General features: G+C 46.0%; 2 protein-coding genes and 2 pseudogenes across 2 annotated transcripts; 3 read left to right on the top strand and 1 right to left on the bottom strand.

Moving 5' to 3' along the window:
* Positions 1 to 8,111: 8,111 nt before the first annotated feature.
* LOC146342890 (vomeronasal type-2 receptor 26-like) lies at positions 8,112 to 13,876 on the top strand. Its single transcript, XM_084808658.1, has 4 exons — positions 8,112 to 8,969; positions 9,182 to 9,409; positions 11,862 to 11,988; positions 12,566 to 13,876. The coding sequence occupies exons 1-4, from the start codon at positions 8,169 to 8,171 to the stop codon at positions 13,462 to 13,464; spliced, it is 2,055 nt and encodes a 684-aa protein (XP_084664784.1). The 5' UTR covers positions 8,112 to 8,168; the 3' UTR covers positions 13,465 to 13,876.
* Positions 13,877 to 16,585: 2,709 nt separating this feature from the next.
* LOC146342889 (uncharacterized) lies at positions 16,586 to 19,304 on the bottom strand (annotated as a pseudogene).
* Positions 19,305 to 33,709: 14,405 nt separating this feature from the next.
* On the top strand, positions 33,710 to 40,591 carry LOC146342888 (vomeronasal type-2 receptor 26-like; annotated as a pseudogene).
* Positions 40,592 to 42,026: 1,435 nt separating this feature from the next.
* On the top strand, positions 42,027 to 43,762 carry LOC146342887 (vomeronasal type-2 receptor 26-like). Its single transcript, XM_084808057.1, has 3 exons — positions 42,027 to 42,179; positions 42,642 to 42,768; positions 42,861 to 43,762. Exons 1-3 carry the CDS (start codon positions 42,027 to 42,029, stop codon positions 43,760 to 43,762), a joined length of 1,182 nt encoding a protein of 393 aa, XP_084664183.1.
* The last annotated feature ends 28,018 nt before the right edge of the window (positions 43,763 to 71,780 follow it).

The following is a 71,780-nucleotide window of genomic DNA, read 5'->3' as shown; positions in this document are numbered from 1 at the left end:
CCATGATAGGCTACGTAAATCGTCACGTAGCCTATCATGGGTTACTTCGGAAAAAAAAAACCCGTACACAAATGGCGGCGGCCCATGGGCGCCACCATTTGCATTCCTTATTTTGGCACGTCTAGTCTACGTAAAGATTTACGTAGACTACGGCGAAAATAAGGGCATGTTATTTGCGTTGCCCTTATTTTCGCCATAGTCTACGTAAATGTTTACGTAGACTAGATGTGCCAAAATAAGGAATGCAAATGGCGGCGCCCATGGGCTGCTGCCATTTGCGTACGCGCTTTTTTTTTTTCCAAAGTCACCCGTGATAGGCTATGTGACGATTTACGTAGCCTATCATGGCTGACTTTGGAAATCTAGCCGTGATAGGCTATGTAAATCATCACGTAGCCTATCACGGGGTCTTTTTTTTTTTTAACTTTTTGTTTCGCGGCCGGGGAGACGGGGCACTTCTCCCCAGCCTGAATTTCGGCTGGGCGAGGCGGGAAGCCTCCCCCCCGGCCTGAATTTCGGCCGGGCGAGGCGGGAAGCCTCCCCCCCTTCGCCTGAACTTCGGGGGGGAAAGTGAAGCGCCTCCCCCCCACCGTGAAGCCAAGCTGCGAAAAGGTAAGTGACTTTCGTACATCCCTATTTGTAATGAATCTGAAGCAATAGGTAAGGCTGATGCATTTCTTTTTAAAAAGTGAATTGGCGGAGGATCAAGCACCCTCTGATGTAGCTCAAGAGGCAGCTCCTGCATATGGATATAGCAGAGTCTGTTTAAAAGGAACCTTTGACATAAAAATCTTATGGTTGCTGATGGTAATGCTTCCACTACCCCATTATGTACAAAGTAGATACTAGAAACTGCCTTGTGTATAACTCCTTCCCTGTTCCTCATGAGTGGTATCAGCCAGATAGCCTCCTTATTGGTGGGATTGCTTCCCACATCTTTTGTTATTTCAGTGAATTTACATTCAGTGTTCATCCTTCACAAAAAGCAGGTTGAGTATCCACAGTAAGTATCCCCCCCCCGCATCATCTAGTTGATCATCACAAAAAAATAATGTATGTGAATAAATGGATCCTCAAAGAAATTGCATGGAGGAGTTGTCCAACCCAGGGCCATTCTCCATCTCAAATTCCTTGTCTGATTTTTCTTCATTCTACTAGGGATGTTGGAGAATTCCGCCACGGACTCCGGGGATGCTGGATTCTAAGAATCCGGGCCCCCTGGAGTCTGTGGTGGAACGGACCACCCCATCCCACCACCCTGCGAAGGCCGACTGGGCTGGATACTACCTGGCACCACCGGGTCTGGGTCCGGCCGGGTCCATCCGTAGTCGGTCTTCAGACACCAATGGCCTAGCGGACACCATTTACGTCCCTTCCCTTTCCATGGTAGGCTACGTAAAGCTTTACGTCACCTATCACAGTAAGAGGAAGGGATGCAAATGGCGTGTGCTACCCCGTTTGTGTCCCTTCCCCTTCCGTGATAGGCTATGTAAAGCTTTATGTCACCTATCACAGTAAGGGGAAGGGATGCAAATGGCGTCTTCTAGGCCGGACGCCATTCGCGTTCGAAGACCAGCAGCAGCCGGAAGTCCGGCAGTGGCCAGGGAGGATTCCAGGCAGGAGGACCAGATCACCTCCCCCCCCCCAAGGCCCCCAGCAGACTCCAGGTAAGGGAGTTTTGAACACCCCTACATTCTACTAAGATTATTAAGTAAATATCAGTTTGTTCTCTCATAACGGAGAGAAGGATATCAAAGGAGGATATTGAGCATACATTCCACCCTCCAGAATTAAGAAAATGAAGGAACAGGGTGGGGTGGGGGATGCTTCATATGCCAACATCACATTACATGAATTGATGAAATCAAAACAAAAACAAAAACACCACCATAAGCAAATGCGTCTTCAAAGTGCTATTCACTATATGCATCAGGGTATAATGGTTGTTCAAGCATGCATTGCTAAATATGCCACAGTGACCAGTCTGGAGTATGAGTTCAGTCTGCTAGGAAGTTCAGAATTGGACATTTGGGGGAGAAATAAGAAAAATCAGGAAAATGAGAGTCACATTTCTCTACTTTCTGTAGCTGCCTTTGTTAGCAAAACTAGCAAATGATCTTTATTTTATTTCTTTATTTGTTATTATATCTATATAAAACTTTTCTACTGTGAGAATCCCAAGGTGGCTTACATGAACATTGTCCTCTCCATTTTATCCTCACAACAGTGCTATGATGTAGGTTAGGTTGAGAGTCAGTGACTGACTGAAAGTCACCCAGTGAGCTTCATGGTTGAGTGGGGTATACAACTTGGATAATAAACAAAAAGATCATATTAAGCAATATGTGCTTTGAGCTGGCACCAAAAACTTTGCAATCTCAGTGCCAGATCCACCTCCTTGGGGAGTGTATTCTGCAGTAAGAGAGCTGTGTTACAATATCATACCCCACAGAGTAGCAGAACAGATGACTGGAGGTATGAGATTACACATACACACACACACCATCCTAAAGTCAGGAAGGATTAGACACTCCCTCCCCCTGTACCAACACAACAGATAACCTAGCGTGTCAAATAAAATATGCAGAGAACTAAGCCTAGTATTCTGAAGAACGTAGGTTTTCCCTACGTTCTTCAATTTAAGTCGAAATTTTGCAACAAGAAGCTCATGATCTGAGCCACAGTCAGCTCCAGGTCTTGTTTTTACTGACTGTATAGAGCTTCTCCATCTTTGGCTGCAAAGGACATAATCAATCTGATTTCGATATTGAAAATCTGGGGATGTCCATGTGTAGAGTCACCTCTTGGGCTGTTGGAAAAGAGTGTTTGCTATGATCAGCGTGTTCTCTTGGCAAAACTCTATTAGCCTTTGTCCTGCTTCATTTTGTACACCAAGGCCATGCTTGCCTGTTATCCTGGTTATTTGTTGACTTCCTACTTTAGCATTCCAATCCCCTATGATGAAGAGGACATCTTTTTTTGGTGTTAGTTTTAGAAGGTGTTGTAGGTCTTCATAGAACCGATCAACCTCAGCTTCTTCGGCATCAGTGGTTGGGGCATAGACTTGAATTACTGTGATGTTGAATGGTTTGCCTAGGATTCGTACTGAGATCATTCTATCATTTTTGAGATTGTACCCCAGTACTGCTTTGCCCACCCTTTTGTTGACTATGAGCACTACTCCATTTCTTCTAAGGGATTCTTGCCCACAGTAGTAGATATAATGGTCACCTGAATTAAATTTGCCCATGCTTGTCCATTTTAGTTCTCTGATTCCCAAGATGCCGATGTTCAATCTTGCCATCTCATGTTTGACCACCTCCAGCTTACCTTGATTCACTGATCTTACATTCCAGGTTCCTAAACATTATTGTTCTTTACAGCATCGGATTTTCTTTTCACCACCAGACACATCCACAGCTGAGTCTCCTTTTGGCTTTGGCCCCGCCGCTTCACTCTTTCTGGCGCTACTTGGAAATACCCTCTGCTCTTCCCCAGTAGTATATTGGACACCTTCCGACTTGAGGGGCTCATCTTCCAGTGTCATAACTTTCAGCCTTTAGAATCCTGGCCGGGGGGGGGGAGGTGCTCAGTTCCTCCCCCCAGAATCCTCGAACAGCTGGCTCTGCTCCGCGGCAGCTCCACGGAGCAGCCAGTCAGGCCCGGCCCGGCCCGGCCAGGCCAGAGCCGTCCGCAGCCAGATTTCCGGCTGTGGAGGGCTCTGGGTAAAAAACACCACAACAACCACCGCGTATGCAAATGGCGGCAGCTATGGCCGCCGCCATTTGCGTTCCTTCTTTTTACCGTCTTAATCTACGTAAATATTTACGTAGACTATGATGATGAAAATAAAGGGGAATGCAATTAGTGTAGTGGGCACTATTTGCATCCCTTTTTCATTCACCGTTTTAGTTTTACTAAAACGGCGAATCAAAAGGGGATGCAAATAGCTCCTGCTATGCTATTTGCGTTCCCCTTTATTTTCGCTGTCATAGTCTACGTAAATATTTATGTAGATTAAGACAGTAAAAAGAAGGAATGCAAATGGCAGCGGCCGTAGCCACCGCCATTTGCGTACACATTTTTTTTAAAAACCCACCCCCAACCATGATAGGCTACGTAAAGATTTACGTAGCCTATCACGACTTTTTTTTCTTTTTTTTAAACTAAGCCATGATAGGCTACGTAAATCTTTACGTAGCCTATCACGTCTTTTTTTTTTTCTTCTTCACAAGCCTGGAAATGGTGGCGGCGGCAGCTGGTCGGAAGACCAGCTGCCGCCCCCGCTGCCGCCGCCGGAGCTGCCGCCGGAGCCGCTGCCTCCCAGAAGATCCGTCCTAGGTAAGTCTTGTCCTGGGGAGGATCCGCGAGGGTGGCAGGGGGTGGCAGGCTGTTCCGCCACAGATTTCGGGGGGCCGAATGCACTGGCATTCGGCCTCACCGAGATCCGTGGCAGAATTCTCTGACATCCCTACCCAGTTGTAATATATGATGGAGAAGAATACTAGGAATATTATCACACACTCCATTATCTGGTCAGGAGGAGGGGCTGTCTTTCTGACAGGCTATGTACATTCTTTCTGACAGGCTATATACACTTCCTGTCATCTAGTCTTTTGGATATCAAAATGTAACATCGACTGCTTATTGTAGAATGACCTGTTTTCAGGCTTTGGGATGAACTGAGTATATGACTGGAAAAATGAGAGGGAGAAAACAAAATTGACAGATGCATTAATTCCTATGGAAATCTGGAATCAAGCTGAATTTCTCATGCTTTAGCAATTGTGGCCTATTGTGTAAAAAAAGAACCAATATTTTTTTGAATAATGTGCCAAATAATGATAAAAAAATCTATTTCTAAGCTGTTATACTCACTTCAAAATTGAAACTTTTGTTTCAGTTATATTTTGAGGGTAAGGTGGAATTCTGTGAGAAGAAAGATTATTGGCATACCTCCCATTTTGCTTTTCCGACAAAGCCCTGGATTACTTTCTGATATTTGGTGAATTAAAAACAATATCTTCCACCATTCAAACAAACAAACAAACACCCATGGTTTCCTTTGCCATTTGCTCAGGGCCACAATTATGTTGGACAGCAGTTGAATATATCCAGGAAAAATGTACATGTTTACACAGTGGCAGATTGTTTCTCCAGTAGCTCATTTTATTCAATTTTCATTTTTAAACAGTCAACAAATGAAAGGTCGCGGTGGCCTTAAAGGGTCAGAATGGAGCCCTTACCATATCTTGAGATGGGAGGTGGAATCAGAGATTAACAGTGCAGTCTTATGCCTGCCTACTCGGAGGCACAACCTATTGAATTCAATGGCTCTTACAACTAAATAAGCATGCAGATTAATCAGCAAAATAGTTCAGCCAAACAAAGATGGAGACATTGTGTTTGAGGGACAGATAATTTCATGGGAAAAGAATCTGGTCAAATCACTAGGTCAACTTAACACTTTTTTGGTTCAAGTCACTGTTTCTCTATAGACATATTTGTTACCAAAATTACTACGCAGATGAAAAGGTCTGAAGATGTAATTTCCCTTTATAATTATACAAATCACTATAATTGGTTCACCTGGCAAAAGCTTCAGGCCTTTTCAAAAGGCACTACAAAACGGTCTATAAACAAGCCTGAAAGTGGTAATAATTAAAACCCATGTGCCAGTGAGATCTGGGAGTAGGAGCAGGAAGAAAGCAGAAATAATCTCTGACAGCATGCAGCCCCATGGATATTTTCATCCTGACTTAGAATCGGAGTGTTGGAAATCTAAGCTCAACTCCTAGAAATGTGTAATGCTACTGAAGCTCAAATTAAGGCTGATACATATCACTTGGAGAAGAGTATTGGCAGAGCCGGGCCCCCTCCAATGTAGCTGATCAGGCTGTTCCTGTGTATGGATACAGGAGAGTATGCTTAGAGAGATTCTTTGACACAAAGATGTTATGGCTGTTGATGTTCCTGCTTCGACTGCCTCCCATTCTGAGCAAAGTAGAAAGTACTACAAAGTGCCTTGTGAATGAACCTCTCCCTGTTCCACATGAATGGTATCTGCCAGGTGAAATCATCATTGGTGCAGTTGCTTCTCACATCTTTTATCATTTCTTTGAACTTACATTTGAGGATCATCCTTCACATAATCTGTTTCAGATTCCACAGTAAGGATTTTTTTCTTCTCTCCATCTTGGTGTCTTTCATCAAATCACATTTTTGTAACACAAGAGTAAGATCATACTTAAAGGAAGTGAATGGAGGATTGGTCCAATGCAGGCTCACTCCTCCATAGGGATGGGGGAGAATTTCTCCCCGAAACTTCGGGGGGCCGCGTGCCAACGCATTCGGTCCTCCAAAGGTTCGGGGAGAAATTCTCCGCCCCCCCGCCACCCCCTGCCACCCCCCGGGATGGGACTTACCTTTTACGAATGTCGCTCCCGGTGGCGGGTCCCAGCGGCGGTTCGGCAGGTCTTCGTCAGGGGTGGGGGCGGCAGCCAGTCTTTCGACCGGCTGCCGCTGCCGCCATTACGAGAAAAGTAAAAAAAAAACGCCCCTGTGATAGGTTACGTAACGATTAACGTAGCCTATCACGGCTAGATTTGCAAAGTCAGCCATGATAGGCTACGTTAATCATCACGTAGCCTATCATGGGTGACTTAAAAAAAAAAAAAAGTGCGTACGCTAATGGCGGCCCCCATAGGGAGCCACCATTTGCGTTCCTTATTTGGTCCCTGTAGTCTACGTAAAGATTTACGTAGACTACGGCAAAAATAAAGGCAACGCAAATAGCCTCTCTCCCTCCCCCTGTCTCTCTCCCTCCCTCTGTCTGTGTGTTTGTGTGTGTTTCTACACACACAAAATACACACCCTGAGGTCTAACGAAAGACAAAAAGGTTATTGCGGTTATTTATTCACTATTTATTAAACAAATATTTGTCAGCAATGTGCAAGATTATGACCTAAAACAGCATACAATATATGATAAAAACATGACACAGAAAAGATTGCAGTATCACTTCCAGATGCACTCCCTTGGGGAGGTCGTTTTCCAATAAGGGATCAATGCTACATTTTGATATCCAAAAGACTAGCAGGACAGATGACAGGAAGTGTATATAGCCTAAGGTCAGAAAGAATTAGACAGCCCCTCCTCCTGAAGAGATAATAGGGTGTGTCAAAGATAATATTCCTAGTATTCTTCTGCATCATATATTACAACTGTTTATTTAGATCAGAAATATCTGCAAGAGGTACATGGATGTTCTTTGAACTAATCCTCTTAGGGACAGAAATACTGGGATTGTGACATAATGGCTTCATGCACTGCAGATTTATTTTCCTCTAATAATAAATTAACTCTTTTGGCAGTGTCCTGACAAAGTTCTACCAACATGTCCTGGCCCTGGAATTTGCCATAAAAGAGATAAATGAGGATCCCAAGATTTTGCCCAACATCACACTTGGTTTCCACATCTATGACAGCTACTACGATGCAAGGATGACCTGTCGGACCATGTTGGACCTGCTCTTTAAATCAAATAGATTTGCCCCCAACTACAAATGTGAAGACAAGAAAACCCTCATAGGGATCATTGGGGGACTGGGCTCTGATACCTCCTTCCAGATGGCAGACATCTTAGGACTCTACAAGATTCCACAAGTAAGATCAGTGAATTGTGGTCCAAAGAAATTACACACATTTCTTGTCATTGTTCAGAAGTCAGGGTTATCACTGAAAACAGCAACAGCAACAGCATCTGGAGAAATACATTATATTCCCATAACTGACGAAATGCGAGCTGGGGATATCCTTGGCTAACTCTCACGAAAGATGAAACTTCCTTAACAGATATTTATTGCATCAACAGGAACATGCCATGGTTTTTATTGACATTGTTGTTGTTGTTTTATAATTTTAATATGGTGATTTATTCTCTTTATCTTTGTACTATTTTATCTCTTGTTGTTCACCACTCCAGAACCTGTGTAAATATGGAGCGGTATAAACATGTTATAAATAAAGAAACAAACAAACATACAAACATGACAGATAAACTGTTGCTAACATATCTATACATTATCTTTACATTTTCTTTTAGCTCATATATGGCTCATTTTCCTCAGAAAATATTCAAACCACCCAGGGCTCTTCCTTTTACCGTATGGTCCCAAAGGAAGCCCATCAGTATATGGGGATTATCCGATTACTTCACTATTTCAGATGGAAGTGGATTGGACTCCTTGTTGTGGATGATGATAGTGGAGAATACTTCTTGAAGACCCTGGAGTCCTTGCTGTCCCAAAATGAAATGTGTTCAGCCTTCACAAGAAGAATCGCACAAAAACCTTCTATGGATAAGTTGCATAAAGTGTATGAATTATTAGCAAGAATGCACCAAGATTTCACAGACGATAAGGCCAGTATATGCATTATCTATGGAGACTCTTTGACCATTTCATGGCTGAGAACAACTATATTTCTATCAGATGCTGAAAAGAGGGAAGGTGTGTCATATGGAAAGGTGTGGATCGTGACAAGCCAGATTGATTTTGTATCAACGGGTCTTGAGAGAAATTGGAGTTTTCATCTATTCCAAGGTGCTGTTACCTTCGCAATTCATTCAAAAGAACTTCCAGGGTTCCAGGAATTCCTTCAGACCATAAAATCTTACTGGCCCCAGGGAAATGATTTTTTCAAAGATTTCTGGGTGCAAGCATTTGACTGTTTTTTCCCAGATCCCATAGAATCAATGAATGTTGATGAAACGTGTACTGGAGAAGAGAGGCTGGAGAGTCTCCCTGCAGGTCTTTTTGAAATGCACATGACTGGCCACAGCTATGGAATCTATAATGCTGTCTTTGCTTTAGCTCATGCTTTGCATGCCATGTCCCTATCTCAAGCCAACCACAGGGCAATGGTGAGGGGTAGAAGTGTGGATCTTAAATCTCTGCAGCCTTGGCAGGTAATCTCCACTACAAATTATAATTTCATTGAACATCTTAGTGCAAGGTTAAAATAAATCCACCATCTTCTTTTGTAAATTGACTGGTAAAAAGTGCTTTACACCTTTTTCACTGATAATGTTTTGCTCCTATTAAAAGGAGCCTGAAATAATTTCAGATGGAAATCCCGCAAATCTTATTATCCCTCTTTGAACTTTTGTCTTTTAACAAGGTCCACCCATTTCTTCAATATATTTCATTTAACAACTCAGGAAATGAATCAGTGTCCTTGAATAGTAACAAGGAAATAGGATCTGGATTTGACATCACGAACATCATCACATTCGCCAATAACTCCTTCCAGAGGGTCAAAGTTGGAAGGTTGGATCCCAGTGATCCTGAAGGAAAGGAATTCATCATTAATCAGGATATGATTTCATGGCACAGACATTTTAACCAGGTATGGATTCAGTGTTCATGTATTGAACTCTCTCTCCATCAGATGGTTAACCAGGGTGCCAAATACGCCATGTTCTGCCCAACTTGACCTAGTGAAAGGTCATCAAGTCCAGAAGGGAATATCTACTGTCTAGTATATTCAAAAAGTAGATGCTACATTGAAGTGCCAAATATCTCTATATTCATTAGAAAAAAATGCATTTTGGTCTATGAATAATAAATCATTTCCTACAACTGTGATTAATACTTAACCCTGCTTTGGCATATGTTCTGGTTCAGAGGTTCTCTCAAAGTATATTGTCAGTGCATTGGCAAGCACTTTTTGCCCCTCTACTGTGAGTATACACAGATTTCTCATAAAAGCAGATACTGTCTCTGAGAATGCTTAACACTTCACTCTCAATACAGGTGATACAGAATTCTATTTCTTAAGAAGCACTTTCTCAAACAAGATTTGTCTTCTTTTTTTTCATTTTACTACAAAATATCAGCACAACAGTACTAAATACAAGAGCTTATGCATGCATAAACTGTAAAACATGAAACATCCAACATCATTCTAAACAACGCTTCTATGCAGAGTCAAATACATTTGTCAGTTCTCAACGATTATCAATATCAAACTTACAAGGCTAGTTCTGCAGGCAAAACATCGAGGGAAGCTGATCCTAAGGGGATAGCTCTGACTGTTGTGTGTTCAGAATCTTCTTTCTATACTGTTTGAATGCTATAAAATATTTCAAACTATTTTTTCCTATTATGTATGTTACTTATCTAAGAAATCCAAGGATAGTTTTTCTACTTTAATTCTGCATATGTCTAAGTAAGATTATTGAAACACTAAGCTTCTTATCAAGATTAATGCACATAACAACATACTTGTACAGAATTTTTAGCCTTCCTTGACATGTTACAGGTATACCTGTGACACATACATATTTCCTTGATATCATGCTGTCCCATGAGCTTGTTTTCTTATTACATATTTGACATCATGTATGAGCCGGGGTAAGGTTTCGAGTTATTTATCTGATTGACCATCTGGCCTCATTATTTAGTTAATTGTTTTATGCTACCCTCTTTAACCCTGCTAACTGAAAGTCATAACTATGATTAACGTTGGCATGTTCTTATCTAGACTCCTTTTTTATCAGTAAAGTTTACTAATGATCAGTCTCTAATGTCTGCATAATGCATTTCTGTGTCTCATCTGGTAAACCTCAGCACTGAGACACTTTTACTGCTCGCAGGTCAAGAGGCTATGCTGTGTTGCATTTAGGGATGTCAGAGAATTCCACCACGGATTTCGGGGGGGCCAAATGCCAGCGCATTTGGCCCCCTGAAATCCGTGGCAGAATGAAGCCCCCGCCCCCCCAACCCACGAAAGGTGCACGAAACGGACCACTTACCTGCTACCGTCCACGCCGACTTGCGAATGGCGACCGCCCTGCGGCTGCCATTCGCTTCCTGATCATAGCCGTGATAGGCTACGTAAATACTTACGTAGCCTATCACGGCTAACACAGGGACGCCTTTTGCATCCCTGCAGAGGCCATGCTAGGCTACGTAAGTATTTACATAGCCTATCACAGCAAGCCAAAAAAACACAAACTGCATATGCAAATGGCGGCGGCTACTGCGGCCGCCATTTACGTTCCTTTTTTTCACCTTTTTAGCCTACGTAAATATTTATGTAAGCTATTACAGCGAAAAAAAAGGGGGGAACACAAATAGCGTCCACTACACTATTTGCGTTCCCCCCTTTTTTTTCGCTGTAATAGCTTAGGTAAATATTTACGTAGGCTAAAACGGCGAAAAAAAAGGAATGCAAATGATGGCTGCCATAGCTGCCGCCATTTGCATATGCAGTTGTTTTTTTCCCTGCCATGATAGGCTACATAAATATTTACATAGCCTATCATGGCTAAATACAGAGACGCAAATGACGGCGGATACGGCAGCCACCATTTGCGTCCCTGCAGGCTGCCCAGCAGCCGGATGTCTGGCTGCGGGTGGACCTGGCCGGCGGCTCCGCGGAATCTCCACGGAGCGGAGCTGGAAGGGTCAGGATTTCGGGGGGGGGGGTGCGGAGCACCTCCCCCCCACCGTGAATCACCCATCGAAAAGGTAAGTGACTTTTATACATCCCTAGTTACATTAGCCATTGGGATCTCATTTTTAATTCCAGCATTCACTTAGAGGTATTTGATTATAGAACTTCCTAATTGAGCAGCAGGTTTTAGATGATGCAAATAGGAAAGATTTGCATGATCTGCCAGTATGTCATGATTATATACAGTATATCAGAGTTGTAAGTGATCCACAAATTGTTCCCCATAGGCCACAAGCTGGTTTTATTTATATGTTTTATAGAAAATGATACGGGACCAGAATTTTATATGTATAATGTAAGAGTATATTCTGTCCCAAACACTTTTCCTGTATATGGGTAGGTGATTCCTACTTCTGTTTGTAATGAATGCTGCCACCCTGGTAATCAGAAGAAGATGAAGGAAGGAGAAAAATTTTGCTGCTATGATTGTGATCCATGCCCAGAAGGGAAGATTTCAAACCAGAGTGGTATGTCATATAGTACCACAACTTTTCTGTCAGACACTGTTTGTTCTTTCAGATGAATTTGCACTGAAAATATGCATGGTGGGGAGAATGTGGATAGGGAGACCCAGCTCCTAGCATGATGAGAGAGGGAGGCAAATGTCTCCCTCTCTCATCATGCTAGGAGCTGGGTCATCCCACAAAGCTGATGGGTGGGAGATTCAGGACAGATAAAAGGAAGGACTTCTTCATACAGCACATAGTCAAGTTGTGGAATTCACTATCGCAAGATGTAGTGATAGTCACCAAATTGGATGGCTTTAAAAGGGGGTTAGACAAATACCTGGAGAAGAAGGCTACCAATAGCTACTAGTCCTGATGCCTCTATGCTATCTTGAGTAATCAGAGGCACTAAGCCTATGTACACCAGTTGCTATGGAATGTGGGCAGGAGGGTGCTGTTGCATGCATGTCCTGGTTGTAGTTTTCCCAGATGGTTGGCCACTCTGTGAACAGGGTACCGGGCTGGATGGACCCTTGGTCAGATCCAGCATGGCTGTTGTTATGTTCTGATGTTCTTATGACCTGTCTGCATTTTTCAGATATGAAAGACTGTTTCAAATGCCCAGCAGATCAGTATCCAAGCAACAGAGAATATTGCATCCCAAGATTTATAACCTTTTTGTCTTACGAAGAACCTGCAGGGATCAGTTTAGCCTCGGTTGCTGGTTCATTATTCCTGATCACAGCGTTGGTGCTAGGAACGTTTATTAAGCACAAAGATACCCCCATAGTCAGAGCCAACAACCGAGACCTCACGTACATTCTTCTCATCTCCCTCATGCTCTGCTTCCTCTCCTCATTGCTGTTCCTTGGCCAACCTGGGATAGTGACTTGTCTTCTCCGTCAACCAACTTTTGGCATCATCTTCTCAGTGGCCGTTTCTTGTGTTTTGGCAAAAACCACCATAGTTTCTCTTGCATTCAGAGCCACCAAACCTGGATCTAGGCTGAAGAACTGGGTGGGGAAATCACTGGCCCATTCCATTGTCCTCCCATGCTCCCTTATGCAAGCAAGCATTTGCACTGTTTGGTTGACATCCTCTCCCCCCTTCCCTGATTTAGACATACACTCTGCAAGTCAATACATCATTGTGCAATGTAATGAAGGTTCAGTAACTATGTATTACTGTGTCCTTGGATACATGGGACTCTTGGCTATGGCCAGCTTCATTGTGGCATTCCAAGCTCGCAACTTACCTGACAGTTTTAATGAAGCCAGGTTTATTACATTCAGCATGTTGGTGTTTTGCAGTGTGTGGGTCTCCTTTGTTCCCACCTATCTGAGCACAAGAGGAAAAGACATGGTGGCTGTGGAGATCTTCTGTATCTTGTTCTCTAGTGCTGGATTACTGGGATGCATCTTTTCCCCTAAATGCTACATCATTGTGTTGAGGCCTGAACTTAATATCAGGGAGCAACTAATCATAAGAAAGCATTAAGACATCTGTCCCTGCCCCCCCCAATCTATTTTACTGTTATGTCCATTGCTCAATTGTTTTAGGAGCTGATAGATTACTACCACATTAACTGCTAGATATTCACTCTAATTACCTTCACATGTCTGTACAAATCTTCTGCTGATTCTCAGACTCCCCTTAAGTCCACCCTCTCTAGTAACTCCGACAATTATGTTCCAACAGGATCTGTTCTGTTATGGAATCTTGGTATTCATTCATTCATTCATTCATTTATTCATCCATTGCATTTCTATCCTGCACAATATCCTAAGCTCTGTGGGTGGTCTACAACAGATTAAAACATAAAAATGTAATATAAACCATAGTATAAATACTGTTTACATGCAGAAAGAATGTAAAACAATTGACAATAAAGTAAACCTTGGTACTAGTTAAAACCTTCTTATATGCTTTCAAATGCCTGGGAGTAGGGATGTCAGTAGGGATGTATGAAAGTCACTTACCTTTTAGCGAAATTGATTCGAGGTGGGGGGGGAGGCACTCCGTCCCTCCCCCCCCAAATTCTGGCTGGCCGGCTCTGTTCCACAGGGATTCTGCAGAGCCGCCAGCTGGCTCCGCCAGTGGCCGGACATCCGACCACTGGCTAGCAGAGATGCAAATGGCGGTGGCCATAACCGCTGCCATTTGCATCCCTGCAGTCAGCCGTGATAGGCTACGTAAATGTTTACGTAGCCTATCACGGCTGATTTAAAAGAAAACAACAACGTGCATATGCAAATGGCAGCACCCATGGGCACCACCATTTGCGTATGTGCGTTTTTTTCTTTTAAATCAGCCGTGATAGGCTACGTAAACATTTACATAGCCTATCACGGTGTTTTTTTAAAAAATCTAGCCGTGATAGGCTACGTAAATCCTTACATAGTCTATCACATTTTTTTTTTTTTTTTTAACTGGAAATGGTGGCGGTGGCAGCTGGTCGGAAGACCGGCCGCCGCCACCGCTGCCGAACCGCCACCAAACCACAGCCGGAGCTGCTGCCGCCAGGAAGATCTGCCCAAGGTAAGTCCCATCCTGGGGGGGGCGGGGGGCAGACCATTCTGTCACCGATTTTGGGGGGCCAAATGCGCTGGCATTCGGCCTCCCCAAGATTCATGGCGAAATTCTCTGACATCCCTAGATGTCAGAGAAATCCGCTGTGGATTCAAATGAGACCGGATTCTTTGGAATCTGGCCTCAGAAATCTGCAGTGGATTGGGACCACTTACCTCCACTCCAGGAGGACTGGAGGCGGAATGGCACTAGTCAGCTTCTTGCCAGCTAGAGCTGTTCTCCTCCTCCCTGCCGATCGCCATGTCTTTTTTTTTTTTTTTTGGCCAATGTGTCCAAATCTCTGTGTCCGTAGGCTTATAAGCAAGATTCACAGCTGTATTTTGTGTCTAAGTCTGTGGGCACATCCTGCCATTCACCTTTTTATTTTTATTTTTTCTTTGTTTTAAGACATGGAGATCATCAGGGAGGAGGCAAATGGATCTGGCTGGCAGGAGGGAAGGTAAGCGGCCCCCCAGCCAGTTTTTCCCCTGCCCTGGACCCTGGATTCCTGGGGGGGGGGAGGAATGGATCGCCTCCACCCCTACCCCCAGTTTCCCCATGAGAAGAGATGGTGGGGAATCCATACACCCCTACCTGGGAGTAGAGCAAAGTCTTAACCTGGCACTGGAAGGACGATACTGTTGGCATCATGCAGATCCAGTTGGGGACAGTGGTGTTGGCCTCCGAAATTCAGAGGCCAACACCAAAAAGGTGCTCCCCATTGTTGCCATCATCCAAACCTCCCTCAGAGGATGCTCCTGGAAGATGGCCTCAGATGTTGACCATAGGTAGGTTCTAACCCTGAGAGGTGCTCCATCAGGTATATTGGCCTTGAGCTGTGTAAAGCTGTGTAGTTCAAAATAGGGATGTACGAAAGTTCCGCCATGGATTTCGGGGAGGCTGAATGCCAGTGCATTCGGCCCCCCGAAATCGGTGGCGGAACGGCCCACCACCCCCCCTACTCCCCCAGGATGGGACTTACCTGGGGCGGATCTTCCTGGCGGTGGTGGCTCCTGCGGCAGCTCCAGCGGCGGTTCGGCGGCTGCGGCCGGTCTTCCAACTGGCTGCCACCGCTGCCATTTCCAGGTTTAAAAACAAACAAACAAACAAACAAAAAAAGTGATTGGCTACATAAAGATTTACATAGCGTATCACGGCTAAATTTTAAAAAACCACCGTGATAGGCTATGTAAATCTTTACGTAGCCTACCTTGGGTGATTAAAACAAAAAACAAAAAACACGCGCATACGCAAATGGCAGCGCCCATGGGTGCCGCCATTTGCGTCCCTTATTTTGGCACGTCTTAGTCTATGTAAACATTTACGTAGACTAAGACGGCGAAAATAAGGGGAACACAAATAGCATAGCGTCTACGCACATGTTTTTTTTTTTTTAATCAGTCGTGATAGGCTACGTAAACATTCATGTAGCCTATCACGGCTGACTGCAGGGATGCAAATGGCGGCGGCTACAGCGGCCGCCATTTGCGTCCCTGCTAGCCAGCAGCCGGATGTCTGGCTGCTGGCGGAGCCGGCCAGCGGCTCCGCAGAATTGCTGCGGAGCACAGCCGGCCGGCCAGGATTCTGGGGGGGGGGGAGGAACGGAGCGCCTCCCCCCCCAGCGAGGATTCCGGGGGCAGGGATGGAATGCCTCCCCCCACACCATCAGCATAATCCCTGAAAGGTAAGTGATTTTCATACATCCCTAGTTCCAAACCAGCATGTTCAATTTGGCTCAGAAACATGCAGCCAGCCAGTGTAAGCTGACCAGATTTGGAGTGTTGATTTTTTTGATTTGATCAAGTTCTGAGTGGCAGTTCATCCCCCCCCCCCATTAAAGCCTATGGCAGCAACTGCTTGCAAAGTTATGTCATACATAGTCAGTTTCATCTGAAGCAAGAATACTGCCAGGACTCCAACATTTTCAGAGTGATTCTTTTATAGAGGGAATCTAGTATATTCTATGTCCAATGCATAGATTCAATGTGCTGTTGAATACATCCCTTCCAAGTACTCATCAGTCTCCCTGGCTGAACTGGAAGAGATGGTCTCAGTTGATGTTGAGGACTCCCAGGATTATAGTTCTGGGAGATTTTAATGGACAGCTAAGGTCACTGTCCAATGGGGAGCTCAGAAGTTCATGGCTTCCACGACAACAATGGGGCTGTCCCAACATGTCATCATCAGCCCAACATATGTAGCAGGACACACTCTCAATGTGGTTCACTCAGTTGGGCAGGAGGATGGTGATCTGAAGGTAGGGGTTTACAAGCTATTTACGTAGACTAAGACGGTGAAAATAAAGGGGAACTCAAATAGTGTCCACTATGCTATTTGCATTCCCCTTTCTTGTCTTAATCTTAGTCTACGTAAATATTTATGTAGACTAAGATGGCCAAAAATAAGGAATGCAAATGGTGGCGGCCATAGCCACCACCATTTGCGTACGCGGTGTTTTTTTTTTAACCCAGATGTGATAGGCTACGTAAGTCTTTACGTAGCCTATCATGGCTGAATTCAGGGAAGCAAATGGCGGCAGCTACAGCGGCCGCCATTTGCATCCCTGCTAGCCAGCAGCCAGATGTCTGGCTGCTGGCGGAGCCGGCTGGCGGCTCCGCGGAATCCCCTCAGAGCGGAGCCAGCCGGCCAGGATTCCGGGGGGAGGGACAGAGTGCCTCCCCCCCAGCAGAACCCCGCGGAGGCAGGTAAGCAGGGTTTTGTACACCCCTATGTAAATATTTACATAGCCAATCACAGCCAAGGGCAGGGACGCAAATGGCGTCCCCCACGCCGGACGCCATTTGTGGCCGGAGCCCAGCAGTGGGCGGAAGTCCAGCTGCGGGTGGCTTCAGGGGGAGTGTAACCCCATCCAGCACAAGCCGAATCCCTATTCCCTGATCTACCTTTCGACTCACCAGGAGCACCTCTGTCTTGTCTGGATTAAGCTTCAATTTGTTTGCCCTCATCCAGTCCATTACTGCCGACAGACACCTGTTCAGCACCCCAACAGCTTTCTTGGAATTAGATGGAAAGGAAAAGTTGAGTTGGGTGTCATCAGCATACTGGTGACACAGAACCCCAAAACTCCGGACCACCTCTCCCAGTAGTTTCATGTAAATGTTAAATAGCATGGGGTACAAAACAGAACCCTGACGGACTCCACTAGCCAATGGCCAGGGAGCCAAATAGAAGTCCCCCAGCACAACCTTCTGGGTCCACCCCTCCAAGAAGGAATGGAGCCACAGTAAAACAGAGCCTCCAACTCCCATCCCAGCGAAGCAGCCCAGAAGGATACCATGATCAATGGTATCGAAAGCTGCTGAGAAGTCCAGGAGACCCAACAGGGACACACTCCCCTGTCTAGTTCCCGGTGTAGGTCACCCACCAAGGTGACCAAAGCTGTTTCTGTCCCATAACCGGGTCTGAAGCCAGATTGAAATGGATCTAGATAATCTGTCTCATCCAGGAATAGGGATGTCAGAGAATTCTGCCACAGACTCCAGTGAGGCCGAATTTGCATCCCTGCTCTTTACTGTGATAGGCTACGTAAGTATTTATGTAGCCTATCATTGTAAAGGTAGCCACGCAAATGGCATAGCGGCCGCCATTTGCATGGCTGCCTTTACCGTGATAGGCTATGCAAATACTTACGTAGCCTATCACAGCCGCCTGCAAGGATGCAAATGGCGGCTGCTATGAAGACCGCCATTTCTGGCCGCAGCAGCCCAGCCGCTGCCGGAACTCTGGCTGCGGCCGGCACCAGCCGGCAGCTCTGCTCCTCAGGAGGATTCTGGGGGGAGGGACGGAGTGCCTCCCACCCACCGCGGATGCCTCCGACGCAGAGCCAGGTAAGTGTTTCGTACATCCCTATCCAGGAATCCCTGGATTTGGGACGCCACCACACGCTACAATACCTTGCCCAGAAATGAAACATTGGAGACGGGCAGATAATTATCCAATATGGTGGGGTTCAGGGAGGGCTTTTTTTAACAAATGTCTCACCACCGCCTCCTTCAGGCAGTCTGGAACTCTGCCTTGCTTGAGGGAGACATTACCCACTCCCCTTACCCACTCAACCAGTCCACCTCTGGCTGCTTTTATGAGCCAGGAACAGCAAGGATCTAGAACACACGTGGCGGCTCTCACGTCTCCCACGATCCTGTCCACATCCTCAGGCTGTACTAACTGAAAAGTATCCAGCAACACTGGACAATCAGGGCCCACAGTTACAGCCACTGAGTTTGTATCAAGTATAGCATCCAAGTCAGAGCAGATTGGAGTGATTTTGTCTGCAAAGTGCTGAGCAAATTGTTCACAGTGGGCTGTCATGAGATTTAAATTATCCTCTTGTGGGTGAGTGTGTAAAAGACCCCTAACCACTCAAAACAGCTCTGCTGGACGGCTCTTTGCAGATGCAATAGTGGCAGAAAAAAATATTTCTTTGCTGCCTGTATTGCCAGAGTAGTCCTTCAAATAAGCTCTAGCCCGTGTTCGATCGGATTCACTCCAAGTTTTCTGCCAATGTCACTCTAATCATCTTCTCACTTGTTTCATCGCTGCCAGCTCCCTAGAAAACCAGGGTGCTGGTGTCGCTCCACTTCATGAGAGAGGACTCTCATGAGTGATCGTATCCATGGCCCTGGTCATTTCTCCATTCCAGAGATTGGACAAAATAGCCTGCCGAGGCAACTGGAAAGTCCCCAACAGGGAAAATCCCCAACAGCCATCAGGAAACCATTTAGATCTATCAGCCTCCTGGGGTGGACCATATTAATCAGCCCTCCACCCCTGCAGAGGTTCTGAGTGCCAGCAAGTCTAAACCCTACCAGGTAGTGATCTGTCCATGACAACAGAACTATAGAGAGTTCCTCCAGTCTCAGATCACTATCACCCCATCCAGCACAGAAAATGAGGTCCAGAGCGTGCCTAGCAGTATGGATGGAGCCAGATACCTTTTGGGACAGAGCCATGGTTGTCAATCATGGAGACATCTTGAGCCTCTCCCGACAGGACAGCCTCAGCATGGATGTTGAAATCCCCCAGTAAACCAAGCCGAGAGGTCTACCCCAGCTAGCTCAAGAAGGGATACTGTTGAGCAGTGGGGTGGATGGTACACCAACAGAATCCCTATTCTGTCCCAAGCACCCACCTCCAAATATACACACTCAAACCCAGCAGACTGTGGGATAGGGCACCTGGTCAGGGGAATCGAATCCTGATAGACCAGCGCCACTCCAACTCCGTGCCCCCCAGCTCCTGTCTGCTGCTGGACAGAGAACCCCAGAGGGCAGAGCTGAGAGAGGTTACCCCCCCCCCCAGCTTCATCCAGCCAGGTCTCTGTAATACAGGCCAGGTCAGTGTGCTCATCCAGGATCAAGTCCTGGATAGCAGTTGTTTTACCATTCACTGACCTGGCATTCAGCAGCAGCAGTTTCAACCCAGGGGGTCTGTTGCCAGGGCCATCCAAGTTATTTGAGTTGGGGGGCAATTTAGGGACAGTCAGCACCCTACTGTTACACACTCTGCCTTTAGAGTGTGACTGTCTCCACGCTCCATATCTCCCTCTGCCCTATAGAACCATAATGGCTATTCCCTGGCTCCCAGCACCTCCCCCCGTCTTTAAAAAAACAAATATCTAGTGCAGGCAGTCCCACAGGCCACACTGAAGCAAAGACTGCCCCTCCCTCCTTTCAAGCAGGGGGACAGGCCCTTGCCCTCCTTTTCCCCCAAAGTGGCACTAGGGACATATGAAAGTGACTTACCTTTCACGGATTATGTTGATGGTGGGGGGGAGGCGCTCCATTCCTCCCCCCGGAATCCTCGAAAGGCCGGCTGTGCTCCACGGCAGCTCCGCGGAGCAGCCGGCCAGGCCCGGCCCGGCCAGGCCAGAGCCGTCCGCAACCAGATTTCCGGCTGCGGAGGGCTCTGGGTAAAACAAACAAACAAACAAACCGCGTACGCAAATGGCGGTGGCTACGGCCGCCGCCATTTGCGTTCCTTATTTTTGCCCTCTTAATCTACGTAAATATTTACATAGACTATGACGTCAAAAATAAAGGGGAATGCAAATAGCGTAGTGGGCGCTATTTGCATCCCTTTTTGATTCCCCGTTTTAGCCTACGTAAATCTTTACGTAGGCTAAAACGGTGAATCAAAAGGGGACGCAAATAGCGCCCGCTACGCCATTTGCGTTCCCTTTATTTTTGCCATCATAGTCCATGTAAATATTTACATAGATTAAGATGGTAGAAAGAAGGAACGCAAATGGCGGCGGCCGTAGCCGCCACCATTTGCATATGCGGTTTTTATTTTTTTAAACCCACCCAACCATGATAGGCTACGTAAAGATTTAGGTAGCCTATCACGTCTTTTTTTTTTTTTAACCTAGCCATGATAGGCTACGTAAATCTTTATGTAGCCTATCACGTCTTTTTTTTTTTTTTTTTACACAAGCCTGGAAATGGTGGCGGCGGCAGCTGGTCGGAAGACCGGCTGCTGCCGAAGCCGCCGCCGAAGCTGCCGCCAGAGCCACCGCCACCCGGAAGATCTGCCTCAGGTGTGTCTAGTCCCGGGGGGGATCCGCAGGAGGCGGGGGGGCAGGCCGTTCCACCACAGATTTCGGGGGGCCGAATGCACTGGCATTCAGCCTCACCAAGATCCGTGGCAGAATTCTCTGAGATCCCTAAGTGATGCCCCCTTTGGCCGCAGTGGTGGTGCCCCCGCCAGAACCTGGTTTTATGCCCCTGCTCCCAAAGCTGTTGCAGCTGGGAGTGGGGTGGTGATTGGCTGGACCAGAGTCTGCAAGGAGGCAGAGTAGAAGTCCCCCAGGTGGAGATAAAGATCCAGCAAGGATTCCTCCTCCACAGCTGTTATGTTTATTTAATTTTGGCAAGAAAAGTATCTGAAGGAATTGTACTCCAAAACAGAATTGTGATTAATTTCTGCAACACTCATGACCTCTCTTGGCTTATTATATCTAGTAGGGAGGGGATGACTGGCCATGGCCAGGAGGTTGTAAATTCCCCTTTGAGAGAGGATGTCAGGGTGGAAACTGAGCCAAAAGAGCCCTAGAGCAGTTCTGATTCTGAGGAGGAACAGCAATCCGTGGGAGAGGAACTTGCTCATCTCTCACAAACACAGCAGCTAGGGATGGCCGTGAATTTCTCCCCAAATCTCGGGGAGGCCGAATGCCAATGCATTCGGCCCCCCAAAATTGGCGGTGAAATTCTCCTCCCCCCTGCCCCCCCAGGATGGGACTTACCTCCTGCGAATGTCCCTCCCAACGGTGGGTCCCGGCAGCGTTTCGGCGGCGTTTTGGCGGGGGCGGCGGCCGGTCTTCCGACCGGCCGCCGCCGCCGCCATTACAAAATAAAGTAAAAAAAAAAAACCAACCGTGATAGGCTACGTAACGATTAACATAGCCTATCACGGCTAGATTTCCAAAGTCAGCCGTGATAGGCTACGTTAATCATTACATAGCCTATCACGGGTGACTTTGAAAAAAAAAAAGCGCTTACACAAATGGCGGCGCCCATGGGCGCCGCCATTTGCGTTCCTTATTTGGGCCCGGCTAGTCTATGTAAAGATTTACGTAGACTACGGTGAAAATAAGGGCAACGCTGAGATGGAGGGCTCAGGAAGGAGGCGTAGCACTCGTTTGGCGCTTAAACAACGGTCGCGTCCCGAGGACCGAAGGGAAAGAGGGAGGATCTCTCTCTAGCCCATAAGTTCAGGGCCTTCCTTCAAACGGGGACCAATTGCCTTCCCTGGAGCTTAGGCTACTCTGCTATCTTTCCCCAGTGCTGTTCCTTGCATAGTCGCTAGTGATTAGTATCTGAAAGAGTCATAAAGAAATAAAGTCTCAGAAAGAATCCTCGTCGTCTGTGTCCTGAGTTGGCTATTGGTGGGGACTGCAAGAGGCAGCTAGGGTGCTCCTGACAGCTTGGTCCCTGTTCCTCTTTTTTTTTTCTCTCTTTGCTCCTACTGCCTCTGGAGGATGCCATGGACTCGGTGGTACAAGCTCATGCGCAAGAGAACCAGGATCTTCGTGATCAAGTGGCTCAACTGACGACTGCCGTACAGAGTCTGCAAGCTGCGGTTCAACCCCCACCACCTCCGATCCCCCCCCCCCCCGCCGCAAGTGCCTGGTGGCTCTGCCAGAGAAGTTTTCTGGTGAGAAAGGACTTTTTCAGATTTTCCGGGCCCAATTGGAGCTGTACATGTGCCTACGACCTGAGGATTTCCTGACAGAACAGGTTCGTGTGGGCTTCATCATTAACCTACTTTCAGGCATGGCAGCTAAATGGGCTTCAGGACTTCTTCTCGCTAATGACCCCCTTTCGGGGACTATCAAGGTTTCATGACAGCGATGGCCAGTTTTTTTGGTGACCCCCTGCGCATGCAGATGGCTTCTCGGGAGATTCGCCAGCTCAGGCAGGGCAACAACTCAGTTTTCAGCTATGCAACAACTTTTCACTTGCTGATGCAGGATTTACAGTGAAATGATGCCACTCTGGTGGCTCAGTTTTTGGACAGTTTGAACAATGAGATCTTGGATGAGTTGGCACTCATGCCTAGCCTGCCTACTTTGGAGGACCTCGTCCAGACCTGCCTCCAGATAGATAGTCAGCTGGAGGGGCACTGGCAGACCCGGCAAGGTGCCGGGGGTTGAGATTTCCCTACTTGCATTCCCCCACATTTCCTTCCCCCTCCCTCACCCCTGTAGTGGGGGTGGAGGAGGCCCCGATGCAGCTCGGAGCTACCCGAGCCCCACTGCCGCCGGAGGAACTGGAGTAGTGGCGCATAGAGTGCCCAGGCTTTCGGTGTGGAAAGCTGGGACATTTTGCCAAAACCTGCCACGCTAGACCCGCAGCCCCACTGCCTCCCCCTCCTCTCCTTCTTCCTCCTCTTCCTCCTCCTCCTCCTCCTCATCCCCAGGTCTGACTAGGCTGCCCTCCAAGCCTGTTGGGGGTCTCCAGTGTAGGGGTCAGTTCTCCACCAGGTGTGTGCCTTCCGCAACCCCCCCACTCTCCCATCTGCTATTGCATGTTCACCTGCGCTCCTCCAAGTGGGGTGGAGTTGAGGCCCTAGCTTTAGTGGACTCTGGGGCTACGACCAGTTTCATGGATTAAACGTTCACTCTCTTCCACAAGATTCCTACCCTGCCCCTTCCTGCCCCCTTGGCAGTGGAGACCATCAATGGGTGTCCTCTTTCTTTGGGCACAGTGTCCCGGATTACAGCTCCACTCACTTTGTGCACCCAGTCCCTCGTTGAGCAGATTCAGTTTCACTTGGCCAAGGTTCGCCAATACCCAATCGTGCTGGGTGTTTCCTGGCTCTCTAAGCATAATCCTCAGATTTCTTGGGGGCTTCAGCAAGTGGAGTTTGCACCTCCCTAGTGCCGGGAGCATTGCCTCCCAACCGAGGTGCCAGTCCCAGTCCAGGCTTTAACCCTTTCCTCCCCCTCTTCATCTGCTTCTGGCAATTCTTCAGCTACCGTGATCCTCCCAGAGAAATATGTGGCTTTTTGGGATGTTTTCGACAAGAAGGAGCTGACCAGCTCCTCTCCCACCGCCCTTTTGACTGTGCCATTAACCTCATTCCTGGGGCGACCATCCCCGCTGGCCAGCTGTATTCGATGTTGGAGCTGGAACATTGAGCACTGCGGGAGTTTTTGGACACAAACTTCACACGTGGCTTCATTCGCCCTTCCTCCTCCCCCGCTTGCGCCCCTACCATGTTTGTGCACAAAAAATTGGGAGAACTCTGCCTGGTGCACAACTTCAGAGTGTTGAATTCAGTCTCGATCCCTGATAAGTGCCCTCTCCCCCTCATACTGGAGATGCTGGAGTGCCTGGGGCGAGCCAAGATTTTCACAAAGTTGGCCCTGTGTGGTGCCTACAATCTGATTCACATCTGGGAGGGGGATGAGTGGAAGACCTGTTTCGGCACCCGGTACGGAGCATATGAATGCCTAGTGATGCCATTTGGGCTCGCCTGTGCCCCCCCCACACGTTTTCGCATTTTATGAACGCCATCTTCTGGGACTATTTGGACACTTTCCTCATTGTGTGTCTCAATGATTTACTTATATTTTCTGAGGACCCCCATGCCCATCAGCACGATGTCTCCGCCATCCTCCAGCACCTCCGTGAGCACTATCTTTATGCCAAGCTAGAGAAATGTGTGTTTGACCTAACCTCTTTGGACTATTGGCTACATTATCTCAGCTGACGGTATCAGGATGGATCCTGCAAAGGTCCAGGCTGTCCTCTCCTGGCAGGCTCCATCCACCAACATTTTCTGGGTTTTGCTAATTTTTACAAAAAGTTCCTGCCCAGCTTTGCTCAGCTGACATCTCCTCTCATGGACCTCCTTAAGGGGAGGAAATCTCCTTTTCATCTCAGAACTAAAAGCATCTGCCCAACAGGCTTTCGATGAACTTAAGAAGCTTTTTAGTTCTGAGCCGATCCTGTTACATCCTGACCCGAGGAAGCCTTTTGTAGTGCAAACTGATGCCTCTGACTTTGCGGTGGGGTGGTGCTTTTTCAGCCAGATTGGGCGGGCAGAGGGTTGCAACCCTGTGCCTACCACTCCAGGAAGCTGAAAATGTCTGAGAGGAATTATACCATCTGGGAGAAGGAACTGTTGGCCATCAAGTCCGCTTTGGAGACCTGGCGTCATCTTCTGGAGGGGGCACAGCACCCAGTCGAAGTTAGAACTGACCATCACAACCTGGAACATCTTCAGGCAGCCCATGCCTTAAACCAGTGGCAGATTAGGTGGTCGCTTTTTTCCCCCCAGTTCCACCTTAAGATTTGCCATGTGAAGGCCTCCGACAACCTACAAGCAGATGCTCTTTCTCATAAGCCGGACCTCCAGCCAGAGGGTGAAGGAAATCCCCCCCCCCGAATCCTCCCCCCCAGAGCCTGGTGGCAGCTGCGGTGCCGCACTCTTGGGAGGAACTTATTCACTCTGAACAGGCTCAGGATACTTTGGTCCACACAAAAGTGGAGGAATTGGGGCTAGCCTCTGGCCTCCCCCACTCTACCCCCTTCTCTTTGTGAGGTGGCCTGCTTTACCATTCCAGCCAGGTCTATGTGCCTTCTAGACCCCTCTGTGAAAAGGTCCTCCATCAGTGCCATGACTCCCCCACCGCTGGGCATTTTGGCTTCGCCAAGACCCTGTACGGAGTGATGTGGGATTTTTGGTGGCCTCGTATGTGTCGGGACCTCAAGACCTATGTCTCCAACCTGCCAGCGGGTGAAGGCCCCCTCAGGCAAGCCCACAGGCTTGCTTCACCCCCTGCCCACACCCTCAGGACCTTGGAAACTGCTCTCCCTTGACTTCATCACTGACTTGCCTCACTCACATGGTAAGACCACCATTCTGGTGGTGGTGGATTTGTTTTCTAAGATGGCTCATTTCATCCCCTGCTCTGGGTTGCCCACAGCCAGGGAGACAGCAGAGCTTTTTTTGGCGCATGTTTTCCAGCTCCACGGATGGCCTGAGGGTCTCATTTCAGATAGGGGGCCCCAATTCACTGCCCATGTCTGGAGGGAGCTACTCGGGCTTCTCCATGTGATGCTCCGTCTTTCCTCTGCCCACCATCCACAGATGGACGGTCAGACCGAGTGCACCAATGCAACTCTGGAGCAATATTTGCACTGTTATGTCAGTTACCAGCAAGATGACTGGTTTTCCTTGCTGCCTCTCGCAGAATTTGCTTATAACAATGCCTGCCATGCTTCCACCTGGCAAACTCAATTTTTTGCCAATTTTGGTTACCACCCCAAGGCTTTCCCATCCACCTTAGCTCCCTCTTCAGTGCCGGTGGTCCATGACTTTTTAGAGGAGTTGAGATCGGTACACCACCTCTTACGGGACTCCCTCGAGCAAGCCAAGACAGCCTACAAGGCCTCTGCGGACCGGCGGCACCAGCCGGGTCCATCTCTGCAACTGGGGGACTGCATTTGGTTGTCCACCCAATACCTCCCCTCTCACTCGCCTGCAAGGAAGCTTGCGCCTCGCTGCATGGGGCCTTTCTAGATTACGGCCCAGATTAACCCTGTTGCTTTTCGCCTGCTCTCCCCCCCTCCATGAAGATCCATCCTGTTTTTCATCAGTCCTTGCTGTCCCCCTGGTTTCTGGAGACCCTCATTGCTCGGCTGGCTCCCCCCCACCGCCAGTGCTGGTGGAGGGGGAGGGGGAGTTTGAGGTCATGGAGATTCTGGACTGCTGCCTTTCTCGTGGCCACCTGCAATATCTGGTGGACTGGAATGGGTACGGGCCAGATGAGCAATCCTGGGAACCTGCGGAAAATGTGTATGCTCTGTTGCTGCTGAGGAGCTTCCACCAGCTGTACCCCCACAAACCCAGGGCACCAGGGGAGGAGCACAAAGGGGGGCCTCATGGGAATGGGGATGATGTCAGGGTGGAAACTGAGCCAATAGAGCCCCAGAGAAGTTCTGATTCTGAGGAGGAACAGCAATCCATGGGAGAGGAGCTCGCTCATGTCTCACAAGCACAGCAGCTGGCAGAGATTCCTCCTGCCAGCATTCCTGGGAGAGATAGTGACCCTGGCAGTGAGAGAGCGCGGGAGGGGGGCTTGCTGGATGCTCAGCACAGATGCAGGGAGCGGCGACAGGTGGAGGGTGCAGAAAGGAGGCGTACTGCTCATTTGGCACTCAAACAATGGTCGCGTCCCGAGGACCCAAGGGAAAGAGGGAGGATCTCTCCCTAGCCCATACGTTCAGGGTCTTCCCATGGTTCTCTTTTAAATGGGAACCAACTGCCTTCCCTGGAGCTTAGGCTACTCTGCTATCTTTCCCCAGTGCTGTTCCTTGCTTAGTCGCTAGTGATTAGTATCTGAAAGAGTCATAAAGTAATAAAGAAATAAAGTCTTGGAAAGAATCCTCATTGTCTGTATCCTGAGTTGGCTATTGGTGGGGATTGCAAGAGGCAGCTAGGGTGCTCCTGACAGCGGAGATCGTACCAGCCACTTTAAAAGAGGAAGTAATCAGGCCACCCCTTAAGAAGCCTAAAGTGGACCCAGAAGATAAAAACAACTATAGCCCAATTGCTAATATTCCTTTCTCAGGCAAGGTGCTTGAGTGAGTGGTTGATGATCAACTCCAGGAGCTCTTGAATGAAACTGATTTTCTAGATCCATTTCGATAACTCTCAGGCCTGGTTTTGGAACAGAACTGTCCATCAGACTCCACCCCTGTAGTGGGCATTTGTGGCGTCCCTAAATACAGATGAGGAAGGTGATGTTCTGAACCAGTGCTTGGACAGGCTAGACTGGATAAGGGGCAATAAAATGAGACTTAATCCAGACAAGACAGAGTTACTAGTTGTGGGTAGTCCATCTGTCTGTTTAAGTGCCATTCAATATGTTCTGAAGGGGGTTGTTCTCCCGTAAAGGATACTTTTCATAGTTTGTGGGTGTTCTTAGATTCATGATTGTTACTAAAGGCACATATGGCCTTGGCGGCTCAGATCTTTTATCAGTTTGTTCTGATATACCAGCTTGTAAGGCCCTGGGCCTGTTAGCAAGCTAACAGTAGTTGAGAGAGGCTTACAGATCCATAATGCTCTCTGCTTTGGTTCATTATTAAGTACAATTTCCTTGCAAGTGGGCTCCTTGGCTTGTAAGATGAGTCAAAGGTCAATATGGCCGCCTCGGCACATTCCATGCTAATGAGCTCTGGTACCATTTATCTTATCAGAGTCTCGGATGTGCCTGGGAAGTGGAGCTCTGTATGTCTTAAAGTTACAGGTGTCTGTGCTGGGAATATTCTGATAGTCTTGCTTCTGCCAAATATGTTACCAAGCACTGTTAAGCTATGCGGGGAAAGTTGCAGATGAATTCTAATTAATTCTTGCTGCTGTTATGCTGCCTCACTGCTAACATGTATGGTATAAAATGCATCTTGCACCTCAGCTCTTTGTTCAGAGAAGCTGTCTGATCCAACCATTGGGTATGCCTGTGTGCTGTACTCCAGAAAGTCTCCTTGTAAGTAAACCTGGATCTGGCTTATCACTTCCGCGGCACCTCCAAAACTTAGCAGCCCACGGCCGGGGCATATACACCTATGACCCTATCCAGACAGAGATAGCCTCACAAGAGTTATTCACAGTCTGGTCCCCTCCTGTTTGGATTATTGCAATATGTTATACATGGGACTGCATTTGAAAATGGTCTGGAAAACTTCACTTAATTTAAAATATAGTGGCTAGACTGCTAACTGCAAATGGCTGATGTGATCATATTATGCCAGTACTTTCCCATCTGCATTGGCTGCCAGTCTGTTTCTGGGCCCAGTTCAAAGTGCTGTTTTTTAAAGCCCTAAACAGTATGGGGCCAGGTTACCTGAAGGAATATCTCCTCCCATATTTAACTATGTTGACAGTAAGATCTGCATCTGATGCCCTACTCTCAGTGCCCACACCAAATGAGGTGAGGTGGGTGGCTACAAGAGAGAGAGACTTTTCAGTGGCATCCCATTTGTGGAACGCTTTCCATGCTGGCTGGGGAATGCTAAGAGTTGTAGTCCTTGTTTTGGCTAAACATGCATAGGATAGCAACCTTAATTTATCATACATTGCCCAGGGAACTTGGGTTACTGGGTAGTTTAAAAATGCAACCTCTCTCTCTCTCTCTCTCTCTCTCTCTCTCTCTATTTATATATATATATATATATATATATATATATATATATATATATATGGCAACCTGGTGGCAAGGCTGGTGCTTAGCTTTGCATAGCTACCCACCTGTCTCTGTAACTGCCTATTTCCTCCAATCTAGCCTGGCTGGCTGCCTTGTCCTCTACCTGTTGGGATGGCCACCATCTAGGTAATGGTTCCTATTCCACTGTACTTCTCAATGTTGCTCTCTGATACCACTGCCTTCCCCATTGCCACTGCCTCCTTCTGGCTCAATTAAAATAGTATTAGCCAGTAAATCATCAAAGTTTGAAGTCTGCAGCTAGTGCAGAATGTGGAGGCTATGTACTGAAAGCTCTGTGAAGGCTGTCGAGGAGCTACGGAGCCATGTTCAAGGGGTTACTGCTGGTTTATGAAGGCCTGAACAGCACAGAACAAATTCTCTGAAAGACCCCCTTCTCCCATATAGGTTGCGCCCATCTCAACATTCTGAGGGGGAGGGCTTGCTCACCATACTTCTGAAGTTAGTCTGCCCATGGTGCAGAGGGGGGTCATCTCAGTTATGTGGCCCACCATGTGAAATTATCTTCCCATTCAGATCAGTCAAAGTCCTAGTGTGGAGCGCTCCCACTGACAACCAAGGACACACCTTTTTGATCAGGTGGCTCCCTGACTGCTAGCATTATCAACGATCCTTGGTCATTTTAATGAGTGTATGGTTTTTATTATTGTTTTATTGTTTGGTTTTATTGTTTTAAATTATTGGTTTTATTGCATTTTATTATGCTTTTTGTATTGTAAACCATTTTTGGTGGGTTTTGTTTATTTTTATAAAATGAAAAGTGGCATAGAAATTATCTAAATAAATAAATAAATAATCAATAAACTACTTTATTGCCTTTGCAATAACCCTGTAAATTCTCCCATTGCAAGACTGGCATGGTTATGTGGAGTAGACAGAGCAGATGAAATGAGATGGGTGGCCAAGGGTGGGACCATTAGATTGCCATTCTTCCAATGCCACTCACTACAAAAAACCCTTAAAGTGGTTTTCGGTCAGCATAACTCTCTAGCCATGCACTTAACCTTCTGAAACATTTCAGGTTTCTTGCTTGGGAACATTTCTGTGGACTAGGCTTGGGACAAGGCTACTGGGAAGACCACCTTCCCCCATATATGAGCCTGCCTGGCCCTTAACATCTCTCTCTCTCTCTCTCTCTCTCTCTATATATATATATATATATATATATGGCAACCTGGTGGCAAGGCTGGTGCTTAGCTTTTCATAGCTACCCACCTGTCTCTGTAACTGCCTATTTCCTCCAATCTAGCCTGGCTGCCTGCCTTGTCCTCTACCTGTTGGGATGGCCACCATCTAGGTAATGCTTCCCATTCCATTGTACTTCTCAATGTTGCTCTCTGCTACCACTGCCTTCCACATTGCCACTGCCTCCTTCTGGCTCAATTAAAATAGTATTAGCCAGTAAACCATCACAGTTTCAAGTCTGCAGCTAGTGCAGAATGTGGAGGGTATGTACTGAAAGCTCTATGCTGGCTGTTGAGGAGCTACGGAGCCATGTTCAAGACCACCTTCCCCCATATATGAGCCTGCCTGGCCCTTAACATCTTCAGAAGAGGCCCTTCTTTCAGAGCCACCCCCTTCAGAGGAACATTTGGTGGTGATGCAAGGCAGGGCCTTCTCCGTGGCTGCCCTCATGCTGTGGAACTCCCTTTCAGGAAAGGCTAGGTTAGCTCCTCTTCTGCTTAAGGATGGACAAAAGTCCCTTACCTGGTCCCGCAGCTGTTTTCGGTGGGGGGGAGGCGCTCTGGTTCTCCCCCCGAAACTCTTGGTGGGTGGGGAGGCGCCCTGCCCCTCCTGGCAGAAATTCTGGCTGGGCAGGGAGGCGCCCCATCCCTCCCTGCCGAAATTCTGGCCGGGGGAGAGCGCCCCGTCTCCCCGGCCGCGAAAGAAAAAAGTAAAGTGTTAAAAAAAAAAAACCACACGTGATAGGCTACGTAAAGATTTACGTAGCCTATCACTGCTAGATTTTCAAAGTCAGCCATGATAGGCTACATAAAGATTTACGTAGCCTATCACGGCTGACTTTGAAAAAAAAAAAGCATGTACGGAAATGGCGGTGCCCATGGGCGCCGCCATTTGCATTCCTTATTTGGGCACGGGTAGTCTACGTAAAGATTTACGTAGACTACGGCGAAAATAAGGGTGCCGCCATTTGTGTACGTGCTTTTTTTTTCCTCAAAGTCAGCCGTGACAAGCTACGTAAATCTTTACGTAGCCTATCACGGCTGACTTTGAAAATCTAGCCATGATAGGCTACATAAATCTTTACGTAGCCTATCACTTTTTTTTCTTTTTTTTTTACACTTTACTTGGAAATGGCGGCAGCCGGTCGGAAGACCGGCCGCCGCCGAACCGCCGCGAGGGACATTTGGCCACGGTAAGTCCCATCCCGGGGGGGGGCGGGGGGTGTCAGAGAATTTCCCCACCAATTTCGGGGGGCTGAATGCGTTGGCATTCGGCCTCCCGGAGATTCGTGGAGAAATTCTCTGACATCCCTACTTCTGCTGTTCTTCTGCCAGGCTTTTGGCACATAAGGTTTTCTGTTGGGTTGGGTGATGTTGTTATGCCGTTATTGTTGCATTTTAATTTTGTTTTAATGGATTTGTTTTATTATTGGTTTAACTTGAGTGCTGTTTTCTTGGTAGAAAGGCAGAGTACAAAGCAAATAAAAAATAAAGAAATATGATGTGTGGCGTTTTTGTAGAAATCACTCTCCCCATTTGGAAAACTCCCCTTCCACATGAATCACTAGAATTATTGTTATGAAACATTGCAGGTTTATTATGGAGGGACACCCCTAGACTGTCTGTTGTTTTCAGAACAATTGTCTGCAAGAAAAATAGGAAGATAAACATACCCTGTTTTGGAGATCCTCAAAATGTGAGAACAAATTGCACAAAACGCCCTGTGGATATAGTTCTGAAGTTTGGCAGTCTTGATCACTTCAGAAAGGGGAACACTACCTGCCACTTCCATCCAATTTTGACAAGAATTTATCAACAGTTTTCTATATAAAATAAAATAAATCAAGGTACAAATGTGCATAGCACAAAAAGCCCAAACCTGTTTTCCTGACATTTGGCTATATATTATGTCCATCATTAGCAACAGTATTCCTTTGAATCCCTGTTGCTAGGAAATATGAGCTGGACATATGTACTATTTCCAATCCCCATGGAAATCTGGTTGGTCTCTCTGGGTTGCTGGATTAGGTAAGCTGTTGGTCTGATCTAGTACTGTTCTTATGTTTCACTTTCATTCGCTTTGCCACTTTCTTATTGAGTGCGTTGAATAGAAATGACATGAAAATGTGTCCTTCTTGAGAAGGACTCTCTTGAGTATCAGATATTCTTCCAATAGTGAAGTCTAGTAATGGATGATCTATAAGTATTAAAGGAAAACGAGTCACCCCAAAATACAGAAGTATTGTCTGCATACTCAGACTAATTTGCTGATTCTTGAGGCTTAACACATAGGACTGGGGGATTTGTGGGCAGGGTACATTGGAGCTAATCTGTTTGCTAAGCTGTTTCACCCACACAGAGTTCTGGGGCTCCGGGAGGGGGATGACCTAGGAAAACCTCCCTCCTTGCTTTGAATAGTGGCTTAAGGAAAGGGTCAGTATAAACTTCTGCCTCTCCACCAGGGCAGGGACAGGCTTACTCAAATGATGTTACACATTGTTGTCTGCAAGTAACTTTGAGATCTAGCATCACACAATCAGTCCTTGGAGATCTCCTTTGTAGTTAACGAAAAAAAGAAAAGAGACTTGGCCCTACTATAACCAATTTCCCTGTCTCTCACCTATTTAGTTTCAGTCCCTTGGTGCAAAGTTTGACTCCCATAAACTTGATAAAAGTAGAATTGGGCAGTGGCCTTCATTTCAGGGTTTAGGTATGCTTTGCATCCCCAGACAAGCCATTTCTAATGCATTTGGGGAGAAGAGAATAGTTGTGATGTGATCTGGAGAAAAATAAAGAACCAACGTGTTTGCTACTAAAGGTTACAGTCAAAACCTAACATCTGAGGGTAGAATTATGTTTCCCCCTGCAATTATTCTGGTGGTCCCAGGTGAACTATTGTAATTGGTTCACCTGAACAAAAGCTTCAGACACTTTAGAGAAGGCACTAAGAAACAGTCAAAAGCCAGGCTATGGTTATAAATAAATCCCTGTGCCAGTGAGAGTCGGAAATTGGAAGAGTCATGGAGGGCTTTGTCACATTCATTTTTGACAGCTTTCCTCTTTTTTTCATCCTTTTAGACAGACTTGAACTTGGAGTGTTATCAATCTAAGCTAGAGATGCTAAAAGCAAGGCTGATACATCTATCTTTAAGAGCCAGCCACCAACCAATGTAGCTGAAGTCAGGCAGTTGTTGGAAATAGACACAGAGACTGTGTAGAGAGAGGCCTGGACACCAATATGTTTTAGTTATTGGTGTTGCTGTTTCTACTGCCTCATATTGTGTGTGAAATAGATACAATGAAGTGCCCTAGAGATTATCCAGTCCCTGTTCCACATGAGTGGTACCAGCCAGGTGAACTCCTCATTGGCGGGATTGTTTCTCAGATCTTTTATGTTGTCTATGAACTTTCATTCAAGAATCATCCCTCACATGATCTCTTTGAGGTTCCACAGTAAGGAATTTATTTTTTCACCCTATGAATCTTCTGAGCTTCTTAGCTGATAACCAAAACAAGAAAAAAAAAAGTGTATATGAGTGAGAGGATGCTCAAGAAAGCACATGGAGGATTGGTTTAATCCAGGGCCACTTATCCATCTCAATGTATTTCTGAGCATTCTGCATTCTTCTTTAATTATAGCAGATATGGACTTGTTCTCTCATCATGAGAGTTCTGTTTTAACAAAGGAACATGGAAGTGGAGATGAAGAGTTCGGTGTGTGGTTTTTACTTCAAGTAAATTCATTTGTAGCTGTTGGAAAACTCCCCGGAACACACATCCAGTGCTCCCCCGCCCAATTAAGACAATGTAAAGAAGTAAATCAAACCTACTTCAAAAGCTAGCATTACCAGATTTGACAAAACATGTGGAAATTGGGGGCATCTGTAACACACACACACAAACACACACACTATGCTTTTTCAAGAACTTCAGAAACTGGTAATGGTCATATACATTAGAGCAGAATGTGTAGCAAACCATTTGTTGCTGAATATGTCATATTGATTTAGAATGAGTAAAAATTCAGGGGTATAAGTTCAGTCTCCCAGGAACTGCAGAACTGAAAGTCTGAGGGAGAAATAAACACAGATTAAGAAGTTGAGGTTTAGACAAGACAATTTCCTCTTTTCTGTAGCTGTCTTTGTTCGTAAAATTAACAAATGGTCTTTTTACTCCTTGTTTGTTACTGATAACATAGATAACTTAGGGCACAACCCCATGCATGTTTAGACCAAAAGTCTAAGAAGTCCTACAACTCCCATTATCCCCAACCAGGATGGATGGTTGAGGAATGCTGGGAGTTGTAGGCTTTTTTCAGTCTAAACATGCACAGGGTTGCAACTTTAATGATTATTGGCCAAGTGCTTTCCTTCCATATATTCAGTGGTCGCTCAGGTGATTTTGTAAATATATCCCAAAGTCAAACAAACAAAAAAAAGAAGAAAAACGTTGTTTCTATTTTAGTTATTCATACATATACATATACATATACATACACATAAACACATATACACACACACACACACACACACACACATATATATATATATATATGCCCAGCATCATTATAGATACCTAGGTAGTGTACAACAGCATGATCAACATTGTACAATAAAAACTGTAAATCATCCTTATCCTAACCCCCATCAGACCCCACCCTCCAAACAGCAGTAGATACAATAAAAAGACTGACCATACTAACCAATTAAAAGTTTCACAAGAAATGTTTTGAGCTGGTGCTGAAAATATTGTGTTGTCAATGCCAGCTGCACCCCTTGTTGTTGTATATTCGGTCAGTCGCTTCCGACTCTTTGTGACTTCATGGACCAGCCCACGCCAGAGCTTCCTGTTGGCTGTCGCCACCTACAGCTCCCTCAAGGTCAAGTCCATCACCTCCAGAATATCATCCATCAATCTTGCCCTTCGTCGGCCCCTCTTCCTTTTGCCTTCCACTTTCCCTAGCATCAGCATCTTCTCCAGGATATCCTGTCTTCTCATGATGTGGCCAAAGGACTTCAGTTTTGCCTTTCATATCATTCCCTCAAGTGAGCAGTCTGGCTTTATTTCCTGGAGTATGGACTGGTTCGATCTTCTTGCAGTCCAAGGCACTCTCAGAATTTTCCTCCAGCACCACAGTTCAAAAGCATCTATCTTCCTTCGCTCAGCCTTCCTTATGGTCCAGCTGTTGCAGCCATAGGTTACTATAGGGAATACCATTGTTTGAACTATGTGGACCTTTGTTGTCAGTGTGATGTCTCTGCTCTTCACTATTTTATCAAGATTTGTCATTGCTGTCCCCCAAGAAGTAAACATCTTCTGATTTCCTGGCTGCAGTCAGCATCTGCAGTAATCTTTGCACCTAGAAAGACAAAGTCTGTCACTGCCTCCACTTTTTCTCCCTCTCTTTGCCAGTTCTCAATCAACCTGGTTGCCATAATCTTGGGGTTTTTTTAGGTTAACTGCAACCCAGCTTTTGCACTTTCTTCTTTCACCTTCGTCATGAGGTTCCTCAGCTCCTCCTCACTTTCAGCCATCAAAGTGGTATCATCTGCATATCTGAGATTGTTAATGTTTCTTCCAGCAATTTTAACTCCAGCCTTGGCTTCATCAAGCCCAGCACATCACATGATGTGTTCTGCATACAGGTTGAATAGGTAGGGTGAGAGTATACAACCCTGCCGTACTCCTTTCCCAATCTTAAAGCAGTCTGTTGTTCCGTGGTCTGTTCTTACCGTTGCTACTTGGTTGTTATACAGATTCCTCAGGAGGCAGACAAGATGACTTGGTATCCCCATACCACCAAGAACTTGCCACAATTTGTTATGATCCACACAGACAAAGGCTTTAGAATAGTCAATAAAACAGAAATAGATATTTTTCTGAAACTCCCTGTCTTTCTCCATTATCCAGCGGATATTGGCAATTTGGTCTCTGGTTTCTCTGCCTTTTCTAAACCCAGCTTGTATATCTGGCAATTCTCCTTCCATGAATTGCTGGAGTCTACCTTGCAAGATCTTGAGCATTACCTGACTGGCATGTGAAATCAGTGCCACTGTTCAATAGTTTGAACATTCTTTGGTGCTTCCCTTTTTTGGTATGGGGATATAGGTTGATTTTTTCCAATCTGTTGGCCATTCTTGTGTTTTCCAGATTTGCTGGCATATGGCATGCATCACCTTGACAGCATCATCCTGCAAGATTTTAAACAGTTCAGCTGGTATACCGTCATTTCCTGCTGCCTTGTTACTAGCAATGCTTCTTAAGGCCCATTCAACCTCACTCTTCAGGATGTCTGGCTCTAGCTCACTGACCACACCATCAAATCTATCCCCAATATTATTATCCTTCCTATACAGATCTTCCATATATTCCTGCCACCTTTTCTTGATCTCTTCTGCTTCTGTTAGGTCCTTGCCATCTCGGTTTTTGATCATACCCATTTTTGCCTGGAATTTACCTTCGATGGTTCTAATTTTCTGGAAGAGGTCTCTTGTCCTTCCTATTCTATTATCTTCTTCCACTTCCACGCATTGCTTGTTTAAAAATAATTCCTGATCTCTTCTGGCTAACCTCTGGAATTTTGCATTTAATTGCACATATCTCCTATCACTGTTGCCTTTTGCTTTCCTTCTTTCTTTCGCTTCCAGTGTCTCAGCAGACAGCCATCTTACCTTTTTGGTTTTCTTTTTCTTTGGGACCTTTTTTGTTGCTGCTTCCTGAACAATGTTGCAAACTTCTGTCCATAGTTCTTCCGGGACCCTATCTACTAAATCTAGTCTCTTAAATCTGTTCTTCATCTCCACTGCATATTCATGAGGAATATTCATGAGCTCATATCTAACTGATCTCTGGGTCTTCCCTATTCTCTTTAGTCTGATTCTAAATTGTGCAATAAGAAGTTTATGATCTGAACTCCAAGCAGCTCCAGGTCTTGTTTTTACCGACTGCATAGATGTCTGCCACCTTTGGCTGAAAAGGATGTAGTCAATCTGATTTTGGTGTCAACCGTCTGGTGAAGTCCATGTATAAAGTCGTCTCTTAGGTTGTTGGAAGTGAGTGTTTGTTATGCCCAGTGAGTTGTCTTGGCAAAATTCTATCAGCCTATGTCCCACTTCATTTTTTTCTCCCAGACATGCTTGCCTGTAATTTAGGTGTTGTTTGACTACCCACCTTAGCATTCCAGTCTCCTGTAATGAAAATAGCATCTTTGTTTGGTGTACTATCCGGTAGGTGCTGCAGATCCTCATAGAACTGATCTACTTCTGCTTCTTCAGCATCTGTGGTTGGTGCATATATTTGGATCACTGTGATGTAAAATGGTTTACCCTGAATTCGAATTGAGATCATTCTATCATGTTTTGGATTGTATCCAAGCACTGCTTTAGCCCCTTTATTATTAATTATGAAGGCTACTCCATTTCTTCTGTGGTCCTCTTGTCCACAGTAGTAGATCTGGTGGTCATTTGATGTGAAGTGACTCAATCCAGTCCTTTTCAGTTCACTGACACCCAAAATGTCTATATTTAATCTTGACATCTCCCCAACTGTCGTTCAGTCATTCAGTCGTGTCCGACTCTTCGTGACCCCATGGACCATAGCACGCCAGGCCTTCCTGTCCTGCGCTCTCACCTGGAGTGTGCTCAAGTTCATATTCATTCCATTGGTGATTCTATCTAGCCATCTCATCCTCTGCCGTCCCCTTCTCCTTTTGCCTTCAATCTTCCCAGGGTCTTTTCCAGAGAGTTTTCTCTTCACATTAGGTGGCCAAAATATTTGAGCTTCAGCTTCAGGATCTGTCCTTCCAATGAGCAGTCAGCGTTGATTTCCTTTAGGATGGACTGATTTGACCTCCTTGCAGTCCAGGGGACACGTAACAGTCTTCTCCAGCACCACAGTTGAAAGCGTCAATTCTTCAGCGCTCAGCCTTCCTTATAGTCCAGCTCTCACAGCCATACATTACTACTGGGAAAACCATAGCTTTGATTAGATGGACTTTTGTCGGAAAGGTGATGTCTCTGCTTCTTACTATGCTGTCTAGGTTTGCCATAGCTTTCCTCCCAAGGAGCAAGCATCTTTTAATTTCATGGCTACAGTCACCGTCTGCAGTGATCTTGAAGCCCAAGAAAATAAAATCTGTCACTGCTTCCATTTTTTCCCCTTCCATATGCCACGAAGTGATGGGGCCAGATGCCATGATCTTTGTTTTTTTTAGGGATGGACGAAAGTCCCTTACCTGATCCTGAAGCTTGCTTCGCGGTGGGGGGGTGGCGCTCCATCCCTCCCCCTGAAATTCTGGCCGGGGGGGAGGCACCCCATCCCTCCCCCCCTGAAATTCTGGCTGGGGGGGAGGCGCCCCGTCCCTCCGGCCGCGAAACCTCCTCTCCTGCCAGGAGCCCGGGACACAAATGGCGGCGGCCGTAGCTGCTGCAGTTTGCATCCCTGCAGTCAGCTGTGATAGGCTACGTAAATGTTTACATAGCCTATCAAGGCTGTCTTTAAAAAAAAAGCGTGTACGCAAATGGTGACGCCAATGGGCGCCACCATTTGCGTTCCTTATTTTGGCACGTGTAGTCTACGTAAACATTTACGTAGACTACGGCGAAAATAAGAAGAACGCTATTTGCATTCCCCTTATTTTCGCCATAGTCTACGTAAATGTTTACATAGACTACATGTGCCAAAATAAGGAACGCCAATGGCAGTGCTCATGGGCGCCGCCATTTGCGTACACGCTTTTTTTTTTTTCCAAAGTCAGCCGTGATAGGCTACGTAAACATTTGCGTAGCCTATCACAGTGTTTTTTAAAAATCTATCCATGATAGGCTACGTAAATCTTTACGTAGCCTATCACGTTTGTTTGCTTTTGTTTTTTTTTTAACTTGGAAATGGCGGTGGCAGCAGCCGGTCGGAAGACTGGCCGCCGCCGCCGAACCACCGCTGAACTGCCAGCAGAGCTGCCGCTGCCAGGGACATTCGAACAAGGTAAGTCCCGCCCCGAGGGGGACGGGGGGGTGGCAGACCGTTTCTCCACCAATTTCGGGGGGCCAAATGCGCTGGCATTCAGCATCCCCAAGATTCATGGAGAAATTCTCTGACATCCCTAGTTTTTTTAATGTTGAGTTTCAAACCAGCTTTTTCACTCTCCTCCTTCACCCTCAACAAGAGGCTCTTTAGATCCTCTTTGCTTTCTGCCATTAGGGTGGTATCATCTGCGTATCTGAGGTAGTTGATAATTCTCTCAGCAATCTTAATTCTAACCTGTGATTCATTCAACCCGGCGTTTCTCATGATGTACTCTGCATTAAGTTAAATGCAGTTGAACTTATTCTCTGTTCCTCCAATGTAGCATTTTGACCATCTTCCGACCTGGGAGTCCCATCTTCTGATGGTATAATGATATCTCTCTGGTTGTACTGATCCATTTAGTTTTCATGGCAAGAATACTGGGGTGGGTTGCCGTTTCCTTCCCCAGGGATCATATTTAGTCTGACCTCTCTGCCATGACCTTCCCGTCTTGGGTGTCCCTTCACAGTTTAGCTCATGACATCATTGAGGTGCTCCAGCTCCAGCACCACGACAAGGTACCAATCTCCTTACCCCTAGGAAGCTGCACCCCTAGGAAGAAGGTATTCCATAACCAAGGTGTCAAATGACAATGTTGTTCACGAAATACCACATTAGAGAGATGGCAGGTGGTATGTCAAAGGTATGGTGCATTAAACCAGTTAGAGGCAGAGATGACAAGGATTGTGAGATACTAGCTTATTGCATTGTAGATTTATTTCCCCATCTGAAATAATAAATTTAATCTACTGGCAGTGTAGTGACCAAGTTCTACCAACATGTCTTGGCCTTGGTGTTTGCCATAAAAGAGATCAATGAGAATCCCAAGATCTTGCCAAATGCCACACTAGGTTTCCACATCTATGACAGCTACTATGATCCAAGGATGACCTATCGGACTATGTTGGATCTGCTCTTTAAATCACGTAGATTTGTTCCCAACTATAAAGGTGAAGCCCAGAAAACCCTCATAGGCATAACTGGGGGACTTGGCTCTGATATCTCCTTCCGTATGGCGGACATCTTAGGACTCTACAAGATTCCACAGGTAGGATAAATGAATGGGGGTGGGGGGAAATTGCATTCTTCCCTTGTCATTCAGTGACTAATTTTGTGATTCAGAAGAAGGGAGAGGTATGGCTGACAGAAAAAAAAAAAATCTGAGGAAGTATACTATATTCTGATAACTCATGAAAAGTCAACCAGGAATGTCCTTGGCTAACTTTCACTAAATAGACAACTTCCTCAACAAATATTTCTTGCATAAAGAAGAATATGTACACAGAGTCTGCTCCTAACTTATCTATACATTATCTCTACATTTTGTTTTAGCTCACATATGGCTCATTTGCTTCAGAAAATATTCAGACAACTCAGGTCTCTTCCTTTTACCGCATGGTCCCAAATGAAACCCATCAGTATATGGGGATTATCCAATTACTTCAGTATTTCAGATGGACATGGGTTGGACTCCTTGCTGTGGATGATGATAGTGGTGAACATTTTTTGAAGGCCCTGGAGTCCTTGCTTTCCCAGAATGGAATGTGCTCAGCATTTTCTAAAAGAATTGTGCAACAAGCTCCTATGGATAACTTGAGTGAAATTTATGATATAATCTCAAGAGCTTTTGCACCATTCACAGATTATAAAACCAATATATTTATTTTGTATGGAGAATCATTAACCATTTCATGGCTGAGAACAATGATGTTTTTCCGAGATCCTAAAAATAAAGAAAGCATGTCATTTGGAAAGGTATGGATAATGACATCCCAGATTGATTTCATATCAACGGGTCTTGATAGGAATTGGGATTTTCAGCTATTCCAAGGTGCCATTTCCTTAGCGATTCACTCAAAAGATATACCAGGGTTCAAGGAATTTATTCAGATCATAAAGCCTTACCGGACCCAGGCAGATGATTTCCTCAAGGATTTCTGGGAGCAAGCATTTGACTGTTCCTTCCCTGACCCAGCAGTGCCAGAAAAGGTTAATGGGATGTGTACTGGAGAGGAGAGGCTGGAAAGTCTTCCTGCAGGTCTTTTTGAAATGCACATGACTGGCCACAGCTATGCAATCTATAATGCTGTCTATGCTGTAGCTCATGCTTTGCATGCCATGTCCTTATCTCAAACCAACCACAGAGCAATGGTGAGGGGTGGAAGTCTTGATCTTAAATCTCTGCAGCCTTGGAAGGTAATGTCTCCACCCCAACATCTTATTTCAATGGGTAGATTAGTACAAGTTAAGACTGTATTTTTCTTTGTCCTCTGTAAATAACTAGTGAAAGGAGTCGTGCACATTATGTACTAACAAAGTTGTGTCGGTTTTCATTTCCACCTCTAATAGGAGACTGAAAATAAAATCAGACTAAAATGTTTAACACAATGTTTTCCATTTGTTCCTCTTCCAACAAGCTCCACTCATTTCTTCATGACATTTGCTTTAACAACTCAGCTGGAGAAACAATATCTTTCAATGATAACAGGGAAATGGGAGGTGGATTTGACATCATCAACATGGTCACATTCGTCAATATCTCCTTCCAGATAGTGAAAATTGGAAGATTGGATCCCAATGATCAGAAAGGAAAGGAGTTCATCATTAATCCAGATATGATTGTGTGGCACAGATATTTTAACCAGGTATGGATACTGGGGTACTCTTGGTACACCATCTTTTTTTTCCAAATGTGATCCTAGGTTACTGGAAAACAAACAAACAAACAAAAAACTTGTTCTGCCTAACCTGACATTGAGATGGGTCATCATTCATCAAGAAGAAAGAAAGAAAGTCAGTACTGCCTAGTACAATGTGGTGCAGTACTGATGAAAATATGTCTAAATTATTTTTTTAAAACAACCACCACAACAACAACATAAGACTACATGGCCTTTCAAAGTTAATGAAGCATGTGCAAGAATCAGGTTGAATACTTACCATTCCATGCTCAAGTATGATAGCATAATATGATAGGGCTGTTGGTGACACATGTTTTCCCCACAGCCCCCCATCTACCTATATATGGAAAATGGTACTGGGGCAGAGCTTTAATGAATAATATATGACTTCATTCTGTCTTAAACATCTTTCCTGCATATGGATAGACGCTTCCTGTTTCTGTCTGCAATGAACATTGTCACTCTGGCACTCAGAAGAGAAGAAAGGAAGGAGAAAAGTTTTGCTGCTATGATTGTGATCCATGCCCAGAAGGGAAGATTTCCAACCAGACTGGTAGGTAACATTATACTCCAATTTTGCCACCATACAACGTTTGTTGATTCAGATGAGTTGGCACTGAAATGGGACCCCTTTCTCTTTTTCAGATATGGAAGACTGTTTCAAATGCCCAGCAGATCAGCATCCAAGCAAGAATAAAAATGGGTGTAGAGCAAAAGCTATACATTTTCTGTCTTACAAAGAAAATTTAGGGATAGGTTTAACTTCACTTGCTGTTTCTTTCTACCTGATCACAGCTTTGGTGCTAGGCATTTTTCTTAAGCACAAAGATACCCCCATAGTCAAAGCCAACAACCGGGGCCTCACCTACACTCTCCTCATCTCCCTCATGCTCTGCTTCCTCTCCTCATTGCTATTCCTCGAACAACCTGGGATAGTGACTTGCCTTTTCCGACAACCAACTTTTGGCATCATCTTCTCAGTGGCTGTTTCTTGTGTTCTTGCAAAAACCACCACAGTTTCTCTTGCATTCAGAGCCACCAAGCCTGGATCTAGGTTGAAAAAATGGGTGGGGAAAAGACTGGCCCATTTCATTGTCCTTCCATGCTCCCTTATTCAAGGAAGTATTTGTGTTCTGTGGCTGGCAACCTCTCCACCATTCCCTGATTTAGACATGCACTCTATAACTGGAGAAATCATTATGGCATGCAATGAAGGTTCAGTCATCATGTTTTATTTTGTATTGGGCTACATGGGCCTCCTGGCCACCTCCAGTTTCATTGTGGCATTCTTGGCCCGCAAGCTACCTGATAGTTTTAATGAAGCCAAGTTTATTACATTCAGCATGTTGGTGTTTTGCAGTGTGTGGGTCTCCTTTGTTCCCACCTACCTCAGCTCAAGAGGAAAAAACATGGTGGCAGTGGAGATCTTCTCCATCTTGTTCTCCAGTGCTGGATTACTGGGTTTCATATTTTCCCCTAAATGCTACATCATTGTGTTGCAGCCTGAACTGAACTCCAGGGAGCAACTGATAATGAGAAAACTTTAAACAATCTGTCTGTTTTCCTGCTATTACCCTGTTAGGTGTTTATAATGGGTGGTATCCAACTGTGTCATTCTGTTAGTGCAAATACGATTCCACTAGTGGAAACTAGTTTCTGGACTATGCACAAAAGAAGAACCCAGCTAAAGTTATGCAACCTGTTCTAAACACAAGAACTAACTTGAAATGACAACAACAGCATCAATACCATAAGGATGGTGATAATGCCAATTTATATGACTCTGTACTTGAAAGAAGCAGGTGGAAATAATGATCAGTGACTGCAAGGTCAAAAATCAGTTATGAGAAATGACTTCTCACAAACTGTGAGAAATGTAACCCATACATGGATTTGAATTAAAATGTTACATCTTTCTTTTGCTGCCTTCACTCAAATGTGGACAACTGTTTCAAATGCCCAGAAAATCAATATCCAAGCAAGGAATGAGATCAATGCATTCCCAATGTTATATTTCTGACTTATGAAGGAACTTCAGGAACTAGTTTAGCTTCATTTGACATTTCTTCATCACTGATGACAGCTTTGGTGTTAGGCACTTTTATTAAGCACAAAGATACTCCCGTAGTCACAGCAAAGAACTGGGACATCACTTATATACTCCTCATTGCCCGTCTGCTCTGCTGCTTCTCTTCTTTGGTATTCCTTGGCCAACCTGGAAAAGTTACCTGCTTTCTCTGACAACCAACTTTTGCCATCACTAGCTGTTTCTTGTGTGTTGGCCAGAACCATCACTTCGGTTGTAGCTTTCATGACCACCAAACCAGGAACCAGCATGCAGAGATGGGTGAGCAAAAGACCCTCCAACTCTACTATCCTTTTCTACTGTCATATTCAAGCAGGAATTTGTGCAGTATGGCTAGCAACTTCTTTCCATTCAGAGATGGACATGCACTTTCTGACTGAATAAACCATTATGAAATGTAGTGAATATTCAAACACAGTGTTTTATCTTCTCCAGGGCTAAATCGAACTACTTTCCATCTTTAAATTCACAGTGGCTTTTCTTGCCAGGAAGTTGCCCAGCAGTTTTATTAAAGCCAAATTTATCACATTCACCAAGCTGATGTTCTGCAGTGTTTGGTTGTCTTTTGTTCTGACCTACCTGAGCACGAAAGGGAAATACATAGTAGCTGTGGAGATCTTCACTGTCTTAGCATTCAGGGTTGGTTGACTGGGTTGTATCCCTTCTCCCCACTGTGTTACCTCATGACAGCTTGAGGTAGACCCTATAGCCTTTCTGGGTTTGGATGCAGGCAGGTTGTGTTGCTTCTGCCCACCCTCACTACCACCCCCACCCCACCCCACCCCCCACACACCATAGGCTACAGCCCATAGGGAATGAATCAAGAATGGTAGTTAAAAAAAAACTCTATGCATTCTAATACATTCTGTTTGCTCTTTGCACTGAGAAGTCTGTCTTGGCATTTATGAGAGAATTATGGGGAAGATTATTGGGGAATTAATTATCAACCCCATGGTTAAAACCACAAACTAACCTTACTCAGTTGTCCACTTTATTTCTCTCATGCCCCATAGAGTTTTGCAACCTTTAGACCACTGCTGACTGCCTTTGAGGGCCAAACCACATGCTCATAAATTTGAGCACCATTTTTTTCTTGGTAGAAAGATGAGGTACAACAACATGGTAGTCTGATGCCACCATCTGCCTGATTTGGTGGGATCAGTTCCAGTTCCTGAGGCCTGATGATGTGGACAAGATGCTTGCAGTAATACGACCAACCACATGCCCTTTCGATGCCTACCCCTCTTGGCTGATGAAAGCTAGCCAAGCAGGTATGACTGGGTGGGTCCAGGGAGTGTTAACTGCTTCCCTGCAGGAAGGGGTAGCCCCTGCTGTCCTTAAGGAGGCAGTAGTGCGGCCACTCCTGAAGAAGCCCACTCTGGACCCAACGGTATTAGACAACTACTGCCCAGTTGCAAATAACCCTTTCCTAAGGAAGATACTTGAGAGGGTTGTGGCTAAACAACTGCAGGCACTTTTGGAGAATACTGATAATCTAGACCCATTTCAGTCCGGGTTTCAATCTGGTTATGGAACTGAATCAGCCTTGGTCACCCTGATGGATGACCCTTATCGAGAGAGAGACAGGGGGAGTGCAACCCTATTAATTCTGCTCGACCTCTCATTGGCTTTTGATACCATTGACTATGGTATCCTCCTCGATCAACTCCATGGGATGGGTATCAGAGGAACTGTGTTACACTGGTTCCGGTCCTACCTATGGGGCCAATTTCAGAGAGTAACATCAGGTGACTATTCTTCAGCCCCTTGGCAACTGAGCTATGCACAGGGCACCATCTTGTCCCCAATGTTGTTTATGAAGCCATTGGAAGCAGTCATTAGGGGATTTGGAGCTAAATGCCATCTTAGGGATGTACGAAAGTCACTTACCTTTCACAGATTATGTTGATGGTGAGGGGGGAGGCGTTCCGTCCCTCCCCCCGGAATCCTCGATGAGGGGGGAGGCACTCCATTCCTCCCCCTTGGAATCGTCCGCGTCCGGCTGTGCTCTGCAGCAGCTCTGCGGAGCAGCCGGCCAGGCCCAGCCAGGCCAGAGCCGTCCGCAGCTGGATGTCCGTCTGCAGAGGGCTCTGGGGAAAAAAAAAATGTGTACGCAAATGGCGGTGGCTATGGCCACCGCCATTTGCGTTCCTTATTTTTGCCATCTTAATCTACGTAAATATTTACGTAGACTAAGAAGGCGAAAATAAGGGGAACACAAATTGCGTAGTGGATGCTATTTGCGCTCCCCTTATTTTCGCTGTCTTAGTCTACGTAAATATTTACGTAGACTAAGCCCAAAATAAGGAATGCAAATGGTGGCGGCCATAGCCGCCGCCATTTGCGTAAGCCTTTTTTTTTTTTTTTACCCAGATGTTTTAGGCTACGTAAACACTTATGTAGCCTATCACGTCTTTGTAAAAAAACAAACAAAAAAAACAACTGCAAATGGCGGTGGCGGCAGCCGGTCGGAAGACCAGCTGCCGCAGCCGCCACAACCACCGCAGCCACCGCCACCTGGAAGATCGGTAAGTTTCATCCTGGGGGGATCAACGTGGGGGTGGGGGGGCAGGCCGTTCCACCACGGAGTTCGGGGGGCTGAATGCACTGGCATTCGGCCTCACCGAGATCCATGGTGGAATTCTCTGCCATTCCTAATCTGTATGCTGATGGCATGCAGCTTGATCTCCCTGTGACATCTGAATCGAGACAGGCTGTGCAAGTCCTGGATCAGTGTCTAAACTCAGTAATGGACTGGATGAGGGCCAATAAACTGAAGCTGAAACCTGGCAAGATGGAAGCCCTGTGGGTGAGTGGTTCCCGAGTCTGGGAGTTAGGTGCATTGCCTGTTCTGGATGGGGTTGCACTCCCTCTGAAAGATCGAGTTCGTAGTCTGGGGGTACTCCTAGATCCATCACTGTTGCTGGAGGCCCAAGTGGCCAACCTGGGACCAGGATACCGGAGAGAGCACTTTCTTATTTACCAACCAGCCCATAGGGATGTATGAATCCCACTCACCTGTCCATTCTGGGGCATTGGCAGTGGGGAGAGGCGCTCTATCCCTTCCCCTGGAATCCTCCCTGGCCAGCTCTGCTCCATGACAACTCCGCGGAGCCACCGGCCAGGGCCAGCCGCAGCTGGAATTCCGGCCACTGCTGGGCTGCTGCGGCCACAAATGGTGTTGCTTCTGGCGCCTCCTGAAGATATTGTTATCATGAGAGGCTTTCCCTCAGTGACCAGCCGCAGTTTATTATGTTCATCCATTCTTTTAAAATGTTTTAATTGTTTTAATTATGGGATTTTATTCTTTTATCTTACTGTTCATTGCTCCAAAATCTTTAATGTGGAGCAGTATATAAATATTGTAGATAAAGCAAATAAATAAAATAAATACATGTTCATAACAATTGGATGTACAGTTTTTGAGTCTATGTAGGACATATGTAGTGATGGCGGAGAATTTCTCCCCGAAACTTCAGGGGGCCGAGCGCCAACGTGTTCGGCCCCGCAAACAAGTTTCAGGGAGAAATTCTCCGCACCCCCCCGCACCCCGCACCCCCCCCGGGACGGGACTTACCTTTGGCGAATGTCCCTCCCGGCGGCGGGTCCAGCCGGCGGTTCGTCAGGTCTTCGTCCGGGGTGGGAACAGCAGCCAGTCTTTCGACCGGCTGCCGCCGCCGCCATTCCAATAAAAGAAGAAAAAAAACGCCCCCGTGATAGGCTACGTGATGATTAACGTAGCCTATCATGGCTGACTTTGCAGATCAAGCCGTGATAGGCTACGTTAATTGTCACGTAGCCTATCACGGGGGTGTTTTTTTTTTTAACGTTTAATTTCGCGGCCGGGCGAGGCGAGGAGCCTCCTCCCCGGCCTGAATTTCGGCCAGGCGAGGCAGAAAGCCTCCCCCCCCAGCCTGAACTTCGCGGGGGGAGCAGCGAAGCGCCTCCCCCCCACCGCAAAAAGCTGCAAGACCAGGTAAGTGACTTTCGTGCACCCCTAGACATATGAACAAACACTGGTAGGCTCGATCCTGTCAAGGCCTGTTGTTGGAGGACACAAGCCACAGGAGAGGAAATGTCCAACAGTGGGAACTTCCAAGGGGCCCCTGATTCCTGGAGCTAACCCTGTCTGATGGTTTTCTATTTGTGGGATGATGGAGAAGTCAGAATTGGTATGCTGTATCTATAGACCTAAAGGGCAAAGTACATTCTACCTAGGGTTGGCGGAGAATTTCTCCCCGAAACTTTGGGGGGCCGAGCGCCAACGTGTTCGGCCCCCTGAACAAGTTTCGGGAAGAAATTCTCCACACACCCCCGCCCCCCGCACCCCGCCCGGGACGGGACTTACCTTTGGCGAATGTCCCTCCTGGCGGCGGGTCCGGCTGGTGGTTCGTCGGGTCTTCGTCCGGGGTGGGAGCGGCAGCCGGTCTTTTGAACAGTCACATGATGGGATCCATGAGAAAGGGGCTATGAAGGAGAGCATTCTTAATTGGGCCTAGAACAGCTGGTCAGGACCTTAATAAGTTCTTCTATTTCCTTCTATAGCTCAAACACAGGAGATGGGGCATTGACTTACTGGGACAGTTTGCATGTCACAACAGCCCATGGGTTAATCAACCTATGGCCTGTCATGTATAGCAGAGAGCGGGTGAGCTGCCTACCATGCAGCTACCACTTCTGCTTTTACCCAGCAACCCATAAGCGGTACCACCATAGGTTGCAGAGCATGTCATCTGAACCCAGGCTTCTAGGCTTGAGGGCTTTGTGCTACCTCCAGTACCAGAGGTGGAATGCCTACATACACCATTTGCTGGGGAACATGGGCAGGATGGTGCTGTTGCACTCGAGTCCTGCTTGTGGGTTCCTGGTCAACAGCTGGTTGGCTACTGTGTGAACAGAATGCTGGACTACATGGACCCTTATGTTCTTATGTTCTTATCTCCCAAACAACGCAGCATTTTACCCAACAACAATCCATAGGTTAACCACTGGGTCATTTAGCCCCTACACAACCCAGTGGCCTGGTTTCAGATAACATGCTCAGCAACCTGCTTGTGTATGGCATCCTATAGGTCATTCAACCCATGGGCTGTTGTGATGTGTGAACCAGGTCACTTTTTCCTAATTGCTTGCTCCTCTAAAAGGCCTCACATCCCAGATATACTATGATAGATATGGAGGACATATTTTGCCACTATCAAGTTCTAATAGAATGCAATTTGTAAACTAAGCTCTACTATGCATGAATGTAACAGAAGAAGAAGAAGAAGAAGAAGAAGAAGAAGAAGAAGAAGAAGAAGAAGAAGAAGAAGATGAAGAAATCTTTTCCCCTAACGTTCTTTGTTTAAACTAGGGGTGTACAAAACCCCACTTACCTGGCTCCGACGGGTTCCGCTGGGGGGGGGGAGGTGCTCCGTCCCTCCCACCGGAATCCTCCCCCCAGAATCCTGGCCGGTAGGGATGGCGGAGAATTTCTCCACGAATCTCTGGGAGGCCAAACGCCAACGCATTCGGCCCCCCGAAATTGGTGGTGAAATTCTCTGCCACCCCCCCGCCACCCCGTGGGATGGGACTTACCTTCTTCGAATGTCCCTCTTGGCAGCGGGTCCCGGCGGCGTTTTGGCGGCGTTTTGGTGGGGGTGGGGGTGGCGGCCGGTCTTCCGACCAGCTGCCGCCGCCGCCATTACAAAGTAAATTAAAAAAAAACACACACACGTGATAGGCTACGTAACGATTTACGTAGCCTATCATGGCTAGATTTCCAAAGTCAGCCATGATAGGCTATGTAAATCGTTACGTAGCCTATCACGGGTGACTTTGAGAAAAAAAAAAGCGTGTACGCAAATGGCGCTGCCATTTGCTTTCCTTACTTGGGCCCGGGTAGTCTACGTAAAGATTGACGTAGACTACGGCGACAATAAGGGCAACGCTATTTGCATTGCCCTTATTTTCGCTGTAGTCTACTTAAATCTTTACGTAGACTACCCCTGCCCAAACAAGGAACGCAAATGGTGGCGCCGATGGGCGCCGCCATTTGCATACGCGCTTTTTTTTTTCAAAGTCACCCATGATAGGCTACGTAACAATTTACGTAGCCTATCATGGCTGACTTCGGAAATCTAGCCATGATAGGCTATGTAAATCGTTACGTAGCCTATCGCGTGTGTGTGTTTTTTTAATTTACTTTTTTATTTTGCGGCCGGGGAGACGGGGCACTCCTCCCCGGCCTGAATTTCAGTGGCAAGGGATAGGGCGCCTCCCCCCCGCCCTGAATTTTGGCAGGGCAGGGCGGGGCACCTCCCCCCCCGGCCTGAACTTCGGGGGGAGAACCGAAGCACCTCCCCCCACTGCAAAGCAAGCTGCGGGACCAGGTAAGGGACTTTCGTCCATCCTTACTGGCCGGCCGGCTCCACTCCGTGGGGATTCTGCGGAGCCGCTGGCTGGCACCGCCAGCAGCCAGACATCTGGCCGCCATTTGTGTCCCTGTATTCAGCCGTGATAGGCTACATAAAGACTTACGTAGCCTATCACGTCTGGGTTAAAAAAAAAAAAAAGTGTACGCAAATGGTGGCGGCTACGGCCGCCACCATTTGCGTTCCTTATTTTTGGCCGTCTTAGTCTATGTAAATATTTACGTAGACTAAGACAGCAAAAATAAGGGGGAACACAAAAAGCGTCCGCTACACTATTTGCGTTCCCCCTTATTTTCGCCGTCTTAGTCTACATAAATATTTACGTAGACTAAGATGGCCAAAAATAAGGAACTCAAATGGCGGCAGCCATAGCCACCGCCACTTGCGTACATGTTTTTCTTTTCTTTTTTAACCCAGACGTGATAGGCTACATAAGTCTTTACATAACCTATCACGAATGGGGAAAAAACAAACAAACAACAGACTGCAAATGGCAGTGGCGGAAGCCGGTCGGAAGACCAGCCGCTGCCGCCGTTGAAGCCGCCACTGGAGCCGCTGCCATCTGGAACATCCGCCCCAGGTAAGTCTCGTCCCGGGGGGGATCCGCGGGGGACGAGGGGTGGCAGGCCATTCCGCCACAGAGTTCGGGGGGCCGAATGCACTGGCGTTCGGCCTCACTGAGATCCGTGGCAGAATTCTCTGACATCCCTAGTTTAACCTTGTCATAGAGAATGGTGATCTCCCTGTGACACAGATGGTGATATGCTCTGATGACATTCATAGGCCATCTGCTTCCTCTGTTCTTCAGGGTGGGAGACAGAATAAGAAGAAACACCATATGTGTTCTTGCAGTTCAGTGCTTTGCTGACAAGTGTATATGTTCCTCATCAATTCCGTCAGCAGTGTGTTGCTGGGAAGCTACCAACAGGCACTATTTTCCAGAGTTCCTTTATCACAAGGGTTTTTGATGGCTGGCTGGTAGTTTTTCTTTCACTGTGCCTCTTGCACAGTAATACACAGCAGTGTCCTCAGGAGTGAGGTTATTCATTTGCAAATAAAAATTGGAGCTGTCCTTTGAAGCTGTGAAGCGTCCCTGGATGGCAGGCAAATAGTAATTGGTTGCTGAAGATTTCCAGTACCTCACCAGCCATTCGAGCCCCTTCCCTGGCCTCTGTCTTATCCAATTCATCCAGTAGTCAGTCACTACAAATCCACTAGTGGCACATTTCAGTTGAACCGACTCTCCCGGCCTCTTCAGTTCAGTACCCACTTGGGTCAGAACAATCTGGGAATGGACCCCTGGAAAGAAGAGTGTACAAGCACAAAACAAGAACAGTTACGTTGGGTCACATAATATTATGGACAGATTCTTTTTCATTCCATACATGCCACCAGAAAGCAAAAAAAAAGTCTGATTACACTTATATTAGAAGTAATAAGAACATTTTTTGTAGGGAATAAAATACCTTCCCAGACTGCTAGGCCGACTATCCAATGGAGCCAAAATGTCATTTTCTCATAAGTCGGAGATGTTTCAAAGGAGATTGCTGGTGTGCTTCCTCTTGAAACAAGAGACGTCTAGGCTGATCTTCCAAAAACAGCTTGGGCAGATGGAGGGAGATTATAGAGGAAAGCATCAGCTCTATTTGCATATTGCCCAACATAAAGACACATGCTCTTCATCATAAGAAGAGACCCCTCAGAACTGTTTCTGGAGACTCATATAGTAGGACAAGATGTACTCTAAATTGTGTTATCATGAGATCTTCAAGGAACTGACCTTGTGGTCCTCTGGCACAGTGTGAGGATTGAGACCACAGGATGTGGTGAGGATATACCCTCTCAAAAGCCACCACCACCCTTTTCACAAGCAGGCAAATGGACTTTTGGCACAGCACTAGTATGCTTATCTAGATAGCTCCATATCATGATGTGTTGATGGGACCATAGCTCAGAGGCAGAACACATGCCTTGCATGTAGAAGGTCCCAGGTTTAATCATTCACATCTCCAGGTAGGGGTTGAGAAACTCCTGCCTGGAACCCTGGAGAGCCACTACCACTCAGTGTGAATACTACAGCAAGAAAGGCAGCTTTCTGTGTCCCTATGTTCCTAAACAGAGGATAAAAAGGGAGGGACCAAAGGCAAAAACTTAAGTCCACTCCTGACCTCCATCTTGCCCAGACCAGCAGAACTGCGGAATCAAACTACAGAGCTTAAATGTTGCATTGTAGAATCAAAATGTGACACACACACACACACACACACACACACACACATACCAGACACACTGTTATCTATTGGCTTTTTTTAAACTTTTAAGGGTTTTGATTTCAATAATAGACACTGCAGCCCAGACTCTTATCACTCAAATAATGTAGCCTGATGGAATGGGCCAGCATAGGAAAGATTTTACCAACCCTCCCATCTGCCTCTACTTCTTGTATTTTATTTGAGTCTGCATTAAAGGCACTAAAATTATTCACGCATTATTTGAACATCTATACTAGGGGTCAGCAGTTGGAGACCACAAAGCTAATGCCCCCCGCCAGATATATTTTTTGCCAACCAAAAAGCAAATGTGCTGTGTATATGTTTGTCAGATTTGCCTTAAAATTAGGGATGTATGAAAGTCACTTACCTGTTCGCAGATTATGCTGATGCTGGGGGGGAGGTGCTCCGTCCCTCCCCCTGAAATTCTGGCTGGAGGGGGAGGTGCTCCGTCCCTCCTCCCCTGGAATCCTGGCCAGCCGGCTCCGCTCCGCAGGGATTCTGCAGAGCTGCTGGCCAGCTCCGCCAGCGGCCGGACATCTGGCCGCTGGCTAGCAGGGACGCAAATGGTGGCGGCCGTAGCCACTGCCGTTTGTGTCCCTGCAGTCAGCCGTGATAAGCTACGTAAATGTTTACGTATAATGCACTTATAATGCAGGGCAGCCTGCAGGAAACAAAAAACAAAAAAACAGCGTACGCAAATGGCAGCGGCTACAGCAGCTGCCATTTGCGTTCCCTTTTTTTCCGCTTTTTTAGCCTACGTAAATATTTATGTAAGCTATTATGGCAAAAAAAGGGGAACACAAATAGTGTTGTGGGCACCATTTGCGTTCCTCCCCCCCCCCCCCGCTGTTTTAGCCTACATAAATATTTATGTAAGCTATTACAGCGGGCAGGGGGAAGGAACGCAAATAGCGCCCACTACGCTATTTGCGTACGCTGTTTGTTTTTTTTTAGCTTGTCGTGATAGGCTACGCAAATACTTACCTAGCCTATCACGGCCTCCACAGGGATGCAAAAGGCATCCCTGCATTAGCCGTGCATGATAGGCTATGGAAGTATTTACATAGCCTATCTTGGCTATGATGAAGAAGCGAATGGCAGCTGCAGGGCGGCTGCCATTCGCAAATCAGCGCGGATGGCAGCAGGTAGGTGCTCCGTTTCACGTGCCTTTTGTGGGTTGGGGGGGGCTTCATTCCGCCATGGATTTCGGGGGGCCAAATGCATTGGCATTTGGCCTCACCGAGATCCGTGGTAGAATTCTCTGACATGATGACATCCCTACTTGCATAGTCATGTATGGCAGTGTCTTTTGGGCTTCAGACCACTGAGGTGCAAGAACACCTGGCTTTTGTAAGTGTCTCTTGTGATACCAATATGATTTTGGACAGCAGTGTTATAGTGAGTTCTTCCATGGTTCCAGATATCTCCAACCCACTCCAGTACTTTTCCCAGGGTCTGATGGCCTTTTCAGACCACCACCAGTCTCCAGAGGAGTCTGTGAAGAAACACCTGGATGAAGATTAGAGAGACATCAGAAAGTGCCTGTATGAAAAGGGTACTACAGGAACCATGATGTCATCTGCACTGGAGGAGCCGGTGGGAGGCGGACTTCTTACATGCAGGGAAGATCATTAGGATGGCAATCAACAGTTTCAGATCCATGCCTTTGCTGTCTGGGAATAAATTGTGAGACTTGAAGGGCAAGTGTGTTTTAGCAAGAACCCTGACTATTGAATCCTTCACCTGTGACTACTTCCATTTAAATGAGGTGACACTATGAAGTAATTTGCATGGCAGCATTTCTGCTGCCTGTATAAGTAATCAGCCTGAGCTCAAATTAGTCTGAATCTCCTCTCTGTGTATTTCTTTAAGTTGGATGAAAGAAACTGTGTGCCATGGCTGTCACACTTGTATTTTTCCCTCCATGCTTCTGCAAAAGTAGCTAATAAAATTAAATACATTGGGCCAAGAGTGAAATATGAATGTAAAGTCTCATTATCATTTCCAGGAGGTGTAGTCTCAATGCCACCTCCATGCGTGAATTATGTGTGTGGCACGGGATGTTCTGAACAGCTCTAATTTGTTCAGCAGCCTTAACTCAGGGATGGATGACGTGTGTTAAATTCAGAAGTACCCAGCTTCAATCCTATTTAAAAAGATGCCAAATTCAGGGTGTGTGTGGGGGGGAAAACTCGGGTTGAGATGCTGGTGAGCCTCTTTCTTTCTTTCTTTCTTTCTTTCTTTCTTTCTTTCTTTCTTTCTTTCCCATTGCACAATGCCAGTATAGATGAACCAATGGCTTCTTCAGTATAAGTCCTTATGATTTTTTAAGGTGAGTTTTCCATGAAGAGTACAGGATCAAGGCAATCTTGAAAAGAGTGTCAATGGTTCAGAAAAGGAACCGCTGGCAGTAGAAACATGAAATCTATTTAATGGTTTGTTTCTTTATCTATTAAAAGTGTCTATTCCCTCAGGGGAGGAGTTCCTAGACACCTGCTTCCTGTTGTAACATTAATTTCCCTCCCTACTTTCTCTCCTAGTTAAGGCTTCTACCCTCAGCTATTTGGCTCAGTTGTAGAGCATGAGCGCCACCACCAGCATTTTTATTTTTTTTTACAGAATTAACTTTGAAGTTAATTCTGGAAAAATAGCCTCGAAACACAAGGCTGGACAGCCACGCGTCAGGGATGCTCTGACTTGGATTCCTGCATTGATCAGGGAGTTTGACTTGATAGCCTTGTAGGCCCCTTCCAACTCTACTATTCTATGATTCTAAGTTATTTGGGCTCAGTCCCATTTTAGTTTTTGATTTGTTTTTCTTGTTGTTGTTGCTGTTGTTGTTGGGTGGTGGTGGTTTCAAACTAGAAAAGTGCACATTTTGAACAGATTAAGGTTCTCAGGAATGTATTCGGGGCAAAACAGGACTGATGATAAAAATTACAAAGTGTAGGTTTGGACTGCCTGAAGTGATATACCTAGGTCACCATGTGGGGAATGGGAAAATGACCCTACTGTGGAGTAAAGTGGAGGTGGTTACATCCTGGCCTATTCCCCAAACCAAAAGTCAAGTCAGAGAATACATAGGGATGGCAAGCTATTACAGAAGATTCATATCCAGATTTGGTGACTTGGGCACCTCCTTACATGACCTGACTAAGAAAGACAAACCAGCTCAGGTTAAAGGAACTTTGGCCTGTCAAGAAGCCTTTAACCAATTGATGCAGGCCCTGAGCAGCAAGCCCTTCCTAGTTGCTAGAGATGCATCAGATGTAGGACTTGGAACTATGTTGCTACAGGAGAGAGAAAGTGTGAAGCATCCTGTCGCCTATCTCACCTAATAATAGTTATCCCAGCAAGACAGAAATTACTCATCAGAGAGCCAGTGTGGTGTAGTGGCTAGAGTGTTGGACTGGGAGTCAGGAGAACTGAGTTCTAGTCCCCACTCAGCCGTGGGGTGAGCTCACTGGGTGACTTCGGGCCAGTCACAGACTCTCAGCTCAACCCACCTCACAGGGTTGTTGTTGCGACAATCAAATAAAGGAGGAGGATGATTATGTATACCACCTTGGGTTCCTTAAGGAGGAAAAGAGGTGAGATATAAATGAAATAAATAAATAAATAAATAAATAAATAAAATCAGTGTAGAGGGAGTGCTTGATGATCATGTGGGAATTGGTGAAGCTGCGTGTGTACGTCTAGGGAAGAAGGTTCACCCTGCTGACATCATCATGCATTGACCTGGCTTCAGTCCATGAGGAACACCAATGCTATGCTGCAGAGATGGACCTGGAGACTGCAGGAGTACCAGATGGACATTGGAAAAGACATCCCTGGAAATGGCAATTTGGTGGAGGACACTTTGTCTCAACGTGGATCATCGGAGGTGCCTGTCACCTAAGTCAAAGCAAGGACTGCATTTTCCCCATGGATGCTGCAACCTGAACTTGGGCAAAAGATAGGGATGTCCGTCCTTTGAAACTCTAGCCCTTTGGGGGCCTGATGGATCCCTGCTGTCCACCTGGCTCAGCTTGCACTTGTGAGCCAAGCTGCTGGCTTCCCCCCCTCCCAATCCAGGAATTATTCTCGGTTTTCCCCCTTTCTTTTGTAAGAAGAAATTTGCAGAACCTGCAGGTCCTCTTTGCATAATTTGCACAATTTTTTAGCCACAATTTGCTTAATTTGCAGCCATACTACAGAAGGAGAAAACTGAGAGACAAAATATGCAAAGAGGGGAAATTGCATAACCTCACAAAAGTACTCATTTTTGGAACAGGATTTATATTCAGTCATTCATTCATTCATTCACTCACCCATTCATTCATTTAAAACATTTCTATCCCACCCTATATCATTAAGATCTACACAGATAAAATCAATTTAAAGCATATAAAACAATAAATATTTTAAACATCTAAAAACCTATTAAACAATTGAACATGGACCCTGGGCCTGATCCAGCAGGACCCTTCTTATGTTCTTATGTCAGCCACCCAGAGAGTGGAAGGGGTGGTGGCAGATAGAAAGGATAGATTCCCCGAGGGGTGGGGGTGTCACAATGTTATGCTTTAGGCAAAATGCGTAAATGTGAATCATATGCTTAATGTACTCAATAAACTTGTTTTTGTTTTGCTTTACAGAGGTGTTTTAATGTTTGCACTTGAACCCATAGTTCTTGTGACATAAACATGTAAGCTTTCTGATCGTACTAGTTAAAGGCTTGTCTTCTGGATCAGCCAGATGCACTGTCCAATGCATCACCCCAAACCAGCAGTTTCTCCCAGGGAATGATCCTGGCAATAGGAGTGGGTGCTGGCTGGTGGATGACACAGCTCTTTTATTTTCTTTTATACTTTTTCTTTGCAGTTATTTAACCAATTTTGATTAATGGCTTTTATGATATATATATACAACCCTGTTACTTTTTAAATTCGGGACTACATGAAGAAGGAAGAGGGGAACTGAACGATGGGAGAATGGGGGCAGGGGGCAGGAGGGAGGATGGCTTAGGGATTGCATTGTATTGGAAAATGGAAATAAACATCTAACAAACTGCAATGCAACACCTGCATGACAGGAAAGAATGTAGAAATATTAAAAGATGCACGTGAGAAAAGAGCAACAGAACTTTGGCAGCAGAGAAGTGTAATAAATGAAATGAATATTGTGCAGTCTCCTGCCATCAAGAAATGTATGTGCATGGCTCACTTTTAATACATTGAATAATGTTGCACTATGAATAGTATGGGACACTGTGGTTTTGTGGTTGAGGAAATAGACAGGATGAGACAGCTTTTTCTTTTCTTTTTTGAAAATACTTTTTATTCTATTTTTTAACTTTATAAATGAAATAAACAGTACCAACAACCTAATCAATTACTACAATTTCCCAACAATACAGCATTCTTAAGAGGACCCAGCAATAATGAGAAAGAAAGAGGAAACAAGAAGAAGAAGGAAGAAAAAAAATGAAAGAAATATAAAGAATTATTTAAAGAAATTAAATTTAAACTCCATTACACAGAAACTTCAAATCCCATTCTGCTTAAAAATTATACCTATAACATTGGCAATGTTACAATCCAATACAGCATAAATAATCATCCTAAAATTATATCAAGAGAATGGGAGAAAGACTGGGTTGGCCTTCCATTCCATATTACAACATTTGGGAGAAATACATTTATTTCATAACCTTGTCAGCACTGCTGAGCAACATATTGACTGGGTTCAGATGTCACAATAACCCACAGTGGGTTAAAAAAGCCATCGTTGGTTGTCGTGTCATCTGTCGAGAATGGTGTAATCAACAATGGCTTATTTGGCTGAAATAACCCACTCTCTTAACCCATGGTCTGCAATAAGGGCTATGTAACCGAACATGGGTTATCCTGTCGTCTGGTGCTTACCGTGGCTTATTCCAATTGCCTACAGAGGTGGCTGGCAAAAGCAGGCAAAACTGCTGAGCCCATTCTGCTCCAGCCTGCAGAGCCCTTTTGCTGAGATCTGACAAGCAACCCAGGGACAACCGCGGCCAAACAAGCACAACTTTCCCTGATACTGTGCGACAGTCATAAAATGACAGATTTCCCCTAGTACAATAACAGCCTCACATTATTGCACTACCCTACTACAGCGAAGTCACACAATGACAGACTTCCCTGATTGCTACTTTGAAACTGCACAACTTGGGAAATGCAATTTTGCCCCATGCCAGCAAAGGGTCAAGGACCCATCACTCCCCTCCCCATTTCTTTCTGTTCTGGACATCTGCATTACAGTTCAGCCTTCCCTGATCTCTTATCGCATGACCCTGCTACACCTGAGGAATGCACTGACAGGCTCTCCCTCTGGCGATGACAGCTCCCCTGATCTCTCCATTACACTATCATGCTACAGTGAAGTCGCACAATGGCAGACCTCAATGATTGCTACTGTGAAAACGGGCAAATGTGCATTTGTGCATTTCTGACTAGAAGAAAGAAAAAGTACAGGAAAAGCTCCCAGATTGCTACTGTGCAGATATGCAAAGGTGCAGATGTTCAAAAGTGGAAAGGGAAAACAAAGAAGCAGCTGTGGAATAGGGGAAAACAGGGGAATAGGGGGGAAACTGCTCACTCTTAAATGAACAAGCAAAATTGTGCAGTTATCCAGTACAGCATGTGGAGACTCCTTGTGAGGTATACCCAAATGTGGAATTTTTCCCCTGTCCAGAGAACTGTCAGGGTGATATAGATCCCCACCCTGCCTCTCCCCCCCCCTTTTATGTGCACTTTCCGTGAACAAGCAAAATTGCACAGTTATCCACTACAGCTTTTGGAGTGTCCCCATGAGGGCACACCACCTGTGCAATTTCGCCCCATTCCAGCAAACTGCCAAGGAGTTATACCCCCTCCCTTTTCTGGCCACTTCTCTGTGAAAAAGCAAAGTCAGGCAGTACACTACAGGCTTCCCCAGTACAATGACGGCCTTGCCTGAATGCGCTATTGCCCCCTTGAATGAACTCTGTGCTACTTCACAAAATGACAGGCCTCCATGATCGCTATTGTGAAAAAAGGAAAAAGAAGCGGCAACTGCAAAATAGGGAACATATGTGCGTGGCACAGAACTGCATCCCCTGATTGCGTGATCCCCCTACTTTATTTATTTATTTATTTATTTATTTATTTATTTATTTTTCATTTCTATACTGCCCAATAGCCGAAGCTCTCTTGGCGGTTCACAAAAATTAAAACCAAACGGCACACAATAAAACAATTTAAAATATTGTGTGTTCAGTCATTCAGTCGTATCCGACTCTTCATGACCCCATGGACCATAGCACGCCAGGCCTTCCTGTCCTGCGCTTCCTCCTGGAGTGTGCTCAAGTCCATCTTCATTGCATCGGTGATGCTATCTAGCCATCTCATCCTCTGCCGTCCCCTTCTCCTTTTGCCTTCAGTCTTTCCCAGCATCAGGGTCTTTTCCAGTGACTTAAATTTAAAATATAATTTATAATATATAGAACATTAAAACCACAATATAACAATACAACCACAATAAAACCTAACAGCAGTGCAGGAGTTTAAAATACATATTTAAAACAGCAAGCTAAAAGTCTACAACGCTAAAAAGCTAAAATGCCTGGGAAAATAAAAAGGTCTTCACCTGGCGCTCGAAGGAATACAATGTAGGTGCCAGGCCAACCTCACTAGGTAGCTCATTCCAGAGCCGGGGTGCCACAGCAGAAAAAGCCCTCATCCTACTAGCCACCTCCCTCACTTCCTTTGGCAGGGGCTCACGGAGAAGGGCCACTGAGGATGATCTTAAGGTCTGGGCAGGCACATATGGGAGGAGGCAATCCTTCAGAAAACCTGGCCCCAAGCCGTTAAGGGCTTTGAATGTTCATACCAGCACTCTGAATCGGGCCCGGAATTCACATTTACAGCCCTCCATGATGACACTGCCACTGCTCACTTTTCTATGAAAACTGCAATGCAAGGGAAGCTGGGATACCATGTGGCAGAAGAACTGGAGGACTTGAGAGGGAGGAGGGGTGAGGGCAGGGAAAATAAGCTACTCACACAGTAGCTTATTTGGCTAATAGTGTTGGGGATAACAGTAGCTTATTTTCTAAATAAGCTACTGTGAGTAGCTTATGAAGCCACCGTAGCTTAAAGTGACATCCAAGTGCAACCGTTAGATATAGATGTTCTTAGATATAGCTTTAAATATGGACAGCAGTAAATAAATCTATTATATAAATGGGGAAAAAATAAGTAAGTTCCCAAAACAAGATACTTGATTCTAAGCCTGATCTACTGCTCAGCCCTAACTCAATAGTGCTGCCACCTCCTAGGTAAAACCTTTCTCCTACTATCAGCAGCATTTACTTACTTACTTACTTACTTACTTACTTACTTACAGCACTTTGACCCCACTCTTCAGGCAAAAATGGCTCCCAGAGTGACTTACACAGATTAATAATAAGATCTCTGATAGGTTGGGATCTTGTTGTGAGGGGGAGAAAGCTCTAACAGGATCCAAAATAATGGTGGTTGACCAGAAGGGTAGTGAACCACAGCTGAAGAGGTCAAAATAAAAAGTAAAATCTGGGTTGGTGTGTTCAGGGGATAATTGGATGTCCCCAAATAATGTTATTTTCTTGTCCAAAATAAAATGAAATATAATAAAATGGCAATATATTTTCAGATGAACTGTCATAAGAGTAATTTATTTACCGATGTATTACATTCATATCCTATCTTCTTTTCTGACTTAAGGAACCCAAGGTATCATGCATAATCCTCCTCCTCTCCATTTTATTCTCACAACAACAACCCGGTGAGGTAGGTTGGGCTGAGAGCCTGTGACTGGCCCAAAGTCACCCAGGGAGCTTCCATGGCCAACTGGAGACTAGAATGCAGATCTTCTGACTCCAAGTCCAACACCCTAACCACTATACCACACTGGCTCTCCCCTCTGCTCTTAAAATCAAAGGACCAGGCCTACCTTAGGAGGTAAAAGGATGGTGCAGAAGGGGGCAAGTGTGGTGTGGAGAGCCAGTGTGGTGTAGTGGCAAGAGTGTTGGACTAGGAGCCGGGTTCTAGTCCCCACTTGGCCATGGAAGCTCACTGGGTGACTTTGGGTCAGTCACAGACTCTCAGCCCAACCCACCTCACAGGGTTGTTGTTGTTGTGAGGATAAAATGGAGAAGAGGAGGATAATGTAAGCGGTCTTGGGTTCCTTGCAAGAGGAAAAAAGGCAGGGTATAAATGCCACAAATAAATTCAGGCCATGTAAGAGCTAGATTATTCATTCACTCAAGTTAGCTTCTGCATTGAGACAGGCATTCCTAGGCAGCTCCTTCCGATAGTAAAATTGGATGTGTGTCTCTCCTTCCTTTCCTAGTTGTGGTTTTTATTTGCTCAGCTTTGCTTAACTTCCCTCAAAGTGTAGCATGAGGACTACCACTGCCACCAGTAAACTCTTTTCTCACCTTACATGACAGAAGACTGTTTATAGCCGCACTGTCTACTGCATTGGTCAGTCAGTGCGAGCATTTGAAGTTAAGAGGTCCATTTTGACCTTTTTTTATTTCCATGACAGCAATTCTATGTTTTATGGATTTGATGTATGGGTGAGAACCTTTTTCAAGGTAAGAACATTTAGGATTGCAGTCTATGGAGAAATGCAAGCACATTTTTCTGCCAACACTTCAACTAAAGTTATGGGGTTGCTCTTGGATTGATCTTGAATTGTGTTAAAACATATTTGTTCACCCGGGCTCTTGAGATGGAACTTGGCCTTGTGAACTTACTACATTGAAGGTGCAATACTAGACATATTTAGACAGAAAAAGTCCTACACCTCCCAACAGTCCCCAACCCCAGCCCCCAACCAATTACCCAGGGAGGTGGTGGGCTCTCCTGTTGCAGAACTCAGAGTCAGAGAGACCATGGAGTGAAGGAAAAAGAGTTCTTCTTTATTTAACGCGCAGGCTTAAGGCTGGAATCACTTCCAAAGAGCCAAAAGCCCCGATTTACATCAGCACATTGTTTTTATAGATATTGTGACACATAGGAAATGGCTCCTCCTCTCCCTCCCATGTGGGGTTGCAGTCCTCAACATTTCTTCTCTTAGCACCATTGTTATAATACAAGAAATGGGTTATAGGGTAGCCATGATAAGCAGAGAACAGCAGAGAACAGCAGAGAACATATCACTATGACCTTATCCTTTGTTGACAAGTTAAGAGATTCCTGCATCTCATCAGCTTACAAACATATATTTCAGAGAGCAAGAGCTCAGCAAGAACATGAAGCATGATACTGCATGAGGCTACTTAGTCTGACCCCCGATATAGCTGCTACACTCCCACACTGGAGGCATTCAAGACGAGTCTGGACAGCCATCTGTCAGGGATGCTCTGACTTGGATTCCTGCACTGAGCAGGGGGTTGGACTCGATGGCCTTGTAGGCCCCTTCCAACCCTACTATTCTATGATTCTATGAACCAGCCATTCTGGCTGGGGCATTCCGGGAGCTGTAAGACTTTTGTTCTGTCTAAAAGTGCATCAGATTGCACCTCGAGGTTGTCTGTGTTGTATTTTTCGTTTGGGAAGCAGGAGGTGGTGAAGTTCAATTGTGCCAGCCCTACTGCACACACCTGTACCTGGATCCAACCAATACATTGTCATTATGCACTGCATACTGGCTGCTCTGGTCTCCCTTGGGGGATTAATCAGCCTTTTGGTTTCACAGAACTCTTTTTGGTGTATACTCAGTTCAAGGAAGTGTATTTAGGACCTGATGGACATTTAGCTGGGTATTAGTATCTGAAATGTTTTTAAGGGAAAGAGCCAAGAGCAAGTGCCTTCCTCTTTTTGTACAGTTCCTCTTTTGCTTTGTCTTGCTGTGGATTTCGTGCACAGTAGTATACGGCTGCATCTGCAACTGTCCGGGAGCTCATCTGAAGATAATATGCATTGGTGGAAGAATCAGCAGAGAGGGTGATTCGGCTTTGGAAGGACGGGGCATAGTCTGTGCGCCATTGGGATTCATGCCAGTCTATTTCCCCAAGCCATTCCAGTCCTTTCCCAGGGGCCTGTCGGATCCAATCCCATAAATTGCTGTCAATGAAGTCACCACTGACAGTGCAAGTTAGTCTGATGGATTGTCCGAGCTTCACTGTTCCTGGTCCAGATTCCAGAAGTTGAACACTTGAGTGAACATCTAAGGTCAATGAAAAAAGGTTTTGTTAATAAAGTGCATTTGATTCAATTCCCATTACATTTCATTCTTCATCTGTATCTGGAAGCTACTCACATAATGGAGATGCTAATAAGGAAAGCAGAAGAAAGGGGAGCTCCATGGTGTGCAGTAAGAGAAACCAGTCTGTTTGTGGGTGATGGCTGTATGTGTGTGTATGTGTGTGCATGTATTTAAAGGGAAATCCACTCATGCAAGGTATTTGCATATGATTTTCATCCTATTTGGGATGGTAGCTTAAAACTTGAACTCACAGGGAATTTGTGTATATTATTATGTGATAATATCTTCTTGATTTGACAGGTGTTAGTGGGTTACTCAAAAGTCTCGTTTCCAGTGGTGGCATTGTTTTGTTTGTTTGTTTTCTATTTCCTTTGGGGCTTTTGCCACTACCTCTTTAGCAGCAGTGGGAATAGAGTGTCTTGGTGGTTAATGGTCTGCAGTTGCTAATTTCCCCCCAAATGCTCCAGACATAGAATTACTCTGGGGAATTCTGGGGGTGGGGAATGGTGTCCAGCACCACAATTGTCCCAGCATGCCTGGAACAAAGCTGTAAGTAGAATATTCCAGGGGAGAAATAGCACCCACTATCCCCTCAATTGCTCATCCTTTCTCTCACCTCATCTTTTTTACCTGCAAATAGGGCCCATTAAACTGGGAGCAATTGGCCTTAGCTTTACATCAGGCTCAGTTCTAGATTCCCCACTTTTTTGGTGATATTTTTGCCCCTCAAATGTGAGACAGGATTTTTGACCACTTTTGAAGTTCAATAACAACAACAACAACAACATATTTGGGGGACAGGGTGTTACTATTTTTAAAGGAGTTGACAGAGGTTTCTTTTGCATATCTCTCAAAAAACCATTGCTGTATTTCAAGTTGTGGCAGTTCTTCAAATGGCAGACTGGTGGCATGGCAGCCTAGTGGCATGGCAGCCTGGTGGCATGGCCACCTTCAGGAAGGCCCCATGAGAAAGACATTACATCATGATGTAGCGTCATTCCCATTCAGCCATTATGTAGAATGACATTACCACTCTTTGCCACCCTGCAACCACTTGAAGCCCAGCAAAGATTATTGTATTTTTCAAAAAGTTAAATGGATCCCTCATAATGTTAGGGGTGTGTGGAATACTCACCCCGTTCCAGTCCTGCAGTCCACGGTGGGGGGGGAGGCGATCCGTCCCTCCCCCCCGGAATCTTCCCCATCTGCAGCCGGACTTCTGGCCACTGCTGGGCTGTGGCCAGAAATGGCGATCGCTACGCTGGCTGCCATTTATGTCCCTGCCAGGCCATGATAGGCTACGCTAGTATTTATGTGGCCTGGCACAGCAAAGAGCAGGGATGCAAATGGCGGCCGCTACACCATTTGTGTCCCTGCTTTAGCCATGATAGGCTACGTAAATATTTACGTAACCTATGATGGCTAAAGCAGTGACACAAATGGCGTCCTGCGTAGGGGACGCCATTTGTGGCTGTACAGCAGAGCGGCAGGCAGCAGCGGCCAGATCCATCCCCGCCGGAGGCAGGTAGGATCCAGTCCATGGGGACTTTGTGGGGTGGCGGGGGGGGAGCAGTCCATTCCACCATGGACTCTGGGGGGCTTCTAATTCTAAAGAATTCGGCCTCACTGGAGTCCATGGCAGAATTTGCCACCATCCCTACATAATGTGCAAGTTCTGGATCAGTGCTTAGAGGCAGTAATGCACTAGATGAGGGTCAATAAAATGAAACTGAATCCTGGCAAGATGAAAGACATGTGGGTGAGTGGTGCCCACATCCAGGGATAGGCTTATTTATTGCCTATTCTGGATGGAGTTGTGCTCCCGCTGAATGATCAGGTTTGTAGTCTGGGGGTACTCCTAGAAACATCGCTGTCGCTGGAGGCCAAAGTGGAGTGCCTTTTACCAGCTTCGGCTGATTCACCAGCTACAGCCTCTCCTGGAGAGGGATAGCTTGATCCCAGTGGTACAGGTGCTAGTATCCTCAAGACTGGATTACTGCATTGCACTCTATGTGGGGATGCCCTTAAGGCTGCTCTGGAACAAAGCTGGAGCTAGTGCAGAATTCAGCAGCTCGGCTGTTATTGGGAGCTGCCCCTTTTCAGTATGCAACTCCTTTGCTGAGGGAACTGCACTGGCTGCCTATTGCTACTGGGTCAGGTTTAAAGTTTTGGTACTAGTGTAAAAAGCCCTAAACAACTTGGGACCAGGATACCTGAGAGAGCACCTTCTCCCTTATCAACCTGCCTGAGCACTGAGAACATCAGAGGACATGCTCCTGGTGGTTCCACATGGATTGATGGCCCAACTGGAGTCCACCCGGAGAAGAGCCTTCAGTGTGGTGGCTCCCATCCTGTGGAACTCCCTGCCTGTGGAGGTTAGGCAGGCACCAACACTCTTTTCTAGGAAGTCTTTCTTGGTTCACCAGCCTCAGTTTTATTGACACTCTGTTTTTTAAAGAATAATCTTAATGCCATGATTCTTCTTGTTGTCTTCATTTTATCTCTTGTTGTTCACCATTCCAGAATCTGTTCAGATGTGGAGTGGTATATAAATGTTCTAAACAAACAAACAAACACACACACAAATGTACGCCCTAAGTATTTTCAGGTGTTCTAAGCATGTGTAGTTCTTCTTCCCTATGCCACCTCCATGGAGGCACTCAGGGGAATTTAGAACCCTGATTTTTCTAGGCATGGCGGAGAATTCCGCCATGGATCTCGGTGAGGCCGAATGCCAGCACATTTGGCCCCCTGAAATCCATGGCGGAAAGAAGCCCCCCCTCCACCGCAAAATGGGCCCAGAATGAAGCCTACCTTTGTCAGCCATTCCGGTGCTCCTCAAATGGCGACCGCATCTGCAGCCACCATTTGTGTCTTTTGAATGGCTGTGATAGGCTACGTAAATACTTAGGTAGCCAATCATGGCAAAGAAAGGGAACGCAAATGGCGGCAGCTATGGTGGCCGCCATTTGCGTTCCCTTTTTTAGCTGTGATAGGCTATGTAAATATTTACATAGCCTATCACGGTGAAAAAGGGAACGCAAATGGCAGCCACCGTGGCCGCCACCATTTGCGTTCCCTTTCTTTGCCATGATAGGCTACCTAAGTATTTACGTAGCCTATCACGGCTAAAGTGGGAATGCAAATGGTGTCCCCTACACCATTTGCATTCCTACTTTAACCATGATAGGCTACGTAAATATTTATGTAGCCTATTACGGGCTGGCGTAGGGACGCAAATGGCATCCCCTACACAGGATGCCATTTGCGTCCGCAACAGCCCAGCAGTGGCTGGAGGCCCCACTGCGTGTTGGCCCGGCCAGTGGCTCCAGCTGGGCAGGATTCCGGGGGGGAGGAACGGATCACCTCCCCCCCCATCGAGGATTCTGGGTGGAGGAACAGATTGCCTCCCCCCACCTGTGGAACCCGGCAAAGCCAGGTAAGTGGGGTTTCGTACACCCCTAGATTTTTCATGGTTCTAAATCATGCAAAGAGCCTCCATGGATAGACACCGTGACTCCTGCAGTCACCTTCCGCATGGGGAGGGTAATGAAAAGTGTGATGGGGGGGAGTGATTACACTTGTTCCTGCTTCCTCTCCTCACATGTGGAGGTTGCATGTGCTAAGAACACCTGAAGAGGGCTCCCAATTTCTTGGAAATATTTTGGCCAGGTGAAATACATACCCCTGGGCAGGGAAATCATGCCGGAGTAAATATGGAGGGTTGGTGCACACCACAACAGAAGTGCACACAAGCCGAATTAAGGAAAACAATTGGACTAAAAGTAGTCTCAGAAAAAAACAGGTTTTGGCTCAAAACTCTGGAGTTGGTACGGGATGGCCATAATGCCATGTTCCCCAAATGACCTTCACATGCAGCAAACTGGCAGTAAATCACTCGTGGAGAACCCCCCCTGGTTATGTCAAGTCAAATATTTCCTTGTGACTTGTCTGTTGTCAGTCTGGAGATCTTGTGGGGAGGGCAGAGGAAGGGTTTCCTAACTCCATGTTTCGGACTTTCCCCCTTATTTTTAGGCCTTCTTCAGGGGTAAAGAAAAAAAAAGACTTTTTCCAGTCTTGCTTCCACTTCTTGTCTGCAAATGTCCATTTCTCTTCACAGCTTTGGCCTTGCCTCAGCAAGAAAGGCTTGGGAACATATGTTTGCCAAGGCACAGTGTAGTTTCGCCAGAAGTATAAGAACAGTGTAAAAAAATGCATGCCAGACAGTTAAACTTATCTCCTACACAAACATAACTAATTAAATGTTGAAACTCTTGCTAACTGTTTTCGTTCCATTTGTATGCATCAGTAAAGCAAAGCTTTCCACATGATTTAGTCACACAAGTCAATTTGTTTCACATAACCAGTCCAGCACTCAAAGCCAACGGTTGCACAATCGATTTGTCTCAGTCTCAGTCGATTTGTCTCAGTCTCAAAGAGCCTCTTTTCTCATTTCTCCCTTCATAGAAGCTGGAGGATGACATGGAGAGGGATAAATCCCTCTGTGGCACCAGCACCACATTTATGTTGGCACGATTCAAACATTCTTTCTGCAGGGATTTCCCAGAGTTGGCTTCCAGGGATGTTTCAGCCCTGGTGCCTCTCTTTAGAAATTACCAGGGATTTTATCCATCATATGACATGCTCTCCTCCAGCTGCACTTTGCAGGGTTTCACACATCGACACTTCAGGAACTGGTGGTTGGGCTGGCATCCATTTCGGCTGTGTGTCTGCTGCCCCCTCGCCGGGCAGAGGGGAAGAGCAAGCATGCAGGTTTTGGTCTGTCTCTCACTAGCTCTCTAATCACTGTGTCTCTGGCACAGTAGTACAGGGCTGAGTCCCCCACCTTCAAGCTGTTCATCTGCAGGTAGAGCATGCTGATGGAATTGTCCCTGGAGATGCTGAATCGACCCTTAACAGAGTCAGCATAGTACGTAGTAGTGGTAGCAATATAGGCAATCCATTCCAATCCTTTCCCTGGAGCCTGTCGCACCCAATTCATGTTATAGCTGCTGAAGGTGAATCCAGAGCCTCGACAGGAGAGGCGGAGGGACTCTCCTGGCCTTTTCACATCCCCTCCAGACTCGACCAGCTGGACCTGTGATTGAACACCTGCAGAGGAACAGATATTGTAAAGTGCCCTTCACAGCAACCCCCAGGATATAAAGGTCTTGTGCTTGTAAAATGGTATGTGGAGAAAGAATAAGTACCTCCAGTGGCTGCTGAAAATAAAACCAACTGAAGCCACAAGAACATTTTCCTGCCCTGGTTGAGTGCAAAGCAGTCACAGGCACACCAGGTTGTGTCTCTGGGTATAACTGGGTCAGGAGGATTAATGACTTATTTAAAGAGGAAGCTGTCGCTGCATTTACATACAGCCAAGGATAAAAGAGTAACACAGCTCCTTGGAGATCCATATCTCTTAATGTGTATGCAGTATACGTCAGTGGAAAGATAGTGAGCTCATATATATAATTCAAAGTCTGGAGATCGTTGGTAATCCCTTTTTGACTGCCTTTCTGTTGACTGGTTCTCATGAAACATGCTTCATTGGAAAAGTCTAGGCATGCAGTTTCCATAAATAACAAGGGTTTTCACTATCATTCAAAGTCAGGAGTTTATTTATGTCCATAAAGCTTTTTTGTTTTGCTTTTAAGAATTAGGGAATTTTCTATAACAATGTACTGTACAAAAATAATTAATTGAATTTTACAGCAAAATGAAATATGAACACAAAACAGTCTCTGTACACCTTTACAGCTTTTAAAAATCTCTGTACACCTTTATAAACAGAGGTGTAGGCCAAAGTACAATGATATGTTAGTAGCATATGGACTCTAAACACAACATGAAAGGATTAAGAGACACCAACAGTTAAATGCAACCCAGTCAAAGTTTAGTTTACACCAAGGACATCATATTTAAGGAAGTTTAGTAAAGATAAAGGATGTCACACTTGGCATGTTTCAATAAATACATTTAGCTATGGTAAACCTTTTGTTAGATTTGATTTTTCTCCATGAACTGTAAGCAACTGCTTGTAGAGGTTACATTTCATTCCAATTAGGAATTTGTCTGTGTCTGTGTGTAGGGAAGTCATGAGTGCCTGTATAATGGGTGGAATCTGATGGACTCCCCGCCCCCAGCTCTGCCCGCTGCATGGGGCTCGCCGAGCCCCCTCCCATGCCCACCGAGCCACGTGAGTTCCATCTGGTCCCATCCATGAGCACCTGCAACCTCCCGTCCTCTGTGTGAATCGCCATTATATGTAAAAATGACAACTTGCTATTTTCTGTAAATTATATCTTGTGCAAAATGGCCGACACTTTATGGCTGGCCATAGTGTGCAAGATTTACTTTACGGAAAATAGCGAGTCACCATTTCTAAGTATAATGGCAACTCACACAGAAGATGGGTGGCTGCTGCATGGAGCTCACAGGCGGGGGCGATCTCCTTGCCCCCCCCCCCAGTCCCAGCTACCATGGTGGCAGTTCCATGACAAGAGGACGGTGGCGGGGAAAATCCTGTCATTCTTTTCCTGTCAAGAGGCTGCCCCCAGGGTAGACAGCCCAGAATGGGAGGGGGAGAAAGGTGTGACGCTCCCTTCTGCCTTTCCTACCCTGGCTACCATGAAGGCAGCGCCTTGACAGGAGGACAAGAGGGAAGTTCAGTGTAACTTGGAATTCCATCTGACATTCTGTAATCTTATAATGTACATCTCTCATTGTCATATCCCAATACCCTGCCCAGTACTCCTGCAGGTGATCCAGGAGCAATAAGGAATGGGGAGGAGATAAGTAGAGCGATAAGCCTGTTCCACTTGGCTTAGAGGTGTTATGTGTAAATAGTTTTGGTTTTTTTTGCCTCTTGCGGTATCTTATTTATGGGGTATGATAGTTTGGTTGGTTTGTATGGGCTTAGATTGGAATCCTCTTCATGGATCACTGCCTTGTTGTGGCGAAGGGGCTTGCATAACTCAGTCAAGCCATAAGCTATGCCGTGCAGGGCCACCCAAGACGGACAGGTCATGGCGGAGAGTTCTGACAAAATGTGGTCCACTGGAGAAGGAAGTGTCAACCCACTCCAGTATTCTTGCCAAGAAAACCCCATGGAACCTATCACAAGGCTAAAGGATATGACGCTGGAAGATGAGCCCCTCAGGTCAGAAGGTGTCCAATATACTACTGGGGAAGAGCAGAGGATATTTCCAAGTAGCGCCAGAAAGAGTGAAGCGGCTGGGCCAAAGCCGAAAGGACACTCAGCTGTGGATGTGTCTGGTGGTGAAAAGAAAATCCGATGCTGTAAAGAACAATATTGTTTAGGAACCTGGAATGTCAGATCAATGAATCAAGGTAAGCTGGAGGTGGTCAAACATGAGATGGCAAGATTGAACATCGACATCTTGGGAATCAGTGAACTAAAATGGACAGGCATGGGCGACTTTAATTCAGGTGACCATCATATCCACTATTGTGGGCAAGAATCCCTTAGAAGGAATGGAGTAGCACTCATAGTCAACAAAAGGGTGGGAAAAGCAGTCCT

This window comes from Heloderma suspectum, chromosome 6, assembly GCF_057233095.1.
Source record: "Heloderma suspectum isolate Gila_16-S chromosome 6, 16-S_ref, whole genome shotgun sequence".
NCBI classification, from domain to species: domain Eukaryota; kingdom Metazoa; phylum Chordata; class Lepidosauria; order Squamata; family Helodermatidae; genus Heloderma; species Heloderma suspectum.
Note: the sequence above shows the minus strand (reverse complement) of the source record. Positions and strands in the feature narration are given on the sequence as shown.

Bases quoted from the DNA above. Each gene is read 5' to 3' on its own strand.
- LOC146342890 (XM_084808658.1), top strand. From the start codon at position 8,169: ATGGTCCCAAAGGAAGCCCATCAGTATATGGGGATTATCCGATTACTT. The intron at 8,970-9,181 runs GTAATCTCCACT...TCTTTTAACAAG, and splicing joins AATCTCTGCAGCCTTGGCAG to GTCCACCCATTTCTTCAATA. The intron at 9,410-11,861 runs GTATGGATTCAG...GTATATGGGTAG, and splicing joins GGCACAGACATTTTAACCAG to GTGATTCCTACTTCTGTTTG.
- LOC146342887 (XM_084808057.1), top strand. From the start codon at position 42,027: ATGGGAGGTGGATTTGACATCATCAACATGGTCACATTCGTCAATATC. The intron at 42,180-42,641 runs GTATGGATACTG...GCATATGGATAG, and splicing joins GGCACAGATATTTTAACCAG to ACGCTTCCTGTTTCTGTCTG. The intron at 42,769-42,860 runs GTAGGTAACATT...TCTCTTTTTCAG, and splicing joins GAAGATTTCCAACCAGACTG to ATATGGAAGACTGTTTCAAA.